Below are 72,089 nucleotides of genomic sequence, written 5' to 3' on the forward strand. Positions count from 1 at the left end.
ACAAATCACTTTCCTAGATATGACTATTACTCTAGACACAAACAGTGTGAAAGTTTCTCAGCGTACCAAAAATACTGATTCCAGTAACCTACTGCAAGACAATAGCTCGTATCTGTGGTCTCAGTAGTTAATTCATGAGAGTCAAGCTTATAGGAAGCAACAATGATGAATACAATTTCTGAGCCCGGAAAACTTGTGGTGAATTTCTCCAAGGAGTGTATACTAAGGACTTCTTAGAAACAGTCAAAAATAGTGTTCCCACCTTGTCCAGAAAAGGGGGGAGTGGTTGTCAGTAACCCCAGATACAGAATACTAGGCACACAGGGGTTCAGGATTTGGTTGTAGAGTGGAAGCAGGTGGGTTGTTGGGAGGGTTGGTGGATGAGGTGTCCCTTGCAGGTTGTTGACCTCTGTTATCTGAGGCTCCTGACTTTGCTTTGCAGCTTTAAACAGGCCGCTTTGTGAATGTGGCTGTGTCCATTCCATAAACTCTTGCATTCACCTCTGGTGACACCCTGAGATGTTCTTAATGCGCCTTTAACATGTCCTGGTGACATTTCTCTATGTTCTCCATGAAACAGGTCAGTATTTCCCTCCACCTTAGGGATCTGTTACAGGTGTTCTTAAGGTCTCCTCCATTTCATGGATATCCTGCTCAGAAAGAATTCCTATGGACAAAATGGATCCTCCAAGTGGACAGGGCTTTACCCCTTCCATACCCACCCCTTCTGCTCCACTTTCCAGCATGCAGGGTATTCTGATACAGCCATCTCGTTATCCTTCACCTAGAGGCTTTGCCTCTCCATTGGTTCCCCTGTCCCAGAAGATGAAGAAAACTGAAGTTGCACCTGGGTTAAAGGGTCGAGCAGGGCAAGCAACTGAAGTACCTTTAAGCTGTTGCTTAGTTGAAGGTGAGCCCGGCATTGCAGGTGTGAGATTACATGTTTTTAAGCTGGTGCCTGGTGTAGGAAAGTAGGCTCTTTCTGACATAGTTGCCCTCACTTTTTGCCTGGTATCAGTGTGTTAAGACTGTAGTGCACTGGGATACTACTAACCAGAACCTCAGTGTCGGTGCTCTCTCCCCTAAATAGACTGGTAAGTACTTTGTACACCCAACAATTGGCATACTGGTGTACCCCTATAAGTGCCTGGTAGACGGTACTAAGGTACCCAGCGCATTGGTATACCAGGGGTCTCCAATGGGCAGCAGCATGTATTATGCCACCCATGGAAACTTATGCAAACTGTGTCTGCAGGCATGCCACAGCAGCCTGCTTGAATTGTGCACGCACTTTTCACCACAGATATAAGGTTTACCTTATAGCCCTGTCACTGCTTTTAAAACGTGTAAGTCACCCCTAAGTTAGGCCCTTCAGCGCAAGTGTAGGGTGCAGGTTTCTAAGTGTGAGGGAGCCCTTGCGTGAGCAGAGGCACCCCTACAAACCCTGGACTCCATTTTATGTTATGGGCTTTGTAAGTGTGGGGGAAGCCATTTTAAGGTATGTAGTGGACACTGGCAAAGATGTCCAGCTACATAATGGTTTCACTGCATCAAACATGTTGAAATCATGCTGCTACACCAATTTCGTTGTTAGTTGCACGATACCATGTACTTGGGGGCTCCTTAGAGGACCCCACATGACTATTGTTTAACCTTGCAGGGTCTGCGTGCAAGCCAGTACTGTCGCTGACCCCAGACACAGTTCTGCCCTCCTGCTGATGAGTTTAATGTGGGCAGGGAAAGGCAGAACAAAGAATGTCCTGTAGAAGAGAGGCATAGCCACCTCTTCCTTAGAATTAGGTGTCTATGGGCTAGGGTAGGGGTGTTTCAGAGCACCACCAGACTGCTTTAAAGGGCACATTTGGTGCCCTCCTTGCATAAACCGGTTTACCCCATTGCAGGAGCCCTTGGCTCCTGCTCTGGCATGAAACCACCCCCTGTCACGCTCCTCCCCAGGAGGTGCCCCAAGCTCCACCAGGTGGACACTTGATTCTGCCATCTTGAATCTAAGATAGGAAGAGGCCCCTGGGAGCATCTTACTGGTCAGTCCACCAGAGTAGTGTCCGTGACCACCCCTGGTAGGTGGGTCAATGTAGAAGGTGTCCAAGCCTCTTCCTGGGTTACTTAAGGGCTCTCATGAGGGTGGGTCCTTAGATTCATCTGGGCAAAGATTCCTCTGCAAGATTTGTCTTCAGGATTCTCCCACAAGACTCTTCTGCTGCTGGACATTGGACTCTACCTTGGACTGGGCCGGGAACCCAGACAACATGGCAACTAGTAGTTCCTACTGCAACTTTGTCCCTGTGCTCTGCTAATGTTCTGCAACTTCCGTGTCACAAGGACTCTGTGTGCATCAAGGACAGCAGGAAGGAATCTCCCTTGGTGCGGAAGGAGTCACTCCCCTGCAACTGCAGGTACCTTGACACCAGTGACTGGCTTGTGGATCCTGGTGTCCCACGGACTCTTCCAGGCTCTGCAACACAGGTGGTAGTTTGGTGGCTCTCCAGAGGCCTGGCCAGTCTTCCCTGCAACTTGTAAGCCTGTAATCTCTCGTGCAGCTACCAGAACTGCATCCCTGTATACTGCATCTGTCTGCCGTTGCCATGGCTTGTTGACTCTCTAATCTAAATATCTCCGAACTCGAAGAAACCCCAGCCTCAAGCATCACACGGCTCCAGAATTGAGGTCCTCACTGCATCTCATGCAACGTGGGCCTCCATCTTCAGTGTGCTGCTGAGGTCTCCCTGCAGCTCCCTGTGCCTGCTACCACAGGGTCCCTGTGGAGTCTTCATCAATTCCTGCTAGCTCTTCTGCTTGCTCAAGGCTGGCTCTGACTTACCTGTGGTGAGTGAGTCCCTCAGACCATGCTGGTCTGCAAATCTGCATTTTCAACCTGCAACACGTCTGTTGCATTTTATCCAGGCTTTTTGGTGGTCCTGCTGGCCACTAACCCTTCTGCAATTCATTGACTGGCATGTGACAGCTCATGGACAGCTCCTGTGATCCTACAGCATTGCCTGGACTCCACAGCTGCATCTTCAAGGCCTCCGTCCTACCGTGAAGTACCCTCGAGAAGGGTTGGCATGGTGCTCCTGCACCTCATGGCCAACTCAGGGTGGCTTGGACTCTTCTCCTCTCTCCATAGGTACTCCTCATCCAAAATCTATGCCTGGGTTCCACCAACTTGGTCCATGAGTCATGGTAGCAGCTGGACAGCCGAGGTTCCCTTTTGACTTCAACGGGCGGTTCTGACCCCATTTCACACCTATGCACCCAGGCTCCCTGGTACAGGAGTCCGGATCCTCTGGGTATCCACGGGTGGGGTGTGCTCTCAACCTCCCTGTTTCCAATGTGTTTCCTCTTGGTTCTCTGGGAAGGGTCCTGAATCTTCCAAAACCTGACCTCGACTTCCCCGTGCTCTGACCTGGGGTATCACCTCTGCACTTGGGCGCCTAGGGAATCCTAGCAACTTACTTTTGGTGGTTACGTGCTTCCCCAGACCTATATATCCTTGCGTGAAAGTCCTGATTGGGTACCCGGTACGCATTCCATTTTTTTTGTATAGGGTTAGGCCCCCCATAGGGGCCCATATGTTTTTATGTGCTTCCTCACCTCTTTTTATGATACCTGTTTTGTGTATGCATATCTCTGGGTAGGAGATATACCAACGTAGCTTAGTGACTGGTGGTGTAATAAATTTACCCTATTTTTCTAACACTCACGTGGGTTTTTTCTGTGTGAGATTCACTGACTGAGTTGTGTGGTAAACGCACCTGCTTTACACCTTCCTGAATAAGCCTTAGCTGCTCTCCCTAGGTACCGCTTGAGAGCTTTAATGATCAGGGACCACTTTAAGCATCACCAATAGGTGCGCACCATATACTGACCCTGCTTCCTACACCTGATGAGTTGCAATCTGCAGGAAAACCTTTAGAAGGGAGACAGCTGGTTGGCTGTGATGTCTTCTTCTTAGCTGTCCTGCAGGAGTGCAATAATTGCTGCTTCCTTTTCAGTAGTAGTGACTTCAGAGATGGCAGCTTTAAAGAGGTTAGGGTTTGATCCTGGGATTGGATGCTGTCCTTTGCACTTGGATGGTATGCCATAATAGTCAGGTTCTTTGTCCCTAGGTGCTGCACAGGAAGGGAAATTTAATTTATTACTTAGAGATTAAATACCTGACTGCAGTTTTACCAGAATTTGCATACACCTGGTTTGTACAGTCAGTCTACATGCCAGAGCAGTCATTGGAGCAGCAGAGGAGGTGGTGGCAGGTGGCAGATGGGCTGACAACACAGGACCATTATATGACAGATGACATGATTAGCATGTCTGAGGCCTGTTCCCTTATAACGTATCTGTTGAGAACATTATCACTAACATAAATTAAAGGGTTGAGGTACATCAATCAAAGATATACTTTCTAATGACTGGTTGTAATATTGATAGCAATGATATGGGGCCTGCATGTCACCCTGAGGGGCTAATGCTGTTTCAGCTTTAAGCAATAAAACACTGGACATTGGGACTATATAATGTTTTTCAAGATTAGTGTAATCGGTTTATACTTTACTTGATTGGGGGAGGGGGTGATTGGCCTGCGATGTGTGCCTGGTGCCTATCTGTGAAGGGAAAGATGTGTGCTGGTTGAGGAGTGTGAGACATAAGAATAGAGTTATGATGTTGAAAGATAGAGGTGTATTGTTTCTTATGTGGCCTGATATTGGGATTCCCTGGTACAGGAAGGCCACAGAGCAGGTCATATTGAATGGTGCAGAGGATATGTTCATCAAGGGGAGTGAAATGGAGACAGTGTCCAGGGCCACCCCCAATAAAAGCATTTGCCCCCTGCATCCAACACTCCTCTTCACCCACCTCCTTTTGTCCTGCCACTTCTTTTTCAGGTCCCCTGTGGTAAGTACCTTCACCCCACACAGCATACTCAGATTCTGTGAGTTCGTGCCAAAAAGATGCCTTTTCTGCTCAATTGAGGGTGTATAGAGGCAGACCATGTAGTCTCCTGCACTTACCCATACCAGTGTTCACTACAAGCTAGGTCTCCTCCACAGTGCAGTTCCTTCTTGACTGGGTGGGCTGCATGCTGTATATTGAAGCCATGGTATGGCATCCTAAAAATGTAAGCCAAGAGGCAAAGTGCTAAACCTATGTTGTGGGTTGTATTTATGCGCTTGCAGGGTTGACATGTGTCATGTTTTGTGGTTTAGTGCAGGTGAATTAGGAGGGGTGAAAGCTATTGATTTTCTTCCCAGTCCTACTAATCTTCTCCCCACACTGAAGACTGACTGGACTTCCGGCAGACATGACTCCACCCAGCATATAATAAGCAATTATGACAATAATAGGTAAATTGGAATCCTTCTTAGGGCTGGGGGGGTTGGGGTAATTTTAAGGGCTCGGGGGGATCGGGGACATTTTTAGGGCTCGGGGGGATCGGGGACATTTTTAGGGCTCAGGGGAGGACCGGGTAGTTTTTAGGGCTGGGTGTGTCTTGTAGCTTTTAAGGGTAAGGGCAGGTGGCCTCGGGTGTGATCTTTACCATACATCCCTTTACGAGTCATGCCTTTACCATGAAATTGCGTGTGAAAGGCATGAGTGGTAAAGGCATGCGTGGTAAAAGAATGCATTGTTCAGACGCATTTGTGGTTTAGGTAGCATAGTAGAGGCACACGTGGTTTAGCCATGGATGCCTCTGTCATACAGACACGAGGAGGAGGAAGGAATCTGCAGGCCTCAAGTCCGGTTTCACATCGACGGAAAGAGACATTGCTGATAACAGATGGTGTTTTCCAGAAGCCATATGTGAGCAACTGACAGCAGGCACACACACATGCACGCACGCACGCACAGCATGAATGAATTGTAAAACTCTGATATCACACCCAGAAGGGTTAACTTAGGAGACACAGACAATGTATGAACACGTGCACACACACACACACATGCATTTGGAGGCACTGCACTATCAATGCACGAACATACTCACAACACACGCAAGCATTCAGAGTTGTTGAATGCATGAACCTACCCACGCACACACCCTCACACATACAAGACTAAAGACACGGACAATGTACTAACAGTAAAAACTGATGCATCCTGGCAATCGTGTACACGTAAACACAAGGCACCGAGAACGCATGCACACTCACATACAAGTAGATTATGAAAGACAAAGGGGCCGATTCCGATCCTGGAAAAAATTTCCCCGTACGAATCGTATCCGGATTTTTTTCCGTACGAATCGTACAAGTACAGTACAAACTGCCAAGTACGATTCGTATGGGAAAAAGTCCATACGAATCGCATTGGGTAAATTCCCCAACACGTCCTCGGGTCGGGAAAAGTGTCCGACACGTCCCCGGACAGTTTTACGTATGAATCAGAAAACTGAAGTCCGAGCGCGCAAGTACGATTTGTACCGTCCGTCCGAATGTACATCCGTATGGTAAAAAGACCGTCCGGAGCGAACTCCAATAGCAACCATGGATACGTCCAAATAGGTGCCCGGTACGCGCCGAACACCCCCCCAGCCCCCGTATGTACGCGCCGAACCCCCACCCATGTACGTACGCACCGTACCCCCACCTGTGTATGTACACCAGTGTACGTACGCACCGTACCCCCACCTGTGTATGTACACCAGTGTACGTATGCACCGTACCCCCACCCGTGTATGTACACCAGTGTACGTACGCACCGTGCCCCCACCTGTGTATGTACACCAGTGTACGTATGCACCGTACCCCCACCCGTGTATGCTATGCGCTGGGGGTTCACGCCGTACATACACGGGTTGGGGGTACGGTGCGTACGTACACTGGTGTACATACACAGGTGGGGGTGCGGTGCGTACGTACACGGGTGGGGGTACGGTGCGTACATACGGGGGCTGAGGGGGGGTACGGTGCATACATACGGGGGCTGAGGGGGGTACGGTGCGTACATACGGGGGCTGGGGGGGGTACGGTGCGTACTTACGGGGGCTGGGGGGGTACGGCGCGTACCGGGCCCCCTGATCTGGTCGTTTCGCGGCGTACTTCGCTTTCCCGGCACTTTTTGGGTGCCGTAAAATAATTGCCGTCCGGACTGCTGTGGGTACGAATCGTACTTCCTGGTTCGTGAAACGCAGCCTGGATGCGTCCCGACGTCACGTCGGCGCTTTCCCGGATCACATTTGTATGTATATTTCCGGCAGTCGGTGTTTTGTACGATTCGTACGGAAATAGTGTTTCCGTGCGAATCGTACTTGCATGTTTGCAAAGTGTTACAACCGGGTACGAGTCGGACGGAGAAAATGCTCCGTCCGACAGTTCGTACCCGGTTTCTCCAGGATCGGAATCGACACCAATGTATGCAAACAAACAGAAATACAAACTTGTAAAATGTCATTTACCCTCCCTCAGAAAATAAGGACAAGAAACAACCACCTAGAACTCAACCAAACACTTAACACTGCTGTTCCGTAACATGATCAATGATTTTTTTTTAAATATAAAATGCATATATGTGTGCTCTGATGACCTTCTTGCAGGGGATAACGGCTGGAACCTGCTCAACTTACCTGCGGTCTTGCGAGGTGTATCCTGGCCTTCTGCTGCTCCTGGGCTGCTGACGCTGTGGGTCTCCCCTGTCGGCGCTTGGTTCTATCGCGCCCGCGACAGGGGGAGACTACAGCTCCCGGGTTGCTTTGCGCCCACCTTCCGGTTCCGGTTCTTTTCGCGCCCGGAGGCGCTCAAAAGTTCGAGACCTCCTCAGAGGAGCGGGGATAACGGCTGGAACCTGCTCAACTTACCTGCGGTCTTGCGAGGTGTATCCTGGCCTTCTGCTGCTCCTGGGCTGCTGACGCTGTGGGTCTCCCCTGTCGGCGCTTGGTTCTATCGCGCCCGCGACAGGGGGAGACTACAGCTCCCGGGTTGCTTTGCGCCCACCTTCCGGTTCCGGTTCTTTTCGCGCCCGGAGGCGCTCAAAAGTTCGTGACTTCCCCCGCGTCGCGGGATGCGCGCGGGCGACGCCGGGCTCTGTGGCCCTCCGTGGACCGACGAGACCGGCCCGGGCACAGCACTCTGGTCAGACGGATTGACTTAGGAATACGTCTCACAGTAAGTTGCATATATTTTTTATTGTTGTTATCTTTTTACCCGACCCAGCTACTATCATGACCACTTGTGTGCCGAGCCCGATTTCTGCGGTGGCTGACAGACTGGGAACTATAATGACCGGCACTTTGGACAACTATCTTATCAAGACTCCATCTGCCGGAACAACTGAGTCTTCTCTAGCAGAGCGCAGACTTGAGCGTAGACGCTCTATTGAAAACATCAAAACCAGGGCATTGCTCGAGCCTAATTCCACAGCCATTCTTTCAAATGATTATACTCCTGTACCAGCCCCTGTCGATGATACTCTAAGTACAGAAGGCGTACCACTCCTGTTGAGAGAATGTGTAGCACCCAGTACTCTTCCCACTGGAATTGATATTATCAACCCGTCACTTGATCTACCCAGCTCTCCAGGATTTTCGACAATAGTGACACCTACCCCCCACAAGTCAAAAAAAACTAAGAAAGTTGCACAACCCGCAAAGCAAGTCCCACCACCTGCTAAGAGGAGACGCAAAGGGATGGAATTTACAAAACAGAGGATGAGCCACACGGATTTTGGGAAGAAGGCAATCCCCTCCAGTTCTAAGGTCATATCCGCTGTAATTACTAAGGACGTGACCGGATCGGACATTATTCCTATACCAGCGTCGACCTCTGTACATATAGAGGGGGAATATAGTACTGAACATTGCCCTAAAGACAATGGGTCTAACATTAAACTTACTAGCAATCTTTTGGACTCTTTTGAGCTGATATTGCGTTCTTATACCCTTGCAATAGTGGAAAGATTGGAAAAAATTGAGAATCGACTAGGGAAAATTGAAGCAGACCTGGATAGGAAGTCTAGTCCTACACAATTAAAAGCTCACTCGGAGCTCAATCAGGCCCAAGCCCACCCCTCTGGGGGAAATCTTATTGATAAATCTCGACCACTATTGATTGAAAATGGGCTAGCTGCAAATACAGTTTTAACTAATCTATCATTAGGCGTCCCGTCCTCTAGTAGCAACTTAATAAGAGGGCCAGTTTCAGTCTCTAATTTTACTGCGAGCAATCTCACCACCAACCAGACAAACGCTCCTGTGCGCAATGTGTCAGTTAATACTAATTGTCATCCTATAATCCCTGTAAACAATATTACTAATGACATGGGTAATTGTCCGGACGGGCCACAGAGACACGAGGAGGGAGGCTTGAGGCAGATCCGGGGGAATCAGTCTAGGGGACCCTTACCGGATCTTCCACCTGAGGCTGTTCCTTATGTTTTGATTCTAACGGGGGTTCCTGAGCTCCCAGAGAATAAGAGAGAGGGTTTCTCCCAACTAAAGAACAAAATAACACACTGGCTGGCACTACATAGGCCAATCGCCAGTAATATAGATGGCGAAATAATCTATGTACGCCGGCTCCAGTGGTTGGGGGGTAGACCCAAAGATACTGGGGGGGATGTGGTTGTGATAAATTTTAGAGATCAAAACGCAGTACGCTATATCCTGAACTGGCCAGGGGTCAATCCAGATAATAGCATTATTCCACGTCCTCTGACTTATTTCTACCCACGATCTGTAGTATTTTCCCATCAGACTAGGGGTTATACATTATCTAGTACTAAATTTCCCGACACGTTGAATATCAGGAACCCAGTCAAAACTTCAGAATTCTTTGGGTGGAATACGGTACCTACTAGGCCAGGTTTCCCTGTACACAGGGGCTTGGACTACCCGGCACCTTTCACTCCACTGGAAGTATCTAACCGGTTCGACATCTTTAGTGGTTTGGATGCTTGTGATTGAAGTTTACAGCTACCCGGGGAGGAGTCAGTGGGTATGGCTGAGGCCTTGGATAGGATTTCTCCCACTGACTTAAATATACCCGATAGAGATCTCAATTTGACTGGTGTTACTATTAATGTCCCAATTAATTTTGCGCGCAGCACAAAATTAACTACACAAGGAGATCGTATAAATGATACATCTAATTATGGTTTAAATAACTATGAGATTTATGCAGGGGCCACAGGCTCTTCCATGCCAAGCAACCTTCCAGGGAAGTCTAGTCATATTGACCGCCCGGGGGAGGGTAGCGGAATCGAGTCTGGTGAAAAGTTGGTTACTAATGGTATAGGAGTTTCTGCAACTGTCCTAAACAACATAACCTGCAATGCGGAGACCCAGTTTCTGGTCTCGTGGAATGTGGCAGGTCTAAAAAACAAGTTGACTTCCTGCGACTGGGCTACTTTTATTGACAACTTTATGATAGTTAACATGCAAGAAACATGGGCTTTAGAGCCCCAACATAGAACAGGGTATCTCCACTTTGCAATAGCCGCAACGAAAACAAATAGAGGGAGACCCAAGGGGGTACTGACTACCTGGGTAAAGCAGGATGATGGCTTCACAATTTCACAACTCGAAATTAATTCAAGGGATATCCTGGCGGTCAAGTTAAAATCTCCATCGTTTGGTGAGCTTATTATTTTTAATGTGTATGCCAGAGGAAAGCCAGGAGGGAAACCTTCAGAAGTTGTGATGACACTGGGACACTATGTTAGTATTTGGAGGGGACGGGCCAATTTGCTAATTTGTGGTGATTTCAACTGCTCCTATGAGCCCCTGGATCAAATAGACTTGGAGCTCACGGAGGCAGAGGATATCTGCTGGCAAATCCCCACCCTCAACCTAACCCCTATTAAACGGTGGACCCAGGCTGCCCTACAACTTAAGACTTTTAGTCTAGAGCATGGACTGAGAGCAGTGAATGGTAGGACACGAGGTGATAAGCAGGGCAATCCAACTTTTAACAACGGATTGTGCACCAGTAGAATTGACTATATATTGGTCAATCTCGAATTTTGGTCCGCCATACTTGATATGATAGTTATACAGCGTATCGAAAGTGACCATAATCCTTTAAGTCTTGAGTTGCAGCTATACAAAGGGCAGGGGTCATCACAAGCTGACTTGATAGATGACATCAACATGACAAATGATACCCGGCGGCTTAGATGGGCTGAGTGTCTGGGTAAGCCCGAATCTATTAATATAATGAATGACATGGTAAAAGAAGCAACAATCGAAATGCTGGGGCAGTTGGATTTTGAGGATTGCTGCAGTAGGGTAAATCATATTCACTCGACCCTTTTTCTTAAACTTAGTACTTTTTTTAATATCTCCAGGAAAAAGCACCCTGGCAAGGGGAAAAGAAAACAAGCATCATGGTATGATAAAAATTGTAGGCTCGCTTATAAATCTTTAGCTGATGCTGTGCGATCCACTGATAGGGAAGTTATAAGGGCGGCAAGGATCCACTACAAAAAGACACAAAATGTGGCGAAAAAAACCTGGGACACTAAATACTGGGAGGAACTATTGGCAGCCAGTCAGTCCAGAGATTTAACGGACTTCTGGCATCTTGTGAGGTGGGGCATGGGGAACCAAAAACCAGCCCCGGTCAATCATGTCCCACCAGAACAATGGGTAAAGCACTTTAAGTCCCAGTTTGCCAATGTAAATAATGTCCCGCCACCCGCCCTAGCTTCTCTCAGTCCCCTTCTGCCAGCTACTACGCTAGTGTTCACCAAAAAGGATGTTGAATGTGCCCTCAATTTAATTCCTAAAGGCAGGGCCCCGGGCCTAGACAAAATTCCTGCAGACTTGTTCTTGCATAGCAGATCAGTCTGGGTCCCTTACGTCGAACTATTGGCGAACACTCTGGCTAAAGGCACCACGGTGCCAGATATATGGCGGGGAGCCGAAATCATACCAATCTATAAGAAGGGTGGCCGAGCTGACCCGGGAAATTACAGGCCAATTAGCCTAATAGCTTGCATTCAAAAAGTTGTGGCTAGAATGGTACTTCTCAGGGTCCAGACCTGGATTGAGGAATCGGGAATTATGTCCACATTACAGGCTGGTTTTCGGCCCCTGACCAGCACGGTGGACCAAGTTTTTAGATTTTCCACAATATACTGGAAATGGGTGGTTCTGGGGGGAGGCACACTTTATGCAGCCTTTGTTGATTTAAAGGCTGCATTTGACTTAGTTCCGAGAGATAGGCTGTGGAGAGCGCTCCATGACCAGGGCATCCCACCTGAATTACTTGCAATTTTGATTACACTACATGAAAATAATTATGCGCAGGTCAGGTGGGGTAACCAGAGCCAAGTGACTGACAGCTTCCCAACGGATAGGGGTGTCCGGCAAGGTTGTGTGCTGGCACCCACACTATTCACACTGTATATAAATAGAGTTATCGATTATTATAAGGACTCTATAACCGATCCACCCAAACAGAATGGCATCCCCGTCCCCCTTCTGATGTTTGCTGATGATACCCTTCTACTATCCAAGACACAGGAAGGGCTACAGAAGGCAATAGACTGCTTTGAAAAATTTTGTAACGATTATGGCCTGTCTGTTAATGTCTCCAAAACTAAATCTATGACAATGCACAGGCATGGGAACATCAGGGGCAGAGTTCTTATGAACGGGGAATTATTAGAGCAGACTGACAGCTTTAACTATTTGGGTATCACACTGGGCTCCAGGTTACAGTGGAAGCCACATGTGGCCCATTTAATCTCCAAGCATGCGCAACTTTCTGGCGCTTTGTTAAGAGAATTTAAGCTATCAGCCACCAAACCCATAGCCCCAGTATTAAAAATCTATGACTCGAGAGTAAGATCTTCCATGCTGTATGGAGCTGAATTGTGGGGGTCGTCTGAAATAGCAGGCTTACAAAAAGCACATAATAGGTTTCTTCGCTGTATCACAGGCCTCCCACAATCTACACCACTAATACCTCTTCGCATGGATCTGGGGTGTCAGAGTCTAGAAAATATATGTAGATTTAGACCAATTGCCTACTGGAGAAGACTGTGGGTTACCCCTGAATTGAATCACTTTGCTTTAGCACTTTTGGAGACGCGTAATATGGATACTGGGGAAAAAATTCCTTGGTTCAGAAAGGTAAAAATCCTTTTAAAGTCCTTAGGAATGGGGGATCTTTGGGACAATCCACAGGGGACATTATTTCCTACTAAACAAGAGTTGAAAGAGGCTTACTGGTCACATATATCCCAGGTGGAGTTCCAGTCACACACAGATCCATCACATACCAAGGTTTTTCTGGAGCTGAAACATTCTACTGGGTATGAGATGTACTGGGATTTGATCACATTGCCTCTTGATAGGAAATTATATCATCAGTTCAGGGTAGGCACTCTTCCACTGAACACGGTCACCTGTAATTGGGCTTCCAGTAAAAACGATAAAATGTGCCCTTTTTGTAAAATATACCGTGAAACCATAGCACATATTTTGTTTATTTGCCCAGTATATAAGGCCCCCCGCCTAAGATGGATAAGAGCAGTCTGTATTCAAAAGGGTATTATGACGGGGATCACTGCACTAAGAATATTTCAAACCGATAGTTCTGAAATAATAGAGATAGCCCTAGCTAAGTTTCTGAAACGGATGTGGCTAATTAGAGCTGGGAAACTGAAAGCCCTCCAGCTGCCCTAAAAGAAATCCAGTATAACGGTGGAATTTCTGTATCCTTTTAGCTTGTTTTTATGAAAGTCAGATATTTATTTTTTTATCTGGTCGACTAGGAATGCCTCTCATGCAGTAAAACAAATCATGTTGCTCCTAGCTTTAGTACCATGAATTTTATATGTGTAGCCTAAATTGGAAACACTTGATGATGAAATGTTTTTTAAATGTGTATTTTGTAAATGATGGTGAGCTTTGTTTTTAAAATTGTCTTTTATGACATGAAGTCGAAATAAAGACCGTTTGATTGATTGATAAGCATTTTCACTGACCCCTTCTACAGACTAATAAAAAAGCTTACACCAGCACAATGTTTAATCAGAGCAGAAGTAGTTAAAATGGTTGTTTATTCTGGGGACAGGAAGCTTCCCTTTCCGCAGTAAAAGCAAACCCCTGCCGTTCATGGCATGCACTGCGATGAAGTTAATGGGTTCCAACATTCCTTATGAAGACATGGGCACAATGGACCCCTTTGGTGCTGTCAGTCTTTCTTATCAGGGAATTTGCTGCAGAAGGATGGTTTTTAAGAATCGCTGCTGTCGGATGTAACCATCACACTCTTGCATCCTTTCTGTGTCTCTTTCTATGTTGTACGCTATTGTTGCAGGCAGCGGAGTGGCAGTCGTGCTGATTTCAATAAAAAAATGCAAGCACGACGTCCATGAAGAGAGAGCTTTGCCAGGTCGATGGGTGTTGCCTGATGCACTTGAAAGAAACAGGAGAACCTTAGCAATGTGGCATAACAAATAGCTGCCGACTTTCGGCCTTGAGCACCAGATTCGATTATGGGCGTTGCTGTACAAAAACATGCTGATGGTAAAAAATAAATGTAAACTCATATTAAATATAATTAAACAATGGTTGAATATGTTCAATTACATGATCAGTGAACAAACTATGCTGGAGCAAAAGAAAGCAAGCATGTAGGGAAAGTGCATTGAATAGGCTCCCTCAGAATGAGTTTGATGAGATGCAAATGCTGTGTGTGTTTGTTAGCTCGAAAGCCAATGCAGGCTGGGGAAGTGCACGGAACAGGCGCCGTCGTAAGCATCTGATGATTCCAGGTCAGGGAAGTGCATAGCTGTCGTGCCGGCAATACCAGCTACAATGAATAAGTCATGAACAAAAGAGTGCTTTGAAACTGTAAATCAAACTTACAGAGTAAGGTCACATGTAACAGAGGCAGTCCTCATGGGAGGTTACAACAGTAGAAAAGGAGGGACAAAGGGAGAATTACAAAGAAACTAACAAAAGAAAAATAAGTATTTCCAAAAGACAGTCAAAGGAGCCAAATAAAATCATGGGCAGAGTTTAAAGCATATTTGAATACAGCATGTTTCGTAGAGACAGCACAAGTACTGCTTAGGCGAGACCTAAAAATAAAAATGGAACTTCAAAGTTTCACTTTTACATTTTAAATGCATCCTGTTTTCCTTGAAAGAAAACAGGCAGAATTATTTTTTAAAGTTTGATTTATTAAAAAGCAATCACTGGCATGGTGGTCTGCTGACTTCATCAGGCCAGCATACCTGTGATGGGTGCGATTTCTAATGGGTCTCATATTGCGGCCTACCACATTAATATTCATTAGGTAGATTGATATGCGGCACACTAGGAATTGGTATTTAAAATATGTACGTTTTCCTATTTCAGGAATTACGATTTCCTAATTTCGATTTGCTAAGAATCGCACTTAGGAAATCGCAATTCTAGAAATTTGTACATCTGGCTTTATATTACTCAACTGAAGAAGTTTTATGATGCTTGGAGTGGGTTGGGAGGTTTGCAATGAACACCAAACTGTTGTCTTGTACTAGAATAAAAAGCTGATCACTCCTCCTTTTTCTGAAAGCAAGTGAATAGCAGTGCATCAGACCCTGTGAGTTTGAACCCTTAAACAATGTGAGAGATCCTGCCCTGACACCTATGCTTTTAACATAAATTATTGGTGCTGCGGGTGCACAAGGACATCTTACAACTTGGTGCAAAACAATGTGAAAGATGTAATGTCATACACAAATGGGGTGTTGCATTGTGTGAGTGGTACCAAAGTGGCAAGCTATCTGTAGTGTTCTCAATATGTGCACACATTGATCTTCTGTGCTTTTGTGTCTTTTAGGCGTTTTCTATGCCTGCGTAGAAGAGGTACCCAGGTAAACAGCAATAACTTGACATTTTATTCTCCAATTCAATGTATTAAATAATTTTGTCTTTTTTCTATATACTATACAACGTACTCCCTACAGGGGTGGTGGGTAGCAAAGCAGTTTTGGTCTTAGTTAAGGTTTGATTTAATGCATTTATTGTGGTGGGGATTCCGTAACATAAGCAAATACAATATGCTTGAATTGGCTGTGCTTGAAAGGGCATTTGTGCCATCCCAAAATCACATATTAATACATCATGAGTCCAGAATTAACATAATACAACAAAAAGGGTAAAATCACACCCTCCCGCCCGTTTCCTACCCAGCCTCCAATTCCTTGGGTATTCACCATGGAATACAGCATTCAACTATAAAATACTCTTAGTCAGATGTAGTAGGGATTAGGGCTATCTGAGGCAGTTGCAAACATCCCTTCAGAATTATTTGAAAGATTCTGAGATCTTTTGCAAGAAAGCTCCCTAAATTCAGTGGACAAATATTTCAGAAATGGTGCCAGTCAGTTTCCAAAATGTCTGCCTTCCCATCTAAGGCCATTGTATTGCCTTCACACTTAGCACACCTCACGAATTGTGCATCCCTCTCAAGCATATGGGATTTTAATATTCTCTTAAAGGCAGGGAATAAAGATATATCTGCTGTAGGGTAGTATAGTGGGAATTGCTGTATATTTAAGAAACAAAAGTACATATGTACAAAAGTAAGGGCCATATGTCCAAACTATTTTTTAATCGGAAACCAACGGACCACTGCATATCCCTTAAAAAATGAGACTTAAAAGTTTCATTTTCTCTTTTTAAACAAACCACGTTTTCCTTTATTTTAACAAAAAAGATTGCCTTATTAAAAAGGAATCACAGATATGGTGGTCTGGAAATGCCAGCAGGCCACCATTCTTGTGATGTCTGTCATTTCTAAAGGGTAAAAAAATTGCGACCTACCTCATTAATATTCATGAGGTAGGTCGATTTGTGACCCACTAAGAAATGCTATTTGAAAGATGTACATTTTGTTACATCAGGAATTGCAATTTCCTAATCGTGATTCGATAAGAATCGCAATTAGAAAGTCGCGTCTAGATTTTTGTACATGTGGCCCTAAGAGATCATCTCTGGGCCAGTGGGGATCTCCAAATATTGTTGGTGGTAGTCTTTCAGGTTGGTAGACATAATGTCCTCCGCCACCATGACAGAGAGTGGGCTGCTCAACAAATTTAAGTTACGCCCTAAATTAAGACTTTTTAGAAAGCCTCAAATATAAATTCAGTTATTCGTGCTGGCAGGTGTCATCCCCCCACCAGTACTCTAACCACAGTCTGTCTTTTGGGTTCATGTTTAGAATCAAGCTTTAGTATGCATGTCTGATGTATCAATAGATTTTCTTAAGGTAACGTTGAAGTAAGACATTGATTTCGATTTGTCACTTCAATGTGCCACAGCAAGCAGGTTTAATGCTAAAAAAAATATAATTAGGAAAATACTCTTAAAAAATGTATTTCATTTTTTTTATTTTTTCCTTTTGAAACAAATTTCAAAAAAACTAAGATTGCTTTATTTATAAGGAATCATAAATATGGTGGTCTGCTGACCTCAGCAGGTCACCATCTCTGTGATGGCTGTCATTCCTAGTGGGTCACAAAAAGCAATTTACCTCATTAATATTCATGAGGTGGGTAGATTTGAGACTCACAAGAATCCCTAATTTAGAATTAAAAGTTCCTCATGTACAAAACCATTTTACAGTTGGTAAGGTTACGAATCGGTAAACCAGAGTCTTTCGGACGCAGAATGGCATATTTTTATTCACACAAATAGCGATTCCTAACATGTTACTGAATCTCACTGAATCGCTAAATGTTTAGGGGATTAAATACAGAATAGTAGATGGAAGGGGTATGTTAAGGGCGTCCCTTCCAGATATCGAATTTTTGAGCTATGTATTAAAGTTTTGCAACCAAAATCCATCTGCAAAACATTAATATTTTAATACCTCCTCAAAGGAGGTGGTACGCCAACTGCAAAAGGGAGGGGTTCCCAGGGGACCCTTTCTCCTTTCTGAACGTTTACAAAAACGTTTTATTTGGAGCAGGCAATACCTTTGCATCGAGTTTACGCTATATTAAAAAAAAAATGAGGGGTGGATTTATGGGAGCATAGGGCAGCGCCACAAGGCACTTTGCTGCGCTGCCCTCCGCCAAAGTGAAAGGGCAGGAAGGCGCCGTTATTTAGTCCATAGAGTGCCTTCCTGCCCTTTCTCCCTGTGCTGCCATCATTTCAGCAGCCTAGCGCCAACGTAGGCAAGCATGGTGCGTGGCATCATAAATCGAAATGAGAGCCCTGCATCACGCATGTACCACTTTACGTGGTGCAAAAGTGGTGCAGGGCACTCAGGAATAAGACCCCAAGACTTTCCTTGAATTTTTAAAAAATAAAAAATTTGCATCGGAAAAGAGATACTCTAAAGGTTGGTTTGTTTGTAGCTCTCTTATTTCAAGAATTACATGAGCCTGTCTCTGAACACCCTGAGTCAGTTTGAACGCCTGTCATTAAATAAAGGCAATGGCTTTCTATAGAGTAAACTGAGGAACGCTCTTGGTGCTGCTCACTGAGGCAGAGCCAAAGTCTGCCCATTGGCAAACCAGAGATGGCATCTAGGTGTTTCAGAGACCAGAAGGCGAAAAAATCACGCAAACCCTGAATCTGGAAGACATTATTGCTCACTCCTGTCAACCTGCCAGACTCTATCACAGGGACAAGCTGCTACTCTGTGTGTAGTATGTTCATGCATGTTGTGCCACAAAATGCCAAAATAAGGTATCTTTCTCCCATCCTCAGAGAATCAGACAGGTCCCTCCTGAATTCACGAACCAGGAAGCACTGCATGTTTGTTGCCACCTTCAGCACTGTAATATAAAAATATAATTAAAAAAAATACACAAAAAGCAGAGACTAAAATAGATCACAAAAAGGCCAAGCATTTCAGATGTACCAGATTGGCAAGTGCCAGGTCTCCAGCCCACCTCTCCTGTAGTGAGGATCACTAATACATGACATGGTGCCTAGGTAGCTGTCAAATAAGGCCATTAGCATGTGGGTCTCTGAGCAGAAACCCACATTGATCATGGTCTGTATAGCGGGGGAGAGAGACACTTCTTCTACCTCTCTCTAACGTTTTTCTTTTTAACTTCTGCTTATCGAACATTTTAACTTTTGGCGCACTTACTTGTTATATTAATTAGTTGCAAGCATTTCTCTTTGCACAACGTGTCTTTGTACATTGTTGGCTGCTCTTTGCGGTCTCTAGGCAAGGCCTTGGTTACAGTACCAAGGATATACAAGGCCAGACTAGGAGCTCGCTCTTTCAGATATAGGGCGGCAAAAACTTGGAACACTCTGCCGATACACTTAAGAGCAGAGACATCAGAGACAGTTTTCCGCAAACACCTAAAAACCTGGTTTTACAGAAAGACAGAATTCCCTTAGTCTTATGACCTTAGTCTCGCCCCTAGAGCAGCTCCCTCTCAGATGTCTTAGCGCGGGGACACACCGTTTGGTGTAACCAAGCGCTCTATAAATGGATAAAACTAAACTAAACTAAACTTAAGACTGCGTTTCCGGTCTGCCGCAGCATCCTGCTTGCTGATTGAGCAGAGAAACACACTCTCTCCCACCGAGGCCACACCCACTTCCAGCAGCTTGCTGGGCTAGTAGCGGGATCCTCGAGTGTTTTTAAACTTTATGCTGCACCGGACGCGCAGCGGGCTGATTGTCTGTATAGCGGGGGAGAGAGACACTTCTTCTACCTCTCTCTAACGTTTTTCTTTTTAACTTCTGTTTATGGAGCATTTTAACTCTTGGGGCACTTGTTATTTTAATTAGTTGCAAGCATTCCTCTTTACATATCGTGTCTTTGCACATTATTGGCTGCGATTTGTTAAGACTGCGTTTCCGGCCTGCCGCAGCATCCTGCTTGCCGATTGAGCAGTGAACCGCACTCTCTCCCACCGAGGCCACACCCACTTCCGGCAGCTTGCCGGCCTAGTAGCGGGCTCCTCAAGGGTCCCGTCTGCGCCTGTCCGCGTCCGAAAGGCGGCTAGGGGCAAAAATGCTGCCAGTTCTGGGCTTGATCTCTCATACACCAAGAAGGAGCTACTGGCACTTAACTCCTTCACCAATATTTGTGAAGCTCTCCCACATATGGAGAATATCAAAGGCCCACTTACCTGCCTCAAATGCAAACACACTTTTAACCATGAGCTCAGTATTACAGTTGGACACACTGCTCCCTTTAAGCACAACAAATCACTGCAAACAGCTGTGCTGTGGCCTTATAAACGAAAGATCCTTAGCCAAAAATGCTTTACATATCCAGGACATGCTGATAAATTTGGATTTAGATTGCCTCTTTATCACGGAAACATGGCTAATGGAGTGTTCTAATCCCGATGTTGTGCAAGCCCTTCCTCATGGATACACCATTTCTAGACTAGATAGAAATGGGCAAAGAGAAAGTGGCATAGCAATAATATACATGGACCACCTGAAATGCTCTATATCTAACATTACAGAATTAAAAGAAAGCTTCTGTTTTTGTTTCAAACTAGATAGTTGCACAACGTTTGCGGGGGCTCTGATCTATAGGCCCCCGGGGTCTGCTCTCAACTTCCTGGATACCTTGGGGGAAAGTATAAGTTCCCTAGTGGTTAGATACTCGAATTTTACAATTCTAGGTGATTTCAATCTACACCTAGAAGCATCTGATACTCCTAATACAAAAACTTTCACAGAAATTATAAACTTACTGGGGCTAAACCAACAGACAGAGGGGCCCACACATTGTGCAGGACATACCCTTGATGGCATATGCACCAATGTCGTCAGCCTAAAAACCGACCCCCCAGTCACTATAACATGATCAGACCATAAGCTTATTTCCTTTAAGTTTGGCTAAAATAATGTCCAACCAGACAAAAATCCAAGACAATCCGGACTCATACTGACACGGAAGTGGAATAGCATGCTCACTAAGCCCGATCTACAGAGCCTGGCAGAAGCAGGAAAACCTACCCTTACAGGAAATCCCTCAATCGATTATGATCTTTTCAATGATTGGATGTCGTCTCTAGCTAATAGTTTGGCACCTTTAGCCCCTCAAAGGAAAAGGGTCACCAACAAAAAGTCTGCCACCTAGTTTACCCCCGTCTAAAAGACCTACAAAGACAATGAAAAAAACTGGAAAAACTATGGAGCAAAAACTATAAATCAGAAGATCTGGTGCTTTTTAAAGTGACACTTAGACCATACCACCAGTAAATTAGTGTAGAAAAGAAGGTACACTATTCTAATTTAATCAACAAGGCAGCTAAACAGAAAACCATTTTTAATATTGTGAAATCTTTCACAAATCCCTCTATCACAGGGTCTATGTGATCAAATCGCTGAGTACTTTGAAAACGAAATCATAGACCTGAACAAAGATTTCATAGACATAACCCCCGTCCTCTGAAACTCAAATCTCAGGAATTAAAAGCGAGTTTACTTGTTTCAAGGAGATTAATTTGGAACAATCCAGACAAACAATCCTCTCCTGTAAGTCAGGTTCACCTTTTGATCCCTGCCCCCCCAAAATTCTACATGCACAGGTAGATATTATAAACCCGATCAATAACCAGATAATTAATTCTACTTTTAGGCTATCAAGAGTCCCTGACAATTGGAAAATTGTTGCGGTGAAGCCACTCCAAAAAAAGAAAATTCCTGACCCTACCACTCTCTCCAATCTTAGACCTATTTCATTGTTGCCAGTCTGAGTAAAATAGCTGAGAAATTAGTTAACACACAACTTAATGATTTCTTGGAAGAAGCTAATATCCTACACCCTAAGCAATTTGGTTTCAGACCTGGCCTTTCAACAGAATCAGTGCTACTCCACACTACAGAGACACTAAAGTTTGCCTTGGATCAGGGTAAGGATGCGGTACTGATTCTGTTGGATTTATCAGCCACGTTTGATATGGTCTCTCATGACATTTTGAGAGACAGGCTTCCATATAGTGGAATCACAAACAAGGCACTGGCCTGGATCACATCCTCTTTGGAAAACAGGCATCAGATAGTAAAATTGGGAAGTTACAAATCTAAAGAAAAACAGTTGTCTTCAGGGGTACCCCAGGGTTCAACCCTGAGCCCAACTCTTTTTAATCTTTACATGACACCGCTCTCCAGCAGCTGAAGAGAAGTTTCACCACTGTCTAACGGCAGCGATGGATTGGATGAAACTCAATCATCTCAAATGTAACAGCTCGAAAAACAGAAATCATGCTGTTAGGAAAATCCAACTCTTTTTTGCGCAAACAGTGGTGGCCCTCAAATTCGGCCCCAAACACAGTAGATACTGTGAGAAATTTAGGAATCAAATTTGATCCCACATTATCTTTTCACAAGCAAGCCCTTTCTGTGGCAGGCATATGTTTTCAAATGATAAAATCCCTCAGAAAATTATTTTATCTTCTGTTGGTACCTGCTAGGAAAACTGTTGCAGTAACCTTAATCTTATCACGTCTGGGTTACTGTAATAGCCTGTACGCAGGAACTAAAAAGACGGACCTGAAAAGATTACAGGTTGTCCAGAATGCGGCAGCGAGGTTGGTACTCAAATGGCCTAAAGACTCTTCCTCAGCAGCAGCACTCAGAACTCTTCACTGGCTGCCTATTCATGAAAGGATTCTCTTCAAATCTAAAGGGGGTAAGGCAATGGATGTCCTGGTAACCAAAGCCTGGAATTCGCTGCCCACCCAGCTGAGACATACACAAACTGAACTTATGGTAAAAAAACTTCTAAAAACATGGATTTTCGCCACCCCAGAAAACACTGTGTTATCTCTCATCTAATACCTACTTCTGTTGTCTTAACTAAGCTCTTCCTCACTACAGATCTTTAGATGTTTTTTCCCCGCTAGTGCCAAGATGCTCCTTGGAGTGAACGTCGCGCTTTAGAAAAACTCTCATTCATTCATTCATCATGCTAAGTCTTCCCCCTTTATTGATTTTCTTTAGATTACTTTAATATGGGTAACTGCAAAGTGGCTAAACGGGAGAGGATGGGGTGTAGGGGACAGAACGGCTGACTTCAGAGCTGGGCAACCAGATTGGAGTTTCAGCATTGGCTGAACATTATGTGATTTTGGGCATATCACTTAATCTCTCAGTACATCCCAAAAACTTAATTTTTAATGTAACCGGCGCTCATGTGAAGCGCCTTTCTGATAGAGACTTCTAGCTGAAGATTCCTTACCTTTGAATTTCCCAGGCATCAGGCTTAATCCGTAACTTTTTGATGAGCAATACTCCTTGTGCGCAGCATCAAGTGTCTCCATTTGGCTCTGCATGACGTCGTCGGCATCTGTAGCATCAGTTATGACGTCGCTGTACCTATAAGGCCACCACCCAGGTGCGCGGATGTCAGTTCTTTTCTTTCCATGCAAGTTAAGCACCGATCCTAGAAGAGCTACTCCTCTCGCTTTTCGACAGGCCTTTTCTTTACATTTTGTCGAATTCATTTGTTTTTTTCTATCCGTGTGCGAGGATGTCTTTCAAGGAAGACAGGGTTCAAGCAATGCGGGACCTGTCCCCACACAATGTCTGTTAATGACCCCCACCTCGTCTGCCTCTGGTGTCTCAAGCGCGACTATGATCCAAAGTCGTGCTCGGGCTGTCGGGCTATGGCTCCAGAGACCTTGCGGGAGAAGGCTTTGAAGCTCTTTGCGGCCCGCCAGTCGACACCGTAAAGCGAGACTCAGCGGAGGTCCCAGTCTTGATCAAGGAAGAGGAGGTCGCGGGACCGCTCCAGGAGCCCAAAGTCCTCTTCATCCTACTCGAGGTCTTTGGGACACTTGGGTAAGAGGCACAGGAAGAAGTCCAAACGGATTTCATCTATACCGCGACTGTTGTCCATCTACAAATGATGTAAGAAGCACCAACACCCTAGGCACAGTTCTGCGGAGCCAGAGCCAGGGTTGACTTTGCGCCTCCCTCCCTTTCTGGAAGCCGGAACGACTCCTGCTCAAATTAAAGTATTCTATGAGGCCATACACTGCGTATTTGAGCAGGACGACCCCTTCTGGCGAGCCCTAGGGCCCTGGGGGGTCGGAAGGGGCCCGTCGGATTTGATGCCATTGGCTCCAGCCACAGCGCCCATGGGGCCTCAGAGATTTGAACACGGATCCGGGTTGACGCCGGTCATACCACAGCGACCTCCCCCTACATTGGTGCCTTCAGTGCCAGCGGTGTCCATCGGTGGTACCATCCCCATCCTTATCCTCGACGACAGGGAGTCGGAATGATGTCGCTCGACACCGATTGAACCCAGGGGTTCTATGTTGTCGCCTGAACACTTTGAGGATGTGTTAGGCTCAGGACAGGAATGGGAGGGGTCTGTAAACCTTTTGGAACACCAGAATGACTCTGCGGAGCAGTTGGACTGGTAGGGGGAAATTGGGGAAGCCAGTGGACTGGATTCTTCTACAGATACTGGCTTGCTCTCTCCACCAACTGTGGCGATGGTGGTCAAGAGGGCAGCCGAGGTCCTTGGACTGAAGTTGCCCTCCATGGAGGTCAGGACTAATCTTCTGACTGAAATGCTTTAGCCTGGGGCTTCCACCTCAGAACTCCTTTTACCCTTTAATAAAGCAGTGACTGATGTCCTTCTAGGCACGTGGTCAAAACCTAGAACATGGGCTCCTGTGAATAATACAATTGCACGCTGCCATCGTCCAGCTCCGGGCGATCCAAAGCTCCTTAGCCAACACCTCATCCCACAAAGGTTGGTGGTGCAGGCCTCTAGATCACAGGGCACGCTCCCTTCTGCCCCTCAGTATAGGGAATCCAAGAGGCTGGATTCATTTGGTAAGCAATTGTTTTCTTTCTCCAGCCTGGCGATGAATACTGCATGCTTATTGGGCCGTTCCTCCCACTCCGTTTGGGAGACAGTTGTGCAAGTGCTGCCACAAGTCCTGGAGGAGGGCCATGAGGTGCTTATGGACGGGAGAGATTCAGCAAAATTCACCATAAGGTGTGGCCTTGATACGACGGATTCGCTGGGCAGATCAATTTCCACGACAGTGGCCTTGAGGTGCCATGGCTTGTGCAGGACAACTTACTTCTCAGGTGATGTCCTGGCAAATTTGATGGACATGCCCTTTGATGGAACCTGCCTTTTTGGGGAAAAGGCAGATTCGGCCCTAGTGAGGTTCAAGGAATCTCAAACTACGGCCACATCCTTGGGCCTCTCTTCTACTCCTCATGTCCAGAAGGGGTTTCCAGCAGGATCAGCCCTCTCCCAGCCACCGTCCTGCGCAGGCTGCCAAAGCCATGCAGGGACATGGACGTGGTTCATTCCGGCCTAGGAATGGAAGCCCGACGTCGTCGGCCACCCTGTCCATGGCAACCGCAGCCTCCAAGCACTCTTAGTCTGACTCTGCAAGACCACACCACTCCAGATGGCGGAAGAATCCATCATCATCTCTCCCACTGGAGGTCCATTTCATTGGACAAGTGGGTCTTGCAGTTCATTCAGGAGGTCTATTCTCTTCTTTTCCTCATCCCATTCTGCCAAATCAGGAACAGCTGACGGAGGATCATTTAAAATTACTCCAGGAGGAAGTTACAGTTCTCTTGGCCAATGGAGCTATTAAAAGGGTCCCGGTTTCAGAAGTAAGCAGTGGCTATTATTCCCGCTACTTTCTGATTCTGAAGAAGAACAAAGGGTTGCAGCCCATTTTAGATCTTTGGACCATCAATCTCTTCCTCAAGAAGGAGAAATTCAAGATGCTCACTCTAGCTCAGGTCTTTGCTGCCCTAGACCAAGATACTGGATGGTAGCGTTGGACCTGCAGGATGCGCATTTCCATATCCCCATCCTGCCGGGCCACAGGCATTACCTGCGGTTCAAGGTAGGCCGTGAGCACTTTCAGTTCACTGCGCTCCCCTTCAGCCTTACCAGTGCCCCTCGGGTATTCACCAAGGTGATGGCTGTGGTCGCAGCTCATCTGCGCAGGTTACGGGTGTCAGTCTTCCCTTACCTCAATGACTGGCTGGTGAAGACGCACTCGCCTGAATCTGTCGTCTTCCACCTTCAGGCTACGGAGGACCGCCTGAATTCGCTGGGGTTCTCTATAAACGTGCAGAAGTCACACCTGAGTCCTTCTCAAATGCTTCTCAGATGCTCCCTTTCATCTGAGCTATTCTGGACACCGTGCAGTTTTGGGCCTATCCTCCCGAGCAGCGAGTCCAGGATATTCAAGTTCTCAGTCCGATGTTTCAGCCTCTATCCTGGATTGTGGTGAGACTGACTCTGAGGCTGTTGGGCCTCATGGCCTCCTGCATCCTGTTGGTAAAGCCAGGGCCGGCTCGAGGGCGGTGCGATCGTCGGTACCACCACACCAGGTGCTGACTTGGTGTGGGAGCGTAATTTATGCAAGTATATTATCATTTAAGCACCTGCTGCCACGTTCCTGGCCTCCAGCAATTTTCAGGCATCGATTAGAATGTCAAGATAACTCGGTGATTAATCGTCTTCCTGGAAAGAGACCGGAGGTTTGTCTAGTGGAAGCTTTGACTCATCCTGGGGTAGCGCAGACGGTTAAAATGCCTGCTGGTAAGAACGCGTACAATACAGATAACAAAGTGTATATAATGTAAACAGGTCAGTGGGTTACTGCTCCTGTAACAGAGCTCTTTTTGTAACTTCTCATTTATAAGTCAAAATATTAATATAGCACATTGATCTATTAACTGTCATCAAAGAGCTGCATGCAAACTGCAAGATATGTGTTAGAGCTATATATTTTTTGCCCAGTTTTTCATTATCCTAATCTTGCGAAAAGGGTTAATTTGGGTAGAAAACAATTCATATTTTTAAAGAGAACCCCTAACAATGATGTTACGTTTTAAATTCTGAATTTGTGCTTTTCCAGAATAAGGATTCTTAAACTATATTGTCTACCAAGATCGATAACATGTCACTCCTACACTACACCTTGTAGTACTGTCTGATGTAACATTTCCATACACTGATTTACACACATATGATTGTCTCTGTGCAATGTGTGTGTGATGTAAAGTGTTCTGACACCTTACACTGGACTGAGTGGTGCTATAAAACGACATGAATCAGAGAGACAGCGGTTATAGAGACTTGAGGGGCATTGTTAAAGGGTGCTAGTGAGGGAATCCGTGGCAGAGGTGGCCATTAGGGGGCGCCAAAAGACATTGTCGCACAGGGCACCACCAGTGTTAAAGCCGGCCCTGGGTAAAGCATGACAGATGGTGTATGCGGGCTCTGCAGTGGGACTTGAAGTTCCAGTGGACACAGCAACGGGAAAATCTCACTGACGTGGTTCAGATCTTGGAAGGAACTGTGAAAGATCTGCTGTGGTGGTTGACGAACCGCGATTGGGTCAACGGCAGACCCCTCTCCCTTACCCAACCAGATCTCACAGTCGTGACAGATGCGTCACTTCTGGGATGGGGTGGCCATCTGGGAGAGGTGAAAATCAGGGGACACTGGACTCCGGCGGAGTCGGAGCTCCCGCATCAATTTGTTGGAACTCCAAGTTATTTGATTGGCATTGAAAGCATTTCTCCCCTCTGTCAAGGGGAAGTTGGAGCAGGTGTTCACAGACAACACCACCGCCATGTGGTACTGCAACAAGCGGGGCGGGTGGTGTTGTGGATCCTTTGTCTGCATCTCTGGACATGGCTGTAACAGCAGGACATAACCCTGGTGGTTCAACACCTGGCAGGTTCTCTGAACACCAAGGCAGACAAACTCAGCTGTCGATGCCTAGCGGATCACAAATGGTATCTCCAGTCGGAGCTGGCGCAAGGTCTCTATCAGCTCTGGGGAGAAACTTGGTTAGATTTGTTTGACTTGGAAGAGAACGCTCAGTGTCAGCAATACAGCACGCTGGAGTTTCCAAGGCAGCTATCGCTCAGTGACGCATTTCGTTACGAGTGGAGCTCAGGCCTACTGTACGCTTTTCCGGCCATACCACTCCTGCCCAGGGATCTGAATAAAATCAGAAGCGACTGGGCCCAAGTCATCCTTGTGGCTCCGGACTGGGTGAGGACAGTCTGGTATCCAGAGCTTCTGAAAATGAGCATCGATCCTCTGATCAGGCTGCCCCTTTGGGATGATCTTCTGTTGCAGCAGCAGGGAAGGGTTCTCCACCCGAATCTGTCAACTCTTGACCTCCATGTGTGGAGATTAAGCGGTTGCAGTTGATGGCTTTTGACCTTCTGCCCGAAGTATGTAATGTTATTTTGGCGGCCCGGCGGCCTTCCACTAAGACGGTATACGCTTGCCGTTGGCAGAAATTTGTATTATACTGTACAGAAAGTTCTATTGACCCTCTTTCTGTTTCTCTTACCACTGTTCTTCTATTCATTCTAACCCTTGCTCAACAGGGTTCTACTTTGGGAAGTCTCAAGTGTTATCTTTCTGCTCTGTCTGCTTTTTTGCAGCTGCCAGACCAGCCATCTCTCTTTAAGTCTCCAATTGTACATAGGTTTCTAAAAGGGCTGGCTCACTTGTTTCCACCCACGACTTTTGTTATGCCGCAGTGGTACCTTAATTTGGTCCTCACTTATCTTATGTGTGCTCCCTTTGAGCTGTTGCACAACTGTCCCATCCAGCTGCTTACCATCAAGACAGCCTTTTTAGTGGCGATTACATCTGCCCAGTGGGTGAATGAGTTGCAGGCGTTATCTTGCACATCTCCCTACATAATATCTTTTTATAGACAAAGTGATGCTTCGCAACCGTGCTTCTTTCTTGCCAAAGGTTATTACCCCATTACATATGGGTCAATCCATCACGCTGCCTACCTTCTTTGCTCCCCCACATCCTTGTAGGAAGAGGAGTGTCTCCCCCGTCTAGACCCAAAAAGAGCGTGTCGTTCTACCTTGACCGCATTGAAGAGTTCCGGGTGGACGACCAACTCTTTGTGAGGGTACGTGGTAGCTAAGAAGGGGCAGGCAGTGCAGAAAAGGACCATCTCTCACTGGGTCATTCTCTGCATTAATATCTGCTATGTTCTGGCCAAGAAGCAGTCTCCTGAGGGACTAAGGGCCCATTCCACCAGGTGAAAGTCTGCGACTACGGCTTTGGCTCGGCGTGTCCCAGTCCTTGACATCTGTCAGGCGGCAACGTGGGCATCTTTATCTAATTTAAAGGTAAGGAATCTGCAGCTAGAAGTCTCTATCAGATGAACAAGTTACTTACCTTCAGTAACACATTTTCTGCTAGAGACTCGATCTAGCTGCAGATTTCTTACGGCCCCACCCATGCCTACCCGCTTTGCGGACTAATGTTGTAGGCCTAGGGTCACTCCCCTTTTCAGGGCCCTTGTTTTGAACACGACTATGTCAGTTACTTCATGGCTCTGCGCTTTTGACATGGAAAAATTAAAAATGCACTGGCATCTGTGCACCTGGGTGGCACATATATAAGTACCATGATGTCATAACCGGCGCTGCCGACGATGTCACGTGGAGCCGAATGGAGCCAGCCTATGGCACGCGCAAGGGGTATTGATCAGCAAAACGTTTTCAGATCCAGCCTGATACCTGGGAAATTCAAAGATAAGGAATCTGCAGCTAGATAGAGTCTCTACCAGATAATGTGTTACCAAATGTAAGTAACTTGTTCTCCAGGTCGAGTTTGTGCAATATAAAACTGCAAAAAATGCAAGCATTGGCAAAGTCAATAGCTCTTACCTCTGAGGGATCTATTAGCCTTGACAATGTTTTTTCAGCCATGTTGTATAGCAGCATGACCAAAATAAATAAATAAGTACTTAAGTACTTTAGAACTTGTTTTTTTTACTTTCATCTACGCAGCTGTATAATATGGCAAAGAAACCAATGACATAGCCAAATAGTTCTGCTATTTGACCTTTCAATATTTTTAAGACATTTTTTACAGTTGGATACCTGATGTGCTGCATGATTGAAAAGTTAGAAAAAAAACTATGACGCAGCCAGGATTGACTGTGTCATGGGACTGTTTTTTTATGCTTTCAGCCGTACAGCCTCGCCAATGCTTGTGTTTTTCTTTACTTAACAGAATAATTTAATACTCTCTGATGCACTCAAAGTTTTTTTTTCTGTTCTAGATGCAGATGACTGAAAACAGCAAATAATACATCAAAATAAGAAGACACAAATTAACTAAATGTATATATGTAATGAATTAAACCACAGATTGATAACATGACGACTGTAGTTCTGTTTTCTGTGAAATGCCATCTTTATTGATATCCATTCAGTAATTCTTCAGAAACCATAGATATTTGTTTTTTATCAGCTATAATGGAGTATGTTTAGAATTATGCAAAAGAAACAATTGATCAACACACCACCCCAGTTTGGACCCAGCCATATGCATATCAGTCTTGACCCTGTTCCTTATGGGAAAAGTACAGCCCGAACTGCCAAGCTAGGTCCTCCCTGGACCGGAAACAAGCATCCTGGGACCGGTTTCAGGGCATCACCCTTCATTAGCCAGGCTAGCTTAAATCCAATGGTGTAGTGAGCACGGAACCCAGGTAAGGGCATACCCTTCCCACCTAGGGCGACGTATGCAAAAGAAACAATTGATGGAAGGAATGCTGGACAATGCAAACATTCACACCCAGTCATAAGGATCTGGGTTTAATCCATCATTTTTTTGCTCACCACACCACCCCAGTTTGGACCCCGCCATATGCAAATCAGTCTTGACCCTGTTCCCTATGGGAACAGTCCAGCCCAAACTACCAAGCTAGGTCTTGCCTGGACCGGAAACAAGCATCCTGGAACCGGTTTCAGGGCATCACCCTTCATTAGCCAGGCTAGCTTAAATCCAGTGGTGTAGTGAGCACGGAACCCAGGTCAGGGCATACCCTTCCCACCTAGGGCGACGGATGCAAAAGAAACAATTGATGGACGGAATGCTGGACAATGCAAACATTCACCCCCAGTCATAAGGATCTGGGTTCATTCCATCATTTTTTTGCTCACCACACCATCCCAGTTTAGACCCAGCCATATGCAAATCAGTCTTGACCCTGTTCCTTATGGGAACAGTCCAGCCCGAACTACCAAGCTAGGTCTTCCCTGGACCGGAAACAAGCATCCTGGAACCGGTTTCAGGGCATCACCCTTCATCAGCCAGGCTAGCTTGAATCCAGTGGTGTAGTGAGCACGGGACTCATGTCTGGGCATACCCTTCCCACCTAGGGCGACGTATGCAAAAGAAACAATTGATGGACGGAATGCTGGACAATGCAAACATTCACCCCCAGTCATAAGGATCTGGGTTTAACCCATCATTTTTTTGCTCACCACACCACCCCACTTTGGACCCAGACATATGCAAATCAGTCTTGACCTATGGGAACAGTCCAGCCCAAACTGCCAAGCTAGGTCCTCCCTGCCCCGATGTAGGTCCCGTGCTCTCCCTGCCACTGGAGTCAAGCTATCCTGACTGATGAGGGCTGAAAGCCCGAAACCGGTCCTAGGATGCTTGTTTCCAGTCCAGGGAGGGCCTGGCCCGGCAGTTCGGGCTGGACTGTTCCCATTGGGCTCAGGGTCAAGATTGATTTGCATATGGCTGGGTCCAAACTGGAATGGCATGGGGAACAAAAAAACTATGGATTTAGGCTCACATCTCTTTACAGGGGTGAATGTATGACATTGTTCTGCATTCTGTCCATCAATCGTTCTTTTTGCATTTGTCACCCCGAGTGGGATGGGTATGCCCAGACGTGGGTCCCATGCTCTCAATGCCACTGGAGTCAAGCTACCCTGGCTGATGAGGGCTGAAAGCCCGAAACCGGTCCTATGATGTTTGTTTCCAGTCCAGGGAGGACCTGGCCTGTGAGTTCAGACTGTACTGTTCCCATTGGGCGCAGGGTCAAGACTGATTTGCATATGGCTGGGTCCAATCTGGAATGGCATGGTGAGCAAAAAAACGATGGATTTAGGCCCGGATCTCTGTACTGGGGTGAATGAATGACATTGTTCTGCATTCTGTCTATCAATTTTGCGTATGTTTCAAATTAACCTTCATGTGTATTCGCTGATTGTAGGTGTAGTTCCAATTATTATTAATTTCTTAGGCAAATGAATAACCTCAGCCCCACCGTTGCATTTAGGACACACTCCCTTTATCTGCTAGGTTCTCTCGCCTGGTTGGTGACCCTGTAGCCCGCTTGACTCTGCTCTTCCAGGCCTGTCTTCTGCAGCAAGTGATGATGAGCTTGCAGGGTGTATTCCAGAGGCTCACAGGATGTCCTACAACTTGTGCCGAGTGGACTCTGCCCAAAGGCCTCACTCTTTGAGGGGATCCTAATAACTGTGCATGTTACAGACCCCATTTGCATAAGCCTATATTCAGGGCTTACTTAGTGCTTGTGTTTGCAAGTGGTGGGCACTGTCACTCATTTTATGGAAGGAGGACTACATTTCATCATCAACTTGTGACCTAGAACAAAAAAGAGAGAGAAAGCCATAAGCGGGAGAAGAAGAAGGAAAAGAAATATAGGAAGGCAGTGACAAATAGAGAAAATGGGGATTATAAAGAACCTTACAGAGTGAAATAAAGAGTGAAAAGAACTATGGGGTGGTGGAAAAAAAGGCATATGGTGAAATAAAGATTATGCAGGTGTTGGGACAGAGAAGGTTCTCCTGCATGGCTCTGGATAGTATCTGCTGCTGCTTCTGTTTCTTCCTGGTGCACAGTCGATTTCTGCCCATCAAATCAGCACACATGACAACCATGAGTGTGTGCTGGAAGCATTTGTATTGCAGATTGAGACCCAAAGAAAAGCTCTCTATCTGGAGAAGAGTACAAAGTGCATACTTCTTTAGATTGAAGAGCACTGATGTAGTGGCATCGATAAGAGTGGCAAGGCAGACCTTTTTACCTTTCTGCACTCTGCAACTTTCTTAAATTGGTCAGCAAGTCCCTCGCAACTGGGTCCTTCAGCAGTCCATTTGGGACATGAACGTACCTTTCACTGTATGCAGAGGGTTTATCTATGGAGCGTGTGTAACACAGTTGACCATAGCCACATAGGAAACCATTTTGTATTTCTTACATCCAACTAGTACCTAAGAAGGAGGGCTGGAGATAGCCCTGCCAAAAGATATGAACATCAGGTATCCTCCAGGCTATTCTAGGGATCCTCTGTAGTTGGTCAGATTTTTGGGTATGGAAGGAAGGAGACAAAATACCACTTTGAAGCTTAGGGAGTTTCCTTTTAGTTCACCCTGAAAATCAACCACAGATTATTGATGGGACACAATATCGAGGACAAAACATCAAGAAACAATTCCAGGTCAGTCTAGATTTTCTATACTTAACTCCATTTATATTAACCTAATCAGCACATTTATCTTCAAGGTACATAGATATGGAGTTAGTAATAGTAAATCTATACTTTCCTATCAGCTTTTGATATCCTGTCCTTAGCATTCTTCTACCATGATATTTAGGTGGTCAATATTCAGTGGTACAATCAAATTTCCACTGCCATACCCTCACCAATGATTCACTGAAAGGGCTACCTCAATCCCCACAAATTACCAGGTAGTTCAATTGGACAGCCTCCTTTTCATGTCCTTGTTTTGGGTCCCTTCAGAGTGGAGACTTTCAGCTCCTCCTCACCTATCCATAGCAAATACTTGGCTGCACCACTGAATAAGCAAAAGGGTCAGAAATGCACAGAACTGGTCTCAGAGTGAAATGATGGACCAATAAATTATTGTCTCCAATTTGTGTGTAAAGATGAGGCAGAAACATCATCCAGTTAGTGTGCCAAGATTTCTTTACCGGACACCAGCACCTCCACACATTGGCGACGAGATACTGTGTACCACTGTTGGATTATTTGCTGCCAAATCACTTGGCAGGTTCAGAACCAGAAACCTGGGATCTTCGACCAAGACTGCAAGAAGATACTACCTGGGGCCTTCTTGAAAGGGCATAGTTGACCGGCATCTCAGGAGGGGCCTTGGAATTGTCCTTGCACTAGGGAGACACTGCTTAGAAGGTGAGGGGACATACAGGAGCTGAGGTGGAACAAGCCGAAAATCTCTATTATGCACTTGGGAAAGACCTGCACTCTTGGCGAGAGTGAAGTCCACAGATTGCATTCCCCCATCAATGGAGGGTACTTAGGAACTCAAGTCTGTCTAAGATCCATTACAAAACTAGTGTACTATGAAGCCAACAGCCGCTAACATAAACTGTACTGAAATCTGCTGTCCCCACTAAAGATAAGCAGGAGGGCTGGAGGAGAACCACATTGATGAAAAGGCCTTCAACAGGATCTAAGTATTCACCAGAGCTGAGACCAGGCTTATTTGGGTGTTGTATTTGTGTCTGGGGCCCAAGATGATCCTTCCTGCAAGGTTCACTGACCACAACACTGCGGCCCCACCCCTAGCCAGCCTGTTTGACTGGTGATGGCATTGCCTCTGCTCACCTGAAACACCAATGTGGCTCTGGACATGCCACTCTCGCACTATTCAGTAACAATACAGTTCAATACAGCATTTTGCAAACATTCAAAGTGAGTGGTCTATCTGTGCTGAAGCCTGCACACATGCAGATCATCTTAGAATAATTTTTTGGTATAGTTATTGCAAAAACACTCAAAGATGGCTAGCAGTGTGTGCGGAAACATGTGCATGTTGTAGGAAGCTGGCGTTTTATGTAGTGTGGCAATGTAGGGGCACACCATGCAATAAGTTCAGACGACCCTCATTGACTTACAGGGCCGTACTTTAATAATCACAAGTACTCTATTTGTGGTAGTGTGGTCGAGCAGCTTAGGCTTATCAGAGGGGAGTGTTGAGCATTTGCTGTACACACAGATTCAATAAATGAGACACACACTCAAAAAGAAATCCGAGACCAATTTAGAAAACGAATACAGATTTTTAAATATTTTTAGAGACCTAGATCATCGGACTCAGTTAAGTACTTTTGGAGGTAGGATTTTACATAAAATAGTAAAATGCTCAAATAACGATTTTTGGGGTAACAGCCTTGAACACGGTAGTGTTATCCTATGGGAGAAACATACACTGCATACATATACTTGTGACGTTTCTTGAGGATGTCTTTTGAGACTTAAGATGCTTAGGGGCCAAGGTCCAAGAAACAACCAGCAGTTCGGTTTTACCTGCCCTTTAGAGTCTGGGTGCAGAGGTGCTGGTCGCATTGGCAGTCCCGAGCACCACACGTTAAAGTCAATAGAAAGGTACCTGTAAAAAAATGGCTTCAAGTGGGGTCTTGGGGACAAGTCCAGCAGAAACCAAGGAGGGGCCCAGCTCTTGAGGGTCTCCGGTGGAAGGGGGCACCGTCCATTTACATGAACTTGGGCTGTGGGGCTCAGGTGCAGAGGTGTTTGGTCCTGCGGGTGTCTTGTGCTGGAGACTCTTATTTTGCTTGGGTGACCTGGAAAGGGTAAGAAAACAGAACAGTAGGGACACTCTTGGTGTAGACCTCGTTGATCCTGAAGTCCCTCGCCGGCAGGTCGGATTTGGTGGTGCCCAGACTAGACACTCAACAAGCCTTAGTTGAGGCAAATGCTCTGGTACCGGGGGTGTTGGTGCTGTGAGGCCCCTGGGGGTCTAGCGTTTCATCTCAAAACTCTCTTTGAAGATGGGGCGGACCTCTTAGAACTACTGTGACCATTTCCTACCGAGATGCTCTCTCTGTGGACCCAGTGGTCAGCAAAAAGGGTTACCGGACAAGTGTGGTCAGTGCCTGCAGCTGCATGGGGTGGCTCTTCCACCCTAAGGGGGATACTGAGTCAGGTCTTTGCAATTGTCGGGACAGTAGCAGCCAGGCATGGTTTTGTGCCAGTTTCAGAGCTGGTCCACAGTTCTTGGGATGTCAGCTCTTTTTAGTCCTTCCCTGGTTCCCAGGTAGATGAATCTGAATTCCTGGTGTCAGTAGAACCCCTAAATACTGACGTTTGGGGTGTTTAGGGGAGTGTAGAGTAGTAGCCAATTGGCTGACTACCCCTGGTGTGATTATACCCCCTATATGACCACTTCCTGTAATGAGTAGGCATAATCCTGACCCAGCAGCAATGATCCGTGCAGGCAAGAGGGGTGGGGCAGGATGCGGGGGGATTTCAACGGAGGATGACAAGGGAAAATTAATTATTTCAGTCAGAAAATTAATTATTTATTTTTCCAGTGTCATCGAAAGTTGAAATCTCCCCCACCCGGCCCCACTACTCTTACCTGCATGGGCCGTGACCCAGAGCTCCTTGTTTCTCACCAAATTCAAGACAGTGAAACCCTTTCTTGGCTGTCCACTTCAGGTGGCCCATCCTAGGGGCGTGCGTAGCCGGAAAGTGTAACACGTCTGCTGACTATCTAATTTCTCGTCTGCTCTAGTGCCAAATGGGTCCCAGGGCAGGGGCTGGCATTCCCCAGGTCTAGGCGAAAGCCATTGTCGCATATCAAAGGTGGCAGAGGCTTTGATGGCCTTGACATGCTAATTCACTAGCCATATTGCTGGAGGAGGTGCGATCACCTTCTGCCAGAGCAGGCATTGTTTCTGACCTCTGAAAGCACGGGCTGTCACCTACAGGGGATAGGTAACTTGTCTGTGGTGGCAGGCTGGGTGATACCAGTTAGCCAGCACACTAGAGGACTTTTAGGTTTCCAAGGAGGCATGTCTAAGGTGCCCTCTGGGCGCCTGTCATAATAAAGCTGGTACTGGTGTCATTACAGTTTTATTAAGACAAGGTGTTTGATACCAAACATCAGAATTTTCAATGCAACCATCATGTAGCGGGGTAACTCATAAATAATGACAAGTGCCCAGTACATGTTCTTAAGATGGCTGCCTGATCGCTTACAATATCTAGCATGGAACTAGACACAACGGGGTGGAGCACCTTCGGGCCTTTCGGGCTCAGGAGGGTCCCCTACTGGTGTTCCACCAGCTGGCTCACTGCCATTGCCAGCTGGGCTCCTTTAACCCATGGATGGATCCCGACTATTGAGGGTCGAGCCACCTCGAACTTCCCTGGCGCCAGTTTCACTGCCCTCGCCCCAGGCGCAGTTACCATATTCAACCCCAACATCGATATGGTACCAGATGAGCATTATATGATTCTGGTGCAAACTGGGGGCAGACCACCCAGGTCAGAGCCTGTGCCCTATTCATTTTGGCCAGGACTTGGGTATGACTGGGAGGGGCCACTGGACCCTGCTAAATACTTGCCCCTAGATGTCACAGAGGACACCTCATGTGTGGACTTGGCCAGTGGACTGGATATCTCCCTAGATACTGGCTTAGTTTCTCCCCCTTCCATGGCTACAGAGGAAGGTTACTCATTCACTGTGGTGGAGAGGAGGGCAGCTGAGGTCCTAGACCTTCAGCTATTCAATGTGGCTGTCAAGATGAATGTCTTGACTGAGGTGATTCAGCCAGGACTGACCACATCTGAACTGCTTCTCCTGTTATATGAAGCCCTCATGGATACCCTTCTTGGGGCTTGGTCCAAGCACTGCACAGTAGCGCCTGTGAATAGGTCGACTGCCTTCCGCCATCGCCCTGCCTCAGGGGACCCCAGTTTCCTCACATCACACCCCACCCCAGAGGGCTTGGTGGCCAAAGTTTCCACTTCCAAAGTAAATCCTGGCACATTCCCTACCATTCTAGCAGGAGGAGGACCCGAGAGGTTGGATACCTTGGCGAAGAAGCTATTCTCTTACATCAGCCTGGAACTGCAGTCAGTGAACACCACGTGCCTTTTGAGCCAATAATCCCACTTGCTCTGGGACTCGGTTGCGCAGGTGTCGCCTATGGTCTTGGAGGAGGCCCAAGCCATACTCTCTTAAGCTATTGCTGACATGAGAGACACAGCTAAGTTCACTACATGCTGTGAGCTGGTTATGATCGACTCACTAGGCAGATCAGTTTACTTGTCGGTAGCCTTACGGCACCACACCTAGCTTAGGACAACTGGCTTTTCTGGGGATGTCCAGGCTTTGCTCATAGACATTCCCATTGAGACAAGGCAGACTCAGCCCTGGAGCACTTCAAGGACAGCAGGGCTACGGCCAGGTCCTTGGGCCTTTCAATTGCCCCTCGCCAATCACTGTCCGCCTTCTGCTCCTTTTGTGGCCATGGAATGGGCATCCAGCCGTGCCTCCAACTGCCCATCCACCACGGCCAGCAGACTTCTCAGTCCTTGCGTGGCCAAGGACGTGGCACCCATAGGCCTCGTGGGTCAGTTAGCCAGAGGTTGGGCCAGTCCATCACTTCCCTGGCAGCTTCAGCTTGCAAGCCCCTTTAGTTTGCCCTCTGACTATCATTCTTATCCAGTGGGGCACAGTATATGCCATCCGCTGCACCACTAGAGGTCAATAGCATCTGACAACTGGGTTCTCCAGCTTGTCCAAAAGGGCTATTTCCTGCATTTTGTGACTACCCCTCCACATACGATTGGCTTATGGAGGACCACATCTCATTACACCACCAGGAAGTTCAGGCTTTCTTGGCCAAGGGAGCCATAGAGAAGTTGCAGGCATCAGAAGTAGGTTGTGGTTGTTATTCCGGCTACTTTATGGTGCCCAAAAAGGACGGATGCCTTCATCCTATTCTAGACTTGAAATCTCTCAATTTTTTCCTGTGTAAGGGGAAATTCAAAATGCTCATGCTCGCTCAAGTACTGTTTGCGCTAGACCCAGGAGAGAGGATGGTAGCATTGGACTTTTAGGGCACATACTTTCTCATTGCGAGCCCACAGACGTTACCTGCAGTTCACAGTGGGCCACAAGCACTTTTAATTTACAATGCCCCCTTTTGGCCTTACCATATCCCCTTGGGTGTTTACCAAGGTGATGGTGGTGGTTGCAGTCTTCCCTAATTTCAATGACTGACTGCTGAAGGTGGGCTCGCAGACTATGGCAGACCTCCTGCACTCACTGGAGTTCATTATCAACGTGCCAAAATTACACTTGATCCTTTTTCAGATGCTCCTTTTCAACCGAGTTGCTCTGGACACAGTGCAGTTTCAGACATATCTTCCCAAGTGGCAAGTCCAGGATATCCAGGCCTCTATCCTGGATTTGGGTGAGACTGACTCTGAGGCTGGTGGGCTGCATGGCCACCTGCATCCTGCTTGTGATGCATGTTTGCTTGCATAAGTGGGCTCTGCATTGAGACCGGAAGTTCCAGTTTGGAGCACGCTGCAAATGTTCTGCAGTGGTAGCTTATGAACCGCGATTGGGTCAGCGGAAGACCCCTCTCCCTTCCCCAACCAGATTTGAAAGTAGTGACAGAAGCTGCACTCTTGGCGTGGGGCGGCCATCTGGGAGAGGTGGAGATCAGAGGACTCTGTTCTCCAGTGGAATCAGGACTCCAACAGTTGGAGCTCTGAGTGCTCCACTTGCCATTGAAAGCCTTTCTACCCTTCATCAAGGGAAGGCTAGTGCAGGTGTTCTCAGACAACACTGACATGTGGAACTGCAACACACAGAGCAGGGTGGGGTTGTGGATCCTCTGTGAAGAAACCCTGCATCTCTGGATGTGTCTGGAACATCAGGGCATTCGCCTGGTGGGCTCTCTGAATGCCAGAGCGGACAAGCCCAGCCAAAGATGCCTAGAGGATCATGAGCGGTGTCTCCAAGTGGAAGTGATACAAGGTCTCTTTCTGCTGTGGGGAGAGCCTTGGTAAGATCTGTTCACCACCGCCGAGAACATGGAATGTCATCAGTTCTGAGCGCGGAGGTTTCCAAGGCAGCTCTCACTTGGAGAGTCTTTTCATCTCGAGTGGAGTTCTAGCCTCCTGTACACCTTTCTGCCAATACCACTCCTGCCCAGTGTTCTCAAGAAGATCAGGAACGACTGGGGACAAATCATCCTTGTGGCTCTGGACAGGGCTCGGAGAGTCTGGTATCCCAAGGAGTTGAACATGGCCATCGGTAATAGGCCTGAGCGTAAAACTCCGGCATGCTCCCGGAGTTTGCGAAGTTCAGTAACTCCGCATTCCGCGTATAACTCAGTGTTACAGATAAACCGCGCAGTCTGCAACAGAGCGGAGTTTTTTGTTTGTTAGCAGCCTAAAAATGTCTTTTTGCTCATGCAGGAGAGACTTGCCGGGCTCTCGCGATTGCCCATGAGATTTCAGAGCCGTTAGGGAGCGCCACAAGGTTTGCTGGCTGGCTGCATGCTCCTGTGAGATTTTGCAGTCGCCAACACATTCGTGCGTGCCAGCAACTTCCGGTAGATGTTTTCTGACACATATGATTCCGAATGTGCAGGATCTAATGCAACTGTAATCTGGGGAAGTTTCTTTCCTGGAGAAGCATCAAAATCTTCCCGAAGTAACAATTTGGAGTCAAAAACCTCCTCAACTGGACAGTTGGCATTGTTTTTTTATGCGAGAAGTCCTTTTTTTTTATTAACTTTTTTTCCAACAGGAAGGAAATGCCCCGGAGTCTCAAACTTCCTGTTCCTGTCCAGCAGGCTTCTCCCAGGGCTTTGTCTGTCTCCCGGTCACTTTTCATTGGGATTTGGAGCTGGAAGGATCACTCTCCTTGTCTGCTGCATATATACCATTGGATTTAAGAACTTTGTATTTGAGATTTTACAAGTAAGTTGAAAGACTGGTGCATAAAGGTGTTGTTTGTTTGATTGTGGGCATGCACCTGGATTCAATTGGACTTTTAATCTATTTTTAAAATGTATTGTGGTGGGTGGCCTGTAGTTTAAGTAGGAGCCTAGTTATTTTTTTGCATGTAATGTTTCTTCTTTTATAAAGGAAAAATGTTGCACAGGTCACTGCATTTTCTGCATCCATTATTTTCAATAAATGTGCAAGATTAATTGAATTCACTATGCGGCCTAGTCTGCCATTAGGCCTTCCAGCGAGTAGGCCTCGTGCTAGTCATGAATACATGAAACAACTGTTATTCGGCTTGATAAGCCTTTTTCATTTCCACATCTGATTTGGGCAAAGTTGTTTGTGTGGAGCCTAATAATAATTTGCAAGAGGTTTGCTGGCATGCCAAGGTTGGTCAGAGCTATCCAGAGTTTTTCCCACGGTACTATGGTTATGATTGCCTCATGGGTTTCATCTACTGAGAATGAAAGACAAGCAGTGTTGGCTCTCTGATTGGAGTGTTCCCTAAATGATACCTCGTTTTCCACTGGTCCTGCATATAATCTTGCAAAAATGGGCCTCCCAAACCTGTGGGAGAATATGAAAACTATCTTCCACAACTAAACATTTTGTCCCTTTCGCAATTACTTGCCAGAATTCTGTATAATTTTTAGTTTGAGCCGCAGCAAGTAGATCTTCCCACTGCCCTATATGCCAATTCTGGTGTGCTTCATGTTGGACGTTTTTGTAGGCCTTTCTATAAGTAATTATGCGATCTCTTTGGCCAGACTTAATCGCACCCATCAGGGACTGCGTGCTAATTTTCAGTTTTCATTAAACCACACATTTGATTTGGACCTTGTAGTGTTATTCCTACTAAAGGTTTTGTGAAAAAATATATTTATGTTATTTAGTAAAGTCCTAAATGCGCCTACAGTCGCTTGGGTCTCCTAGGGACATCAAGAAGTTGGCAATAACGGTATAGATTTTTGACAAAGTCTCAACATTATTCTTTATTTGTGGCCATTTAATCCTTTTTTTGTTATTGCTAGTAACAGTATAGTTTGAGGGTTTTGGTTCCCCAGATAGACAACAGGAGCCAAGTACCTCTTTTAATTCCAAGGAGAGAGCATTGTGGTCACTATCTTGCCTCTCTATAAGCCGCATATCAACAAGGTTTGGCCATAGTTGTATGTCAATCAGGAAGTCATCTATTCTTGTTTTGGAGTACACCCGCTTATAGGTGTGGTGTAATCCAAAGTCTGAGATCGAGCGACCATTCACACCTCGCAGCCCATGTTTGAAGGTGAGGGAAGCGGCTTGAAGAGCCATGTTCACGTTCTTGGCTAGCTTCTTGTAGCCCAAGGATGGAATGACTAATTCCATGTCTTCTTCGTCAGTGATGTTTTTGGTGACTTTTAGGGGCTAGAATGTTACATTGAAGTCCCCTGCTATGACTATGTGATGAGATGCCCTTTCCATCTCATTTATTCCATCGAAGTGTTTAATTATTAGAAAGTCATGGTGTTGTGAAAATCTTGGTTTGTGGGGTAGCGTTTGGCATTCTGTATATCAGATCTTATGATAGAGCAGTAATGCCTCACATGCCTTATCCAGTGAATGGCTTTGTTCAGCAAGGCCTCCCTTGATTCTCTTTGGTCAATTTTGGGACATTTATCAAGTACACTCTACTGCTAGACTCGTTGGGGAGACTTCGATTCTTACCCAAGGTTCCACCTCCTGTGATCCAGCCCTCTCATTTTCTTTGACCAAAATCCCTATGTGTGGTTAGAATCAGGGTCCCTTGGCCCGATTTTGCTGAATGGGGGAACCCTTGAGTTAAACGATTCTCCAAAATTACTTACCATGGGACCCACTTTGACTCTAGTCCCTCCCAGTTCATTGTGGCAGCCCACCATAGATGGATTACAATGCATTGTGGCTTGATCTATGATATTTCCTTGGGTAGGCAACAGGGGCGTGGGTGCTTAGTAGTGCATTTGAGTGTTGGGGTTAGTTACCGTGTATTGCTAGCAGTTTGGGGTTCTAAAATGTGTGGCCCCTACTCCTGCTTCATTCATGGCAAGTCTCCCTTTTATTACTATGGTGAAACATGCGACTATGCTCAATGCCCTTGTCTACCCCTTGAGTTGTACTGGGGAGAATCGTGTTAGGGTAAATCATACCAGGGTGTGCGCTATTAAGCTGATCTAGCAAATCCCTTATGATTCCCCTAAGTACAGACACTTCAGATGTTAGTTCCTTGACATTAGTCTTAAGGTGATGTAATTCGAAGCATAGGGCTTTGATGCTTCCATTCAACAGAACTTCCACTTCTCCCTCCAATTTATTGTTTGTGACAATAGGATCTGTATCTTCGGTAGCCAAGGGATCAAAGCGCTTAGAACATTCAATGTTCACAGTAACAGTTCCCTCTGCTATATTATTGGGAGGGACGGGGTATGAGGATTGGATCACTCGGCTTACTTTCTGGTGAACTTGATTGCTTGGGTTGCTGACAGAAGCTTGGCATGTTACAGTATGCTTTGGTGATGAACCAGAACGTGTACCTTTTCTCTTAGTATAATTTTGTGAAAAGATAGATGCCATTTTAGTGCCTGCTTGCAAATGCTTGTTTTGGTCACTCAACAGACTCTCTACTTCCTCATTTAATGAGTCCATATCATCTGCTACACAGTTAGCAGCAGCGCTTGCAGGTGGTCTCTTGGCCTGTTTGGTCACTCCATTTGGACTTCCTTTAGCTTTTCATTTCCTCATCCTGCCACGCTCTCCCCTCTATGTCAACAATACAAAAAACACAGTACCTGCATAGTGGCGGGTGCTCGTGATCAGCAGCTCAGAGGGGTTGCCTAGCCCTGCCTCTTCCTGGCATCGCCCGGGCACGCCCGCATGCGTCCCACGCAGCGGGGCTCCTGGCAGCAATTTATGCACCTCCTGGTGCATGGAAATGACCGGTGGGCGGCGCGACTGCCGCAATGGTCCCTGGGGGTTGTAGTCCCCCCCATTCAGCTGGCCCAAACGGTCTTCCATGCTGCGGGGCTCCTGGCAGCAATTTATGCGCCTCCTGGCGCATGGAAATGCCTGGTGTGTGGCAAGAACTAGAAGAATATTTTTATACAAAAACAATTGGTCTGAAGTTCAGTCTTTGAGTGTGTGAATTCATTTGCTGACCGAGTGTGTACAACAAAAGCTTAACAATGTCCTCTGCTAAAGCCTTACTGCTCGACTACGCTACCACAAATAGAGAGTTAGGTGCTATCTAACTTTACCTCTGCCTACCTTTGGGGTTTCACTGGACTCTTTGCACACTATACTTCACTTTGGTATAGTATATAAAGAGCCAGCTTCCTACAGTAGTGGCATAGTAGCAGTACATTTGCTGGTATCCTCGGGCCATTCGATTTTGATGTGATTAGAGTTTCAGACATTATGCACTACGGAGTTCACAAGTATTTGTCTCTCACTTGTGCTAAATTAATGGAGGCACGCTAGTTTAGCTGGCGCCCTAGTCATACACGTGTTACTTTGCTACTGTCTGCAGTTGGGGCAGCTGTAATAGACAATTATCTTATTCCAATGGCTATGCTCTGACCAAAATCCCTTTTAATGTTACCCTGACCACAAGGTAAATAAATACTATGAATGATATACGTCATTACGAACTAAAGAACAATCAATCAATCAATCAATCAGTTCATTTGTAGAGCACACTACTCACCCGTGAGGGTCTCAAGGCGCTGCGGGGGTTGGGGGTGCTGCTACTGCTCGAACAGCCAGGTCTTGAGGAGTCTCCTGAAGGCCATCAGGTCCTGGGTCTGTCGCAGGCGGATGGGGAGGGTGTTCCAGGTTTTTGCGGCGAGGTGGGAGAATGATCTGCCGGCGGCGGTCACTCGTCGGATGCGGGAGACGGTGGCGAGGGCGAGATCAGCGGAGCGAAGCTGGCAGTTCGGGTGTAGAAGGTGGGTCGTTCGTTGGGGTACGCTGGTCCGGTGCTGTGGAGTGCTTTGTGAGCGTGGGTAAGGAGCTTGAAGGTGATCCTCTTGTTGACGGGGAGCCAGTGCAGGTCTTTCAGGTGAGCTGTGATGTGGCGGGGGATGTCGAGGATGAGGCGTGCAGAGGCGTTCTGTATGCGTTGTAGTCGTTTCTGGAGTTTGGCTGAGGTTTCTGGAGTTTGGCAGAACAGGGAAAGGATTAAGGAACAGGACATTGTATTTGGCACGTTTGTCACAAACTATGCCATCAGCAAAAGTCAAGGCTTTTACTCTTAGTGTTTGAATAAAAATTATGTTTTTGTATTGTTTTACGTAAGTTAGCATTCGCTGTGCCATTACTACTGGGGCCATGTTGAATCATGATCGAAACTAATTCTCTACCATTTCCAAGAAATGGCCCTCTCTGTTATGTTTCTTCAGAGCTGAGTTTTGCTACACTAATGAAAGCACTTTTCTTATTAGCGCATACCTTTCCTCTAGTTGTATGCCCTCTCCCTCTTGTCTAATGGCAGGCACAGGCAGGATGGCCTTGACTTATAGATAATGTGTGCCCAGCTTCAGAACCGAAACTTACTCCTTTGTGATTTACTGTCCAGCTGCATCTCTCTGGAAAATTCCATGGTGAGCGTGTTTTCATTGATTCTGAAATATACACAATGTGTTGGTATGCTTGCTGGAGTCAGGCTCTCTCTCTGCTGCACTCTTAGCGACTGTGTAGACAGGACTCCGCTCTGAGCGAACTTTGAATAAATTGTTATTGGTTTGTATTCTCTACTGTCTGACTGACTTTTCATTTCATGGAAAGCACAGAGGTGGTTGCGAGTTACCCAAATCGGGCCACTTCCTTCAGTTGGCACTTGAACAGGGACTCCTTCGGGTAAGTGGCCCTTCCCCTTCCACGGATGTGGGGGAGGTCGAGGCTATCGTCGGGTCGGACGGACGGATTAAGGATCCCTGTAAGAGGATTATTGATTGCTTGCAGATGCCCCTTCTGTCTGGCCAGTCGGTACCTCGTCCAGTGGTCATCCCGGCTGGAGTCCTGAACAGCGAAACCCTTGGATCTGACTGTTTGATCTGAAGAGTCAGCAGTGGAGAATAGATTTGTTTTGACCTGCATATATCAGGTGAGTTTGTTTTGCTTCTTTGTGGATATGGCACCATTTTCCTTTGTATTTGGTATGGTCTAAAGACCATCTTTGGGACAAAAACAATGGCAATTGTTTTGCTAGGCATAGAATATTGAGTCTGTTCTCTTTTGAAAATGCCTAGCTTTAGTAAAATATTTGCTTTGTGTTGTCATTGTTGCTCTACTGATGCTCAGTTGGAAGAAAGTCAGCCGGCGCCTCCAGAGGGCAATCCGAATTTTGATATGTATGTAAAGCATGGTCTTGGCCCTATTATGTTAAGTACATTAAGACACAAATATACAAGGGACAATGCTGAATTGCAGTGGCCATTGACGGGCACTTTTGACGAACAGAAGATTGAGTATTTACAAGAACAGTTGTTTAAGAAAAGAAGTAGATAGTCTATGTTTGATTCCCTCAGAACGTGGCAAAAAGCAGATAAGCAGAGACGAATGAAAGCAGAGAAAGAGGCCCGGAAAGGGAGAATGCAGATGTTGACTCACAAGGCTGTAGTATATGACAGGGAAAAGCAGGAGAAGGGTATTGAATGTGAAGATAGAAGATTTTGATTACATATTGACAAATCATATGTGGCTCAGGAAGAAGATGATACCTTTGTTGAAGAATTGTTGGATGTCCGACCCCGTCCCCATATGCCCTGCAGAGAACCTACTTTTGCAGTGCCCTCATAGCCGCCCGTCACAGTTGCATCTACTGTGTCTGTCCCTGTGTTTACTGTTGTCACATCTTCCTCCTCCCCCTCTTTCATCCGTTTCTTTGCCGTCTGTGGCAACTGTGACTATTAGTACTCCTGCTGCACCTGTTGTTTCAGCATCCCTTTCGCCAACTCTTTCCCCTGCGACACAACCACCAGCGACGATAGTGCCTGTTACTACTCTTGCCTCTCCCACTGTGGTTTGTCATCCTCCGACATTAGTAAGTAGTGGGACACTGGTGCGTGGATTTGAGGATAGAGATTGGACGAAGTTTAGTGAATCCATGGGACCACTAGTGAGGTTTGATTAGGGAGATGAAGAGAAACAGGTAATAGCCAATCAGGCTGCGCAGTGGGCCTGTAATCCTATTTATGGTGTGGAGGATGTCTGGACGACCATGAGAAATGTTGAGCCTTTTATACAGCTGCATGCTCTTAAACATATGTCTGCTACTTTGATTGGTCTTTGGCAGCAGTATTTTGGAGCAGAGGCGCCCCAGATTCTATATATTAGAGACCAAGTGCATATTAGTGAATTGGGGCCAGAAAACGTCTTTGCTAATGTTGCGACAATCATGGCTTACAGAGGGAGGCTGCATGAGAAAGCCCTCAAGTCGGTATCCCATTTTCCGATGAGAGAAGTTCATCCTATATATCACCCAGAGATACCAGAATTAACAGATGGGCAAAGTATTGTGACTCGAGGGACAGTAGCAGCCCGGTTTCAAGAATAATGGGATTATACTCCATGGAAAAGGACTGAGGTTTTATTCCTTAAAACTCATTTGCCTGATCCTAGAAAGAATCCTACCGCTTATTATAAGGAGTTGACTGAAGCTGATTCTTCGAAGGTAATGACTCTTGCTGATATTTAATTGTTTTTTGGTCTTCTTGTTCCGGTTGATATTTGGAGACAAGTCCCTACTCAAGACCATGTTCCAGAGCTGGGTGGTACTTGGGATCAAATTAAGGCATGGGACCAGGAAAAAAAAACAGTTGATAAGCCTCGGGTAGAGATACTTGCTTTGCCAGGTCGCATCATTACATACATGCACTCTCTTATTCCACCGAGAAAGGTGCACTAGGATAAATTGTCAGCTTGTCGACAGAAGAAAGATGAGATTGTGTCCGATTTTTTTACTCGATTTGAAGGAAAAATGTTAGATTATAGCAGACAGGATTTGTCTTTTGAGGAAGGTGTTCAGTTGTTTGTTAATAGATTTGTTTCTAACTTGCTTCCTGAAATTGCGACTCGATTGCAAGCTTCTGAGAGTACTTGGTCCACCTCCTCTCCCTCTGTTATTTTGAATATGGCACAATATTATGAAGATAGGGATAGTGAGGAAATGGAGAGGACAGAGAAGAGACATAAGGATTTAAAGATGAAGGTGATGTTGCAGCAGGCTTTTAGAGGGAATGGGAGAGGACGTGATGGTCCTGCTTGGCAGCTTCAACACACTACTAGGCAGCCAACAACATCGCCTCTGGGTTTGAATTAGTGTGCGTACGCTAAAGAGGAGGGTTATTGGTGTAGCGAATGTCCTGTGCTTTTGCAGAAGGTGGCAGCCCCTAGAGGACAGGCTTCTTGTGGTCGGGGTCGTGGAGCTGGTGGGGTTGATAGGGCACAGAGTGCTGCAGCCTCACAGGGTCATTCCGATAATATTTAGTTTGATGACCCTCGAGATGGACAGTACTATCATGATGATTATGATATGGATGAGGTGACAGGTATGTCTTACAGCTAGGATAGCCAGGGGCAGAGGAAGGGACCAGTTCTGATACCTGTAGACCAGTCCTCATGTAACAGCAGAATTGCAATGTTCAACTAAGGAGTTTTTGGTGGACACAGGTGCAACGAAAAGTTCTGTTTCTCGAAATATGGTCCCTGGGGTGGCTCTGTCTGGCCATAATAATGTGTTGGTTGGTTTCTCTAGTGTACAGGTTGTAAGCCTCATTTCAACAACTCTTGAATTGACCATTGGTCCTTTCACTGTGGATTCACCATTCTTGCTAACATCTAATTGTGGTGAAAATTTGATGGATTTGGGTTTGTTAAACAAATTGCATGTTACAATGTATTGTTCTCCAGCAGGTGTCTACATGGCAATAGGTCCAGATATAGCACATGCTAAGCAGTGTTTGTCCAAAGATGCGCCCCTTCCTGTTGAGTTTAAAGATGTACAGCAAAAAGAATCCATACATTTTTATTTTCTACCAGTAGAGGTGGACTTTCACCCAATTGGTGAATTCCCCGTATTTCTTGGCTAGGTTCTTTTGATCCGCCATCTACGGATTCTTTTTGCTGTACTCTGATCACACAGGAGGGTGAACCTAGCCCAATCATCCTCCTCCTCCCCCTAATTTTGATTGGAGTTTAAAGATGTGCCACCCATTCTGTGGGCGTCAGGCGACACAGATGTGGGATTGTTGCAGATATCACCGGTTTCGATACAGGTTAAGGATGGTGCTATTCTGCCTCGTATCCCTCAGTATAAAAAACTACAGGCAGGAGAGTGAGCCTTATTGCAAAATATACAGGATTTTATTAGGAAGGGAGTGGTTGAAGAGACAACTGCTAATATTTGCAATAGCCCTATTCTTCCAATTCTTAAAAGCGTGCCTTCAGGCTCTTCGGATGACCATGAAGATGTTTATCGTTTTGTGATTGATTTGCGCGAAGTTAACAAAATAGTGGTCCCTCAGTTTCCAGTGGTTCCTGATATTACAACTCTTTTGATGATGATTACTTCTACTGCTAAATTCTTTTCTGTCATTAACTTGAAAAATGCATTCTTTAGTATTCCTATTCATCCGGATAGCAGGTATTAGTTTGGTTTTACCCTAGCTGGTAGGAGCTTTAGATTCTGTCGAACTCCTCAGGGCTATACAGAAAGTCAGAGTATTTATAGTCAAGCATGAAAGAGTCAATTGTATTCCCTTTCACTTCCCCCAGGTAATGTCTTGGTGCAGTACGTTGATGAGTTGCTCATCGCTTCTGACACAGAACAAGGTTGCAAAGACAGTACAGTTAAATTATTGTTGCATTTGGCCCAACATGGCCATAAGGTGTCTCTTTCTAAATTTCAATATTGTTGACTGGAGATCACCTATCTTGGTCATCTACTGTCAAAGGATGGTAGGAGATTGACCCCTGAACGCATTAGTACTATTGTTAAAATGCCCATTCCACAAATCAGAAGGATGTGCGCGCTTTCATAGGTATCACTTCCTATTGTCAGCAGTGGATAACTAGCTATTCGCTACTAATTTAACCCCTGCTTGCTCTAACATTAAAAGACGTGCATGAGCCCCTGCCTTGAACGCCTGAATGTCAGCAGTCTTTTGAGCAATTGAAAACTACGCTTTGTTTGGCTCCAGTTCTTGGCACCCCAGACTACACTAAACCGTTTGTGTTGTACGTCCATGAGATGGCCAGTTGCACACTTTCTGTTTTAATGCAAATATTTGGAGAGGAGCAACCGCCGTGTGCTTATTTCTCTGCTGTCCTTGACCCTGTCGCATGAGCCCTCCCGAGCTGTCTAAGGGCAGTCGCGGCTGTGGCCGTCTCAATAAGACAATCAGTTGGACTTGTACTTAATACTGACTTCACAGTCATGGTGCCCCATGCTGTGTATACACTTTTGAATAAGACCAAGACACAGCACCTCACCAGTGCACGTCTGACAGGTTATGAATTGACGTTGTTTGCAAAACACATTACAATTAAAAGATGTGCCACTCTGAATCCAGCCATGTTACTGCCCCTCCCTTCTGAGAATGATGAGAGTGATAAACATGACGAAAGGAAGGGTGGACTTGACTGATGTTCCCTTATCTGACCCTCAAGGGGAACTATATGTCAATTGCTCTTGTGTTAAATTACCAGATGGCACTACAACTGCTGCATATGCTGTCACTACGCTGCGTACAGTAGTTGAGACAATACAAGTTCCCTCTCAATCGGCCCAAGCTGCCGAGCTTGTTGCCCTAATCGAGTTTGCAAATTAAGTGAGGCATTGGTTGTCAATATTTATACTGACAGCCAATATGCCTTCGGAGTCGCGCATAATTTTGGCTGACTCTGGGCTGGTAGAGGGTTTCTTACTTCCCATGGCACCAAAATCCCGCATGGGAACCTCATATTGCAGTTTCTGACTGTTGTGACGCTCCCTAAGAAGTTGGCTATAGTGAAGTGTAGTGCCCATTGGAAAGTCACTGATGATGTAGGTAGAGGAAATGCTTTTGCAGATCAGACAAATAAGGAAACTGCCCGGTCCAAAATGAAAAGCATGTTTGTAGCAGCTCCTGCTAGGTGGTTGCCTGAGGTTACTATGTTCGAAGACACATTTAAGAATGAGAAGGAGATTCAAAGTGAGGTCGCAACAGAAGAGTTAACAGTATGGCAGGAAAGTACAGCACAATTGAATGATGAGAGATGTTGGATTGACAAGGCAGGGAAGCAGAGATAGTTGTTGCCAGATGCATACGTTCTCCATATGGTTACAATGGTCCATGGCCCAGTCCACATTAGTGCTAAGGGTATTTGCAAGTTGTTAGATCCTGTATGGCAGAATGATAACATTTCGAAGACTGCTGCACATTTAGTGAATTACTGTATTGTGTGCATGATGCACAATCCAGGAAAAGGTACTTCTACCCCACCAAGCAATTATCCACCACCCACTTTCCTTTTTGAGGTCCTTCAGATGGATTACATTGAACTAGATAGGTGAAATAATTTGAAGTATGTTTTAGTAGTTGTTTGTGCTTTCAGTAAATGGGTTAAAGCTTTTCCTACTAAAGACAATACAGCTGTTACGACTGCAAAGGTACTCCTTAAGGAGTTCTTTTCTCGTTTCGGCTTGCCCCGTTTGATTTGGAGTGATAACGAAAGTAATTTTAATGCCAAGGTCATTCAGTTAATTTGTGATGGTTTGCACATAAAACAGAAGTTTCATGCTGCAAACCACTCCCAGTCGACAGGTTTGGTTGAGAAGTACAATGGTACTCTCAAACTGAAATTGGCAAAGATTCAGGAAACCACAGGTTTACAGTGGCCAGGTGCTTTACCATTAGCTCTTTTGTCAATAAGAATGACAGCACATTCTAGGACAGGGTTGTCACCGTACGAGATCATGTTTGGGCACCAGGCAAATGTCTGGTGCATCCCGCGACCTCATCAGTTTTCTGATATTGAGTACCCCTTGTTAATTGATTACCTGTGCCAGTTAACTGAAAATGAGCGTTCTATTCACCAACAGGTCCATGAATCCCTGCCAGCTATACCAGAGGGACCCGGACACGACATTCGGCCTGAGAATTTTGTGTTGATCCGAAACTTCAGCGGAAGAGGAGTTTGGAGCAGCACTGGAAGGGACCGGAACAGGTCCTTCTGGCTACACGCACGGCTATCAAGGTCGCTGGCCGAAATAATTAGGTGCATGGCACTCATTGCAAAAGGGTGCCCCTGCCTTTGCCTTCTGACCAATGGATTAAAGATGGAGTAGGTGACAATTTGTCCCCTTCAGTGACACCAGGCTGACCAGGACCAAAACGTATGAGGAGAATGATGGAATGCTGAATGCAGCAGTTCCACTGGGGATACGAGCTATCCAGGAAACTATTTTCACTGATCCATCTGTGCCTGGAGTTACCAGGTACAATCTGCAACCTCGGTTGAGGAATAATGCACAAAAGAAGAAGTCAGATTAGACAGGGATGGACTGTGCAAGTTAGGGTGTACTTTGCTCTAGTACCAACGGAGTTAGTTTAGGGTCAAGTGAGATTTGTGCACTGTTTTGACATTGGACAGGATAGATTGAATGTACTCCCTTGGAGGGAGGTACATTACCCTGATCGGAGTGGGATACATCAAGAATTTAGGACAGAGCAAGCTCCACCGCCGGTGCTCAAGAGTGCCAATGTTTGATGAACAATAGAAGCCTGTACCAGTGAGGCTCTGACAGATACTGGTAACTTGTCTATTCCTCTTGCTGGCAATTTGCCCCCTTGCTTTATCATTTGCTATGTACCCCTTTGGCAGCATAGTTGCTGACAAAGAGCAGCCAGTAATTACTCTTGCTCACGTATGAAAAGTTTGGTCTACTAAGCAAAGAGTACTTTGTGCTGTTCTTGTGTCACTAATGTTGTTAATTCTGGGTGGGGTGTCTTGGGTTTTGGAGTGGGTTCACAATGCAAGAAAAACATATGACCACATATGTTATGTGAGTAGTACTATTTATGTATACTCATTTCACAGTGTGTATTTTTCTTTTTCATATGATGCATATAAAAATTGTTTAAAATAATACAGTCTTTGTCTGTCCAAATATCAGCTCAATAAAAACAATGTTTATCTGTCCAAGTGTCTACTCGTTTTGGTGTCTTTTATTTTTCTTCTACACCTTCATCAGGACTCAATTAAAAATCTTGATCCACAATAACAGACCAAATATCTAAAAATAAATGATAAGCGCACTGCTGTCGCGGCGCCCCCTCCCCCGGCTCTACCTGCGACTAGATCCTGTGCCGGAGGGCTGGAGCCGTGCTTCGCTGGTGGCTGGCTGGGACCGGTGTCTTCGTCTTGGCGTACCCCCTCGTTGTGGCTGGCCTGCATTGGATCCTGAGAGGAGGAGGGTCCCGCACTCCTGCCTGCGGCGCCCCTCTGCCCGTGGTGCCGGCAGCCGGTGCCTTGCTGGGGCGCCCTTGAGCCGGGTGAAACCTCTCCTGGGCTTGGAAGCTCCCCTTCGTGGCAGTTCGATAAGGCCCTGGCCCCGGGGGAATGTGAGAAATACATCTACAACCGGTCAGACCCGCCTCCCCGGCGGTGTCTACACCTTGATCCCGGTCAGCGTGGAGGCCTGGGGCATGCGGGGCCTACCTGAGCCTGGAGACACCTGGTGTGGCGGTCTGGGCCTGGCTCTGGGAGAGGCCGTCGCAGCGCCGCCCCCCAGCCGCATCTGCATGAGGTCCTTTGGCGGTGGGGCTTCGGGCGAGGTGGGTCATCCCTGGGCCTAGACTCTGCTGGAAAGGCCCTGTGAGCCGCGTGGCGGACCGCATCACCTGCAAGCCTTGGCCTATTGAAGCTTGGGGTACCCGGCGGCGACATCTGGTCGAGGACGTTGGGTGCTGGGTCCAGCCGCCTTTCCTCCTCTCTTTGGTTCCACGGTGTGCTGTGCTCATGACTGCCTTGGAGTTGCCACGCATGCCACCATGGGCAAAAACAACACCGGCGTGGCTGGGCCGAAGCAGCCCACCATCGACCAATATGCCACAGCTGCCCCGCCCGGGAGGGAGCCCGCCGGGGCGTCTCCTCGGACACAGCGATGGTCCTGGAGGCCATCACGCAGTCTTGCAAGGCCCTTGAGGCCCAGATTGGTGCGGTGGGTTCCGAGATGGCGTTTCTTCGCCAGGACCTTCAGAGGGCAGTTGACCGAATCACGGAGGCCGAGACAAGGGTCTCCACTTTCGAAGATACTGTTTCCGCCCTCCAGAAGAAGGTCGATCAGCTGGCCGTGGTCACTAAGGAGCTTGCGGCTAGGGCCGAGGACGCGGAAGGAAGGGCCCACCGCAATAACATCCGCCTGGTGGGCTTTCCGGAGGGGTGCGAAGGATCCTCAATGGGCGGCTTCCTCTCAAACTGGCTCAAGGTGCTGCTACCCGCTGAAGATATCTCCTCTTGCTTCGTGGTCGAGAGAGCGCATTGTGCCCTGGCTAAGAAGCCACCACCAGGTGAGCGCCCATGCCCGGTCATTGCTCACCTCCTTAACTACGCAGACCATGATGCCATACTGCGCTTCGCCAGGACACATAAGGAGAAAATGGTCTTTGAGTCCCATCCCATCATGGCCTTCCCGGACTACACCTGGATTGTCCAGCAGCAGCGTCAGTCCTTTGTAGCTGCAAAGCGGCGTCTGCGGGACCTGAATCTCTCCTATGCACTTATGTTTCCCGCCCGCATGAAGGTCATTTATAATTCTAAATCCTACTTCTTTGATACTCCCGAGGAGGTCTTTGCATGGACTGACAAGCTCCAGCACGTTAAACCACACACTCCGCCTCCTCTTGACTCAGACTCTTCTCAGGGCTCGCATCGGAGTGGCCGGCGGGGTGGAGACGCCACTCATCGGCGACATCGTTCCCGCTCCAACTGGCGCTCCCAGAACAAGAAGGACACCGCGGAGTGAGGCTCGCTGAGGCAGTGATAACATCTGATGTTCTACTTTCCTCTCACATCGGCTGCGGCAATGCACCAAGATTCCTGATATTATGACTGCGGGACCCTTTACGCTATCTCTGGAGGGAGTGGACCTAACACGCCTTCCTGTTTTAAGTTACATGGGTGGTGTTGGGAGGGGGGGACCCATTGGAGGGTCCGCCCTGGTCTTCTCGTTGGGGGGCCAAGACGAGATTCTTCCGCAACAGGTACTCTGAGTTTCAGGAAGTATGGAGGTTTGGGGGCTGGCGGGAGGGGTGAGTTTTTTTTTTGGGCAGTTTGTTTTACAGTTATTTTCTATGTTACATGCACCGCAACGTCTCACATGCTCCCATGGTCATCCGCACTTTGCTCCACCTATGGTTCATGTCACGCACAGCTAGGGACATTCCCATGGGCGACCGGAATGTTGTGTCCTGGAATGTACGAGGCCTGCTAAATAAGGTCAAGCGAGGGGCGGTACTGACCCAAGCTAAGCGCTATTCCGCCGATGTCTTGCTACTACAAGAGACCCACTTACTAGGCAACAAGGCCCCGTGCCGTCCCGATATGGCTACAGCACAGTATACCATTCCGGTTTCTCCAGGGGGGCACGCGGTACGGCCATACCTGTTCACCGAAGAGTCCCCTTCCAGGTCACTCAGCACTGGTCTGACCCCGGGGGCCGGTTCACGGCAGTTTCCGGTACTCTGGCGGGTGAGCAGATAACGTTTGGGAGCATATGCACTCCACCTCCCCTTAGTCAGACGTTTGTGGATAGGCTGACGCAACTCTGGGGAGAACTTCTTGATGGTTTGGCTACACTTGGGGGAGACTGGAATGACATCATGGCCCCTTTAGACAGATGGGGGGCGCAACCTCCGACCACCCCGTCTCCCAGGTCTAAACTCAACATCCTGGCACACGCTCTGGGCTGGACAGACACATGGCGGGCCATTCATCCCCTTGAGGCAGGATATACATATGTGTCATCTGTACACCCCACACTTTCATGTTTGGATTACATGTTTCTCCCATGTAGCTACTCACACAGGGTGGTATAGACCTCCATCCTCCCGCGTGGCTTGTCGGACCACTCGCCTACCCAGCTCAAACTTCGTCTGCAGACCAGTCGTCCCTCCTATCACTGGTGCATGTCCCCGTGGTTGCTTCGAGATCCTGAGTATCAGGAGGCGCTTCACCGTGCAACTGTGGACTATTTTGCTTTTAACGCAGGGTCCATTCCATCCCGGATAACATTGTGGGAAGCCTTTAAACCCACGCTACGAGGGGTAGATATTAGCTACCGTACGGGGGAGAAGAGGCGCCGTCTGGAGCAGATTCAAGACTTGGAGGAGCGACAGTGTGTCCTTCAGGACTCGGTGGTGGAGGGCTCAGACGAGGGTGCCCGCCACAATCTGCTCCATGTCCAACAACATTTGCACCAGCTGCTTATGGACAATGCCAAAGAAGCCTGGCTGGCGACTCAACACCAGATATATCAGTGGGGGGATAAATCCAGTCAGATGCTACACAGGCTCTGCCAGGCGAGGTCCTCCCCGACGCAGGTCCCGGTACTTAGGTCCCCGTACTTAGGTCCCCGTACTTAGGTCCCCTGCAGGGAACCTGTGCGCCTCCCCGGAGGCAGTAGTACAGGCCTTCACCGAGTTCTACACCACGCTGTATAGTGATCGTGAGGAGCTCGCCGAACCACTCATAGACGCCTTTCTAGTAGATATCCCTCCGAAGCGTCTCTCGAATGAGCAACGGGACTCCCTCGACGAACCCACCTCTTTAGAATAATTGCAGTCCGCCCTCACCAACACCCACCCGGGCCACGCACCGGGCCTCAATGGGTTCCCCTGCGACTTCTTATGCCCCCACATGGGGACCGCAGGCCCCCATCTTCTCGGCGCGTTGCACCAGGCGCTCGAACAGGGAATTCTGCCCCCGGATTGGCGCCATTTTATTATTAAACTTTGAGCCGAAACTGTTAGGGAAGGTGTTGGCTGATCGCCTCCGCAAGTGTATCCTCGACCTCGTCCTTCCAGACCAGTCGGGCTTTTTGCCGCAACGTTCCACCAGGCAAAACATAAGATGCGCACATAACGCGGTTGCCGAAGCACACCTGCTGGGACGCCCCGCGGCAGTCCTATTAGCCGACATTGATAAGGCATTCGATTCCCTGAGCTGGACTTACCTTTTTAAACTATTAGAGGCTGTTAATTTAGGGCTTCCACTTCCGAGCAGATATCAAACTACTGTACACAGATCTAACGGCCTCTATACGGGTGGCCGGGTATTACTCGACCCCCTTCCATATTCGGAGGGGAACTAGGCAGGGATGCCCTCTTTCCCCGCTTCTTTTCACTTTGGTGATAGAACCGTTAGCAGCTTGGGTGCGCCTAGACGTGGTCTATAGGGGCTTGGTTTGGTCACCTGAATACTCAGATAAAATTGCACTTTACGCAGACGATGCGCTATTCTTTTTCTCTGACCCATGGGTCACCGGACCGAGGGTGTTGCAGATTCTGCGGGTCTTTGGTGAAACGACGGGGCTCCACGCCAACCCGTCCAAGTCGACGCTCTTTCCTATTTGCGGTGATAATGGGTGTCAAGATTGGGCCTCACAGCTGGTCATTGCAGACAAAGGGTTTAAATACCTAGGTGTCCATATCACCAGATGCCCCACCGTGGCGTGGTCGCTTAACATCGCCCCTCTGCTCCCGGTGGTCCGGGAGGAGACGACAGTATGGTCCCATCTTCCCCTGTCCATATATGACAGGTCCGCAATATTTAAAATGATGTCCTTGCCACGCTTGCTGTACAGATTGCAAAATTACCGATATCCTATCCCGCCGTTATGGTTCCGTCAAATAAATGCACCCCTGAATAGATTCCTTTGGGGCGGAGGGGCGGTTCGGATGGCTCTGGCGACCTGTGTCCAATCCACCTACTGTGGGGGCATTGCGGCGGCGGACGTGCGGTCGTACTATTGGGTGTCCCAGTTGCTGGTCATCAATGATTGGTGGTGTAATCCACAAAATGATCCGGCCTACGCGGTGGAGCGACTATTCCTGGAGGGATATCCACTGCTAGATCTCCTGTACAGCAACTCTAATCTGGAGGCCCTTCCCCTGGCCTCTCGCACAGTAATCCAGATATGGAGATGTGTTTCTCAGTCCATGGGATGGTGGGGTATGCTAACGGGCGAGACTCCCCTCTGGCGGGGCACATGCCTCCGACCGGTCTCGGCCTTGTCCGGATTCCATAGATGGGATATTATAGGGATCTCGACGCTGGGTGATGTGATGCGCGGACCCACACTTAAATCCTTTCAAAGGCTGCAGGAGGAGTTTGGCCTACACAAGTCCCAATTTCATAAATATCTTCAGCTCCGCCACGCTTTGTCTCCCCTGATTAAAAACCTTATGGCACTACCAGAATTTCACCAACTGGAGGGTAGGCTAATGATGCGAGATCTGGGAGGACACAAAATCCCCCAACTGTATCAGACCCTGACCACTCATTCCAAGACAAACATACACCGGACAAGGACAGCGTGGGAGGCAGACTTACCGACCCTGATGATGACTGGACTGAGGCCCTTGCCAGCCCCAGGGGTTCAGCAGTGTCCTCTAGATATAGATTGATCCAGTTCAAATATCTTCGCCGAGTGTACTACATCCGCCTTCGTCTCTGGAAGATGGGGGCTATTCCATCCCCCACCTGCCTCAGATGCAAGTCGGAAGAAGGATCCTTTTTACACACGGTCTGAGGCTGCACTGCACTACAACATTTTTGGTCGGGGGTATTGTCCTGTCTGGGGCAGGTGCTAGGTTGGGACCTCCCAGAAGATCCTCGATTAATCCTTCTCCACAGCACAGAAGAGATCGGGGGGAATCGTTATAAAAGACATTTACTATTTCTAGGACTAGCATTGGCCAAGCGTGACATAGCTCAACATTGGAAGTCCTCCATCCCCCCGGGGGTGGCAGCGTGGAAGTCTGCATTGGATAAATGTATGTCAGCCGAGGTGGTGGTGTTTCAGGCTCGGGGCTGCCCGCAAAAGCACGGGAAGATCTGGACCAGGTGGGACACATACCGGGGCATTGACCTATCCATCTTTTCAACGTCAGTGAATCCAGACCTTATCGACAGACTTATCATTAATGACTCTCCAGTCTAATTTGCGACTTGGCCCGCGTGGAGACATGCCTATACGCATATATAGTGTTTCATGTGGGTGGTGCGGTGCAAGGAAGGGGGGAAGTGGGAGGGGGGATGTTGGTTTGAATGTTTTACTGATCCTCAGGTGCTACCCTCACAAGCAGCTTATGTACCTATAATCTGTAATCTGTATGAACATTGCTTGTGGGGGGCCCGCCCCGTTGAGTATGAAAATCTCAATAAAATTTGTTGACAAAAAAAAAAAATGATAAAACAATGAAATACAATCCTTAATCGTGTGGACCTAGATTTAGTTATTTTGGTTCCGTGCATACTTAATACATAGATGATACTCAAGTGGAAATTCATTCATACTATCTTCATTATTTTTAGTGTCCTTTTTAGGAACATCGCTATTTGTCTAGAAGACCTTCATTCATGCTGTTTATTAATAGTGTCCTATTTTAAAGAACACCTTTGTTGACCTTCATAATGGTTCTATAAATCATATTCACATTGTAGTCTACCAGAGCAATGATTTATTATAATATCTTACCCAATATTTGGCTTAGCAGGGTAATCACAATAATATATATGGTTTTATCAGCTTTGCCATATGAACCGGTTTTGATATTTTGGAGAATGTCAAAAGAATGGAAAGTGGAAATTGGAGTTAGTCCCTCTTTGGTGGATGGTGTTGGATCCTGGAAAGGGTAATCTATTTTGTTGTGATACTTATTGCTTGCTGTGTTATGGTGCAGTGTCTCCCTTTGCGTTGCTCTTACTGCACCACCCTACTAGCCCCTAAGAGGAATGTATGATGATACCACGCATACCAACACAACGCGGTATTTTGCATAGTGGTTTTGACAACGCAAGTTGTTACATCGACTTGCGTTGGAGATCGCTGGATTTAGGAATAGTGTGAATTACTATTCCAACTCCAGTCTACGTACAGTAGGGAAGGTGTTGGAATTGTAATTCACACTATTCCTTAGTCTGGAGCGCCCTCCAGTGCAAGTCGACCTAATGGCTTGCGTTGTTAAAACCACGATGTAACCATTATGCGTTGTTATGGTTGCGTGGAAAAGGATGTTTCCCCCTAAGAGAATCTCAATCCATGAAACCAATGCAATCATTATGATTCAAAAGGAAGTGAACGATCTTATGCAGATAGACAAGGGTATTTTTAGACTTCCTCCCTCCTTACTGTTTCTCTCCCTCAAGTGGAAGACATGAAATGTTCCTAAAATCAAATTACCATGTTTTATTGAATTATATGTCTTTTGTTATCCTAATATATTTGCTTAGCTCATGCTAAAAGGAGGGTCTGTTAGAATAAAAAGTATGCTTTTGTATTGTTTTACGTAAGTTAGCATTCGCGGCGCCATTTTTATGTAACCGAGCTATTTTGTATCATGATCTAAACTAATTCTCTGCCATTTCCAAGAAATGGCCCTCTCTAGGTTATGCTTCTTCAGAGCTGAGTTTTCCTACTCTAACGAATGCACTGTTCTTATTAGCGCATACCTTTCCTCTAGACGAATGCCCTCTCCCACTTGTCTAGTGGCCAGCACAGGCAGGATGGCCTTGACTGATAGATAATGTGTGCCCAGCTTTAGAACTGAAACGTACTCCTTTGTAATTTACTGTCCAGCTGCATCTCTCTGGAAAATTCCATGGTGGGCATGTTTTCTTCGATTCTGAAATGTACATAATGTATTGTTATGCTTGCTGAAGTCAGAAACTCTCTGCAGCACTCTTAGCGACTGGGCAGACAGGGCCCGCTCTGAGCGAACTTTGAATAAACTGTTGTTGGTTTGTATTCTCTACTGTCTGACTGACTCTTCATTTCGTAGCAGGCAGAGAGGCGGTCGCGAGTGAGCCGAATTGGGCTACTTCCTTGATTAGTGCCACTTTACTCCCTGGCCTCACCCTTTATCACCACACTTTGAAATTACTTCTTTACAACAAAATAGATTTGCTTGGCAGTAAGCAAAGCAATTATTAACTTACTCTACTGCGGGCAAGTTACAGGGATTAGGCTGGGTAGGTAACGTTTTACTGATCATCATCATCAAGTGCCTAAGCTTTGACTAGTAGTGAGTCACTGGTTGGCAAATGTTGAAAGGGAAAAATTTGAACCGACGTAATCCGTTATGGATTACACACTACACTACACAAGGACGACACTCATCTGTGCAATGAGCAGCCAACCATCAAAACTCTGTTATGGGAAGAAAAAGAAACGAAGTAATGAGTGCAGGTAACTTAAATGCATTGCAAACTAAACTGTCCGTCTGCCCACAGAGAGATCCAAGTTACATTATATCTAAATGTTCTGTGTTACCTAGCTTCGAAAGATGGCAAATATTAACTCATGGCGAGATCGCGTAGCTGCTCTACGCAAAATCCTGCAAAGTTGCAGAAAAACTCTGTGCACTAGGAGGAGTTCCGCGAGAGCGCGGAGTTGCTTGTTCCGCCCGTCCGCGATGCGTTTTGATGTTCGGGAATGCGTATTGTGTGTTCGGGGACGCATATTGCGTGCTCGGGGGAAATACGACGAGAACTTCACAGTGGCAATGGGTGCGGCCATCTTGTTTTTCACTTTTTGCTCTGGTTCTGGGCCTGTTTTTCTATCCTCCCTATTTCTTTTCAATCCTTTGTTTCTAGAAACTTTTTTCTGATCTTTTTTTATCTATTATCTATCCCTCTCTACTTTGTGTGTGTTTTTAGTGCGTTTTTCACTCTTTCTCTATTACTTGCTTTCTAACTTTCTACATTTTCTTTTCCGCCACCCGCCTACCCAGAACCCTGGTGAAGAGTCTTAAAAAGACTAAGGGCCAGGGGAAGAGGTCCACAAGGAGCGAGAGCCACAGGCGGAGCCCACAAGGGGTGCAGCCACAGGCCTTATTCACCGAGGTGGAGGTGGCCGCACTGTTTTCTTTTGTGCAGCGCCACTGTTTTCTTTTGTGCAGAGCCACCTCCCCTTAACCCTAGCATCAGGTGGCAGGCCTGGGTCTGGGTACGGCCTCCAGGAGCGTCACCGGCGGTGAGAAAGGGTGCGCCAGGCAGTGTTTCAGCGCTTTGAGGGCACAACCATAACCAATTGACGCACCAGTGGTCTGACATCCTGGACCCGGAGCAGGACCTGCTGGACCCGCTAGGTGTTGAGGTCCCAGGTCTTGGTGAGTAGCTAATTATATTACTATTGTGTTGTTCTGTTCTGAGTTATTGCACATTTTATTTTTTTCGCAAATAGCTAACATGCTGCTGCTGAAAGCAGGTAACTTATGTTTAAAAATCTTAGATTATGTGATTGTTACTTCCAGACAGGTGCTTAGCGCTACTAATTAATCGTACTTGTTTGCAACTTTGCGCTCTTTTGGGCTGGTTATGTACGAGAGGTTAGAGAGTTTAAGTTAGGTAATGCAGATAGGAAAGACTCCAGTCCTTTCCTTTGTCCTGTCAGGCTGTCCTGTTCTGTCACTGAGATAGTGGTGTAGTTAATTAGTATTATGTAATTTAGCAGCCTGCGTGACGTATCCTCTCATATGACTTCAGTCCTAGTAGAACCTTTTGTAGTTCGTATAGTGAGTGAATAGCATCCAAACAATTTGGTGTATACAAAAATACAATATGCATGCATCCATCTATGCATTAAGAAGAATAAATGCAGACTTAGTAATTGGCCCTCAATTATGTAACACTCACCTGCAAATGCAATGCTGGACTATTTGATGTGCACATGCAAGACAACATCTTATTTTAAATGTTTATCCAGATCTGAACCGTTCTGGGTCACAGAGTATCATGCTCATGGTTACGCTGACGAAATCACAATGTTCACCGCCTATAACGAGTCATATAGCTAAACAATGATGGGTGGGCATTGGTCACCGACATTACATTACGCCCTCTACAGGGCACTGGTGCTGCTTCTTCTCTTTTTTTAGCTACATTACGCTGATGCAGCTTCCCTCTTTTCAGCCGCATACATACCCATATTAGCGTACGATTACCATTGCCCCCTCTTTACAACCCTCACGAGCGCAGATAAGTCGCTTTCCAAGTTTAAATGCGCCTCGTAACAAGTACCAGATGGGCTAACAAACTACGGCTCCCATCATGCTCTAGTGACACTTCCGGGCTAGTCACGTACGTCTTCCGGGTTAGAACTGCCTTATAACCCGGTTCTCTACCCGATGAAAGCGTTTTTCCTGTTCGCCGGACAGACGCTTTTACTACCACAAGCGAGCTGAGCGGTAAGTTCCTTCAAACTTTAAGCAACACTTTGCCTTGGGCTTCAATGTGTCTGTAAGCGCATTTTCACGTGGGGTCACATTTTACCTTTCATGACCATGCTGGTCCATTATATTCTTATATCTTGCTTTGCCTGGTCTAGATCCTGCTGGGAAGGACTTTTCCACAAGGGGACCTTGGTTTGGGATGTAACATATTCAACGTGACGCCTCGCCTGCCCCCCCATACTTCTTCCCTTACACTTGCGAGAAACATCACTTGGGTCTGACAGCGCTCCATCTCCCGTTGGACATAACATCAGGCATCTCGTTTTTGCCATCCCCTGGGACAAATACACCATACCAGGGTGTTCTAAGGTTGGGGTATATACTAGGATTTTCACAGGACCCTCAATACTGCTAACTCCATTTCAAACAGCATTAAGTTCCCACTCACCTGTTGTTACAAACTCAGGGACACCGCCCATAGCCCTGCCTTTAGATTTAGTTCACATCCAGTGCTTCTTGCAACAAATCTGTAGCCATGGGTGTCTCTTGATAAACGGCACTAGTTTGTTCAAAACTTCTATCATCTTTTTCTATTACTGGATACTTGTTCTCATACATGCTAATAGGCAGTATTATATATTTTTAATGCCCCCACCTCTACTCACTGGTTTGGATGGGCGTTTGCACCTAGAGCCACTGGCCAGGGACAGATGATGTAAGATACCTGACATTTGCAGGTGAGTGTTAAATAACTAAGCAACTGCTCGACTCTGCACTTATTCTAATGTATGGCACTGGCGATACTCACTTAAGGTGCACTGAGTTGTCTCCCTAGATATGTGAGAATGTGGTTCCAACAAGCTGTAACTCACTATTCAACAGCGCAATATGTTGTTTTTATATCACCACAGGTATACCGGTGAATCTGCGGAACAGCCGGATCACTGGTTTTGTATGACACTGCGTCGCTTTTATTAGTGCACCTTTATCTTTAATGTTTTTGTTTTCACACACTTTGCAGTAGCTATTTCAAAAGAGATCCTGAAGAAGGCCACAACACTATTATAGGTCAATACAGCTGCAACGTTGATCACTTTTCAGTGCAGCTGTCTCTATTTACGGCAGCCACACTACTCGATTTTTGGTTTTAATCCTGGCACAAGGAAGCATCAATAAACTATGGTAGGCTTACCTTGTAGCTAGTTTTAATCACCCATACTCACTACTGTTATATTAGCACTACACCACCTCACTCACACATTTGCTCACATTGGGTTTTAGGAATACCCCTCATCCTCACTAAAACATCCCTGAGCTCCTCCCTCGCAGCGAAGGGGTTGTAGCCCACGTCACGACTAGGTCCGTGACGCAAGGAGGTATCCCCATGATGAAGCATGACACCTTATGTGTGTGAGGGAAACCGTCCTTAAAAGGGAGCCCCCCCTTTCTCTACAGCACTGTTTGTTCTTCTTTTCTCTCATTTGAGACAACCGTTAGCCATTCTCTCAGACCCAAGGGCTCATTGTGTTTTTAATTGTCTGGATTGGGGAGAGTGCCCTCGCAGGTCCTTTAAATCTCCTCTTGCCCCCCTTTGTGTATTGTATTTAGTATTTGGCCCGTCAAAGGGGGCTGGAGTTGAGACTGAGGGATGATTATAAATGAGATCAGAATGTAAACAAATATAATTTTTTTGCAATTCATTCCAAAGTCTGGAATAGGCAGGCTAGGTATGTTTAGGATACAGGAATTGGAATTGAACTGTGGAATAATAAAGATAGGATGGTGTGCGACTGCGATACTAGTCTACTACTAGTTGATCTGATTTAGGATAGGTTAATGTTATTGCAATGGCTGTTTCCTGTCTAAAAATATTTTTTGAGCGATTATATTTATTTATTTCACACAAATAATTTTTTGCCTCTAATTATGTCTTACATGATCAGCGTCCAGGGGCAAGAAGAAGACTGTGTCTGCTGGCAATACTGAGGCGGGTGCAGGAGCCAGAAGGGCCTCCAGGAGCATCAGTAAGCAGCCTCAGGCGCAGATGGCTCTGCTGCCAGCCCCAGTAAGTCCTCCTGGTGTTGTTATATTAATATTTCCCTAACTTTTATCACTCTTATTTGCATTTCCTAATTTTTATTTTTCCAAAATCCTCTTAAATCTCCCTGTTTCTAATTTTTTGTTTTTGCTCCATTACCTGCTAATACTAGTACTAACATTGTTTCTAGTGTCTGTTTTCTTTGTTTTTTATATCAATCGAACTGCCTCAGACTAATAGAGTCAGAGGTTAGTCAGTCTGTAACAAAATGCCCAACCGGATATTATTTTGTTATTTTGTCTACTCTACTCTAGTATCCGAATTGTAGATAATGATGTGTGTGGTTTATGTATTATTATTATGTATTTTCAATCTTGCTAATGAAAAAAATAAATAGGGGTGGCGTATGGCCTCTAAAAAATTTGAAATTATTTTTCCAGGCGTACAGACCACCAGTGCCGGGGCCAGCGGTGAGGGCCATGCCACTACGGAGGGAGCAGATGCGGATGCAGCAGCTGCAGGGGTTGAGCCAGCAGCAGTGGTGGGCAGTGGTAAGTCATATTCCTTACTTATTGAGAATGATGAATACACTCACTGCAAGGGTGTACACACTCAGTAGTACACTGTACCTCTGCTGAGACTAAGTTGTTGTGAACACTGAGCAGTTCAAGAAGACACCCTTTACTTTACATTAGCGGCGGGGGTTGAGTAACTAATGGCCTATTTGATTCTATCTTCAACTCAGCAGAGAAAGTTTTATGACGAAGACAAAGAATCAGACGACATTTAATATATGACTGGCAGAGAAGGATGCATGGGTGAAGTAAGCGGCCCCGAATGCATATAGGTGGCTGATGATAGGATGCATGGGTAGTTGAAGGATGGGTGAAAGGTGAAAGAAAAGAAAGCAGAAAGGAAATATGCCTGTCTGGGTGGGTGAAACTGTATGGGAGAAAGGAATCCTCTGGGGGGTTTGAGGGGTCAAACTTAAAGGCAAGCAAGGATGCATGGGTGGTGGTTGGTTAGGTTAGTTATAGCTATGACAAATGTATGTTGTCGGGGAAAGGTTTATGATAGCCATGTTTGGATGGATGGATGCCTGGATGGTATCATAGTAGGTGAGAAGAAAAGTCAGACTGGATGAAGAGAATGTAAAAGAAAATTGAACCGTGCCAGAGTACCAGAGCCAAGGGTGAGGAATAAAATAATGCTAGAAGAGCAATGCAATGATAAATGAAAAAAAATCCCTGGGAAGAACAAGAACTGTTTTTTGCAAGGTTTTTGAATCTGAATCTGATTTAAAGGTTTGAGGTTGTATTTCAGATTGGAATACTCCCTTGGCTTAGTAGTTTGCAATCACTATATATATATATATATATATATATATATATATATATATATATATATATATATATATATATATATATATATATATATATTCACTGAAAAAACCATAGGTTTCACACACGTTATAGTTAGGAATTAGCATTTAAAAAACCTTGCAAATTCACTTAAAAAACCATAGGTTTCACACAAGTTATAGTTAGCTGTACATTTCACTCGTAAAAAACCAATGAAATTCCACGTTATAGTTAGATCAGGTAACTATAACTTGCGCGACCGCAATCCACAATGTGTCATTTGAGATGTCATCATTGATGTGATGAGTGATGTCACTGACCATGTCATGAGTGATGTAATATGTGACGTCATCAGCAGTGGATTGCGGTCGCGCAAGTTATAGTTACCTGATCTAACTATAACGTGGAATTTCATTGGTTTTTTACGAGTGAAATGTACAGCTAACTATAACTTGTGTGAAACCTATGGTTTTTTAAGTGAATTTGCAAGGTTTTTTAAATGCGAATTCCTAACTATAACGTGTGTGAAACCTATGGTTTTTTCAGTGAATTTGTACGCTTTTTTAAATGCTAAGTTATCTATTTATTGTTAATTTTTGTTTTTGTTTTTTTCTCCCTTGGGGGTCCTTAGATTTATATATTAAATGTGATTATTAATTTTATGTAATTTTTTTTGCCGTACGCGTACGGTAAGCTTACCGTACGCGCACTCCGCGATTTTTAAAAAAAATTATTACATTTATTTTTCATACTTTTTGGTCCTTTGTGAACCCCCTGACGAACGCTAGGGGGTCTGCAACTCTCTTCGTTGCCCCCTTTACATGTTATCAACCTTTGTTTTTCAGTGCGAGAGACAGAAAATGGCGGCCGATACTTCCTGGTTTCGACCGATTCGAATGTTTACTTTGATCTAACAACCAATCAGAATCGCGCTCGCGCACGTCGCCGTACGCGTACGGTAAGCTTACCGTAAGCGCACGGAGCGCGCTTACAGATATATATATTGATTTAAATGCTATTTTCTCAGATACTACTGAACAGATTTACACCAGACCTACAAAAGGCACTTCCTTGACCTGCGGACTACCTCTCTGCCAAATTACAAGTAATTCTGTTCAGCCGTTCGGGCTGTAGCTGTGTCTAAAGGTCCTATGGAAAAATGCATGGGGAAAACGCGTTTTGGGACCCCCCTTTTTTCTCAGCCCCCGCTTGACAAATCACCCCGAGACTTTCAGGGTAGGAGCGGAGCATAGCGCCCCATTAGTTTTGAAAATTTCGCGAAGATTCGTCGACCGGTGCCAAAGTTATTCCAGATAGAATGTTGCGGATTTCCTATGGAAACAGGGTCCTAACTATAACTATCTACTGGCGACCGCCAGTAGATAATATATATATATATCCAAAACAACAGTTGCCTGTAAAGGAGGGAGCCCACAGCAGGTAAGTTCTGAGCCACTATCTTTAATGAAGGGAACAACGAGGAACAACTGCCCTGCTTCAAACTGTCTCTTTTCCAGCCGACGCATTTCGTGTATCAAACACTTCTTCATGGGCAAAGGACTTCAGGGCTGCAAAAACGGCAATTGTAGGCACCACCTTTATACATTGAACACTGCCAGAGTGGGCGTGACCACACCTGTGGCCCGATGGTTATTGTAGTGCTGTAATCTTGCTGCAGTGAGCCGCCGTGATTAAAAACCCCCAGTTTCATTCAATGGAACCCCAGTGGGTCGTGGAGCAAGGCTTGGGTCCCCGCTGTACATTATCGTCCTTCATCAACCAGCTCCTGTTGCCATAGGCAGCGACGTAGATTGGCGTTGCAGCTGGAGTGCTTCGCAACACCAAGGCTCTTCTCCGCGGCTCAGGCAAGCCGCCAAACATCCAAAACAACAGTTGCCTGTAAAGGAGGGAGCCCACAGCAGGTAAGTTCTGAGCCACAATCTTTAATGAAGGGAACAACGAGGAACAACTGCCCTGCTTCAAACTGTCTCTTTTCCAGCCGACGCGTTTCGTGTATCAAACACTTCTTCATGGGCAAAGGACTTCAGGGCTGCAAAAACGGCAATTGTAGGCACCACCTTTATACATTGAACCCCGCCCGAGTGGGCGTGACCACACCTGTGGCCCGATGGTTATTGTAGTGCTGTAATCTTGCTGCAGTGAGCCGCCGTGATTAAAAACCCCCAGTTTCATTCAATGGAACCCCAGTGGGTCGTGGAGCAAGGCTTGGGTCCCCGCTGTACATTATCGTCCTTCATCAACCAGCTCCTGTTGCCATAGGCAGCGACGTCGATTGGCGTCGCAGCTGGAGTGCTTCGCAACACCAAGGCTCTTCTCCGCGGCTCAGGCAAGCCACCAAACATCCAAAACAACAGTTGCCTGTAAAGGAGGGAGCCCACAGCAGGTAAGTTCTGAGCCACAATCTTTAATGAAGGGAACAACGAGGAACAACTGCCCTGCTTCAAACTGTCTCTTTTCCAGCCGACGCGTTTCGTGTATCAAACACTTCTTCATGGGCAAAGGACTTCAGGGCTGCAAAAACGGCAATTGTAGGCACCACCTTTATACATTGAACCCCGCCCGAGTGGGCGTGACGACACCTGTGGCCCGATGGTTATTGTAATGCTGTAATCTTGCTGCAGTGAGCCGCCGTGATTAAAAACCCCCAGTTTCATTCAATGGAACCCCAGTGGGTCGTGGAGCAAGGCTTTGGTCCCCGCTGTACATTATCGTCCTTCATCAACCAGCTCCTGTTGCCATAGGCAGCGACGTCGATTGGCGTCGCAGCTGGAGTGCTTCGCAACACCAAGGCTCTTCTCCGCGGCTCAGGCAAGCCGCCAAACATCCAAAACAACAGTTGCCTGTAAAGGAGGGAGCCCACAGCAGGTAAGTTCTGAGCCACAATCTTTAATGAAGGGAACAACGAGGAACAACTGCCCTGCTTCAAACTGTCTCTTTTCCAGCCGACGCGTTTCGTGTATCAAACACTTCTTCATGGGCAAAGGACTTCAGGGCTGCAAAAACGGCAATTGTAGGCACCACCTTTATACATTGAACCCCGCCCGAGTGGGCGTGACCACACCTGTGGCCCGATGGTTATTGTAGTGCTGTAATCTTGCTGCAGTGAGCGGCCGTGATTAAAAACCCCCAGTTTCATTCAATGGAACCCCAGTGGGTCGTGGAGCAAGGCTTGGGTCCCCGCTGTACATTATCGTCCTTCATCAACCAGCTCCTGTTGCCATAGTCAGCGACGTCGATTGGCGTCGCAGCTGGAGTGCTTCGCAACACCAAGGCTCTTCTCCGCGGCTCAGGCAAGCCGCCAAACATCCAAAACAACAGTTGCCTGTAAAGGAGGGAGCCCACAGCAGGTAAGTTCTGAGCCACAATCTTTAATGAAGGGAACAACGAGGAACAACTGCCCTGCTTCAAACTGTCTCTTTTCCAGCCGACGCGTTTCGTGTATCAAACACTTCTTCATGGGCAAAGGACTTCAGGGCTGCAAAAACGGCAATTGTAGGCACCACCTTTATACATTGAACCCCGCCCGAGTGGGCGTGACCACACCTGTGGCCCGATGGTTATTGTAGTGCTGTAATCTTGCTGCAGTGAGCCGCCGTGATTAAAAACCCCCAGTTTCATTCAATGGAACCCCAGTGGGTCGTGGAGCAAGGCTTGGGTCCCCGCTGTACATTATCGTCCTTCATCAACCAGCTCCTGTTGCCATAGGCAGCGACGTCGATTGGCGTCGCAGCTGGAGTGATTCGCAACACCATGGCTCTTCTCCGCGGCTCAGGCAAGCCGCCAAACATCCAAAACAACAGTTGCCTGTAAAGGAGGGAGCCCACAGCAGGTAAGTTCTGAGCCACAATCCTTAATGAAGGGAACAACGAGGAACAACTGCCCTGCTTCAAACTGTCTCTTTTCCAGCAGACGCGTTTCGTGTATCAAACACTTCTTCATGGGCAAAGGACTTCAGGGCTGCAAAAACGGCAATTGTAGGCACCACCTTTATACATTGAACCCCGCCCGATTGGGCGTGACCACACCTGTGGCCCGATGGTTATTGTAGTGCTGTAATCTTGCTGCAGTGAGCCGCCGTGATTAAAAACCCCCAGTTTCATTCAATGGAACCCCAGTGGGTCGTGGAGCAAGGCTTGGGTCCCCACTGTACATTATCGTCCTTCATCAACCAGCTCCTGTTGCCATAGGCAGCGACGTCGATTGGCGTCGCTGCTGGAGTGCTTCGCAACACCAAGGCTCTTCTCCGCGGCTCAGGCAAGCCGCCAAACATCCAAAACAACAGTTGCCTGTAAAGGAGGGAGCCCACAGCAGGTAAGTTCTGAGCCACAATCTTTAATGAAGGGAACAACGAGGAACAACTGCCCTGCTTCAAACTGTCTCTTTTCCAGCCGACGCGTTTCGTGTATCAAACACTTCTTCATGGGCAAAGGACTTCAGGGCTGCAAAAACGGCAATTGTAGGCACCACCTTTATACATAGAACCCCGCCCGAGTGGGCGTGACCACACCTGTGGCCCGATGGTTATTGTAGTGCTGTAATCTTGCAGCAGTGAGCCGCCGTGATTAAAAACCCCCAGTTTCATTCAATGGAACCCCAGTGGGTCGTGGAGCAAGGCTTGGGTCCCCGCTGTACATTATCGTCCTTCATCAACCAGCTCCTGTTGGGTTCCATTGAATGAAACTGGGGGTTTTTAATCACGGCGGCTCACTGCAGCAAGATTACAGCACTACAATACCCATCGGGCCACAGGTGTGTTCATGCCCACTCGGGCGGGGTTCAATGTATAAAGGTGGTGCCTACAATTGCCGTTTTTGCAGCCCTGAAGTCCTTTGCCCATGAAGAAGTGTTTGATACACGAAACGCGTCGGCTGGAAAAGAGACAGTTTGAAGCAGGGCAGTTGTTCCTCGTTGTTCCCTTCATTAAAGATTGTGGCTCAGAACTTACCTGCTGTGGGCTCCCTCCTTTACAGGCAACTGTTGTTTTGGATATATATATATAAGTATAAACAGAGATGACTAATGTTTTAGAATCTACCCATCAGGGTTTTATTCTTTTATCTTATTTAATATACAAATAGGATTGCACATGTTTCTATGTTATTTATATATATATTTATGTACTTATTCAAATGATTAGATGTGTAAATATGCGTATTTATACTTGTATTTATTGATCCATATTTATTTATTTATTTATATATATTGTATATGTGATATGTGTAAATTGAACTATGGTCATTCTCAACGTAGGTGAATTTTATTCACCCCCCATATCTATACACAAAGCCATAATGAGTATTTCACGTCACCAATTATTATGATGACTAATAATACTTGATTTGATTCAATGCTTGGTCTTAAATTTTGGCATTATGTCATAAGTGAAGAACGATTCATTACCGTTTCTTTCATTGTTTCTATGTCTATGATGACTCAATCACTGTGTACCACGTGACTATACACTAGCACTTTAAAACTGTGAATGTCGTCCTCGCATGTCATGTGATCAAGGCCTCTTTGCAGGCCGAAACGCGTAATGGCGGCAGTGCTGGGTGATACGAAATAAAAACTTCTGCACTGATTTTGGGTCTGTGTTCGTCTTTCCGAGGAGACGTGGAAGTTGGAGACGAATCTTGTTATATTGATTCTACTGGGATTGCTTCCCCGGTATACACGAGACCC

This window comes from Triturus cristatus, chromosome 3_2, assembly GCF_964204655.1.
Source record: "Triturus cristatus chromosome 3_2, aTriCri1.1, whole genome shotgun sequence".
NCBI classification, from domain to species: domain Eukaryota; kingdom Metazoa; phylum Chordata; class Amphibia; order Caudata; family Salamandridae; genus Triturus; species Triturus cristatus.